Source organism: Trichomycterus rosablanca, chromosome 2 (genome assembly GCF_030014385.1).
Source record: "Trichomycterus rosablanca isolate fTriRos1 chromosome 2, fTriRos1.hap1, whole genome shotgun sequence".
NCBI classification, from domain to species: Eukaryota; Metazoa; Chordata; class Actinopteri; order Siluriformes; family Trichomycteridae; genus Trichomycterus; species Trichomycterus rosablanca.
The window spans coordinates 10,314,415-10,386,503 of record NC_085989.1 but is presented as its reverse complement, the minus strand read 5'-3'; the positions used below and the strand labels follow the sequence as shown (position 1 = coordinate 10,386,503).

Below are 72,089 nucleotides of genomic sequence, written 5' to 3'. Positions count from 1 at the left end.
CAGAGTGAGGGGGGTTGAAAATATTCTTATCTACATAAGGATGGCACTCAAGGTTTAGGACCACTGCAATAAAGCATCTTTGTTCCACTTCCAGTTTAACTGTTGGTATATTATTTGAACTCCTGGCCCAAGTTGATGTAATACCGCAATATAGAATGGCAACAAGAGTTTTTATTATAATAAATGTAATAAATTTATGAAATTATTTAAGCCCTTGACATTGTATCTCAATGTGTTGCTAATAGTAGAACTCTCATCTGTCAGAGATGTAGCTTTTCCATCCTCCCACTAGATCACTATTTAAAAAAAAAAAAAAAAAGTCCTGGCACGTGTTCGCTCCCTGTGTGGGTGAATTGAAGCTGTGAACAAGGTATGCCAACATTTTTATGGCTCACTGAGAAGTTAAAGTTAGGTTGGAGCAAAATGATTACAGCAAATGGTTTTCGCCCCTCCATATACAGTGGTACCTTGAAACTCGACGTCAGTTGGTTCTGTGACTGGCGTCAAGTGTAAAGGCGTTGAGTTTCAAGGTATTTTTTCTCATAAGGATGTATGGGAAACCTGTTAATGTGTTTCATGGTCCAGTGGAACTGCATATATTTTAGTACAGTATATGTAAAATAATGGGGTTGTTTTTGACACTTATACACTAATATAAAAACACGAGTTTAGGGGACGTCGAGTTACAAGGTACCACTGTATTAAGATACCATTTTGCAGTTCTCTCTTATAATGCTTAATGAGACTAGAGAACATGTGACGGATGACCTGAGACCGTTCCTTGCTACAGAATCTCACTAGATCCTTCAGATCCCAAGGTCCACACTTGTGGATTCTCTTCTTAAGCTCATCCCACAGGTTTTCTATTTGTTTTTTATATGGGGTCTGAGGGCGCCCAGATAGCACAGCGGGATATTCTGCTAGCACACCAACGAAACTCGGTGTTGCCACCGGTCGGCTGGGCGCCATCTGGCAGGCACAATTGGCAGTGCCTGCAGCAGATACTAACTGGCCATTGTATCTGAGGGTGGGGGTCAGACTATGTGTGGGGTGGGATAGTCATACGCTGTGTAAGGACTCTGATTGGCGGAAGAGACGCCTGTGCAGAATGCAGGGGCGAGAAGAGGAGGGCTGTGCACATGTCGGAAGAGGCTTGTATAGTGACGTACTCTCCTCGGATGCAATTGGGTATCCCTCAGCAGCAGAAGACAGATTGAGTGCGCTAAATTGAGACGAAAATGAGAAGAAAAATCCAGCTAAACACAGATACACGTGTGCTTTTAGAGTGGATTTGACCGTTATACCACACAAATGCAGATTCGTCTCATACACACACTTTGATGACATTTTACCGCACCGCTCAAGCCAAGTGCTGAACAAGTCTTCTTTTATAATGCTTAATGAGACTAGAGAACATGTGACAGATGACCTGAGACCAATTCCTTCTACAGAATCTTACCAGATCTTTCAGATCCCAGATGGACTGGCGACCTGTCAAGGGTGTTTCCTTCCTGAACAGGATAAAGTGGTGGTAAAACAGACAATGAATGAATGAATGGTGCTTAATGATGATGTCTGGGGTTTTTGGAATTGCATCATGCAGGGATGAGATACTTCTTGTTTGTGTCTGAACCAAAAATAGATTTGTTTTTTTTGGTGATGTAACCTGAGCATAGAACTCAGACCCACTCAGAGTACCAATAACTTCAGGCAAACTGTAGATGCCTGAGTTCCTAGGTCTTTGACAACAAAGGCTTTTTTTTCTGGCAACCCTCCCAGGCAACTTCCCACTGTATCTGATTGTAGTTGGGGAAATATTATTCTTGCTGTATACACTGATCAGCCATAACATTAAAGCCACCTCCTTGTTTCTACACTCACTGTCCAGCTCCACTTACCGTATAGAAGCACTTTGTAGCTCTACAATTACTGACTGTAATCCATCTGTTTCTCTGTATGCTGTCAGGACCCCCACAGGACCACTACAGAGTATTATTTAGGTGGTGGATCATTCTCAGCACTGCAGTGACACTGACATGGTGGTGGTGTGTTAGTGTGTGTTGTGCTGGTATGAGTGGATCAGACACAGCAGCACTGCTGGAGTTTTTAAATACCGTGTCCACTCACTGTTCACTCTATTAGACACTCCTACCTAGTTGGTCCACCTTGTAGATGTAAAGTCAGAGACAATCGCTAATCTATTGCTGCTGTTTGAGTTGGTCATCTTCTAGACCTTCATCAGTGGTCACAGGACACTGCCCATGGGGCGCTGTTGGCTGGATATTTTTGGTTGGTGGACTATTCTCAGTCTAGCAGTGACGGTGAGGTGCTTAAAAACTCTGTCTTATCCATTCATACCAGCACAACACACACTAACACACCACCACCATGTGAGTGTCACTGCAGTGCTGAGAATGATCCACCACCTAAATAATACCTGCTCTGTAGTGGTCCTGGGAGAGTCCTGGCTATTGAAGAACAGCATGAAAGGGGGCTAACAAAGCATGCAGAGAAACAGATGGACTACAGTCAGTAATTGTAGAACTACAAAATGCTTCTATATGGTAAGTGGAACTGTTTTCCTATTTCATATTGTACCATATTTACTGGTCTTCCTTATATGCTTGATGAATCAGAGGATTAGATCTATGTGTCACCTCATTTTATATTTATCTCCCAATAAAACAAAGTTGTGTCTTGTAAAAGTAAGTACATGGATCAGTGGTTTCTTGATCAACATCAACTTAAATGTACAATTAGTACGTATGTCACCATTTGCAAAATGATTGAGTTACGCAAGTTCATATTTAGAGATGCCAAGGCAAGTTTTAGTATGTTGACACAGGGCACCGCCCCCCCTTCGACCACTCTCACAAGTAACATAAATAAATTCGACCCATTTGACCATAATTTACTCTTTAATGTACGTTTACATTTACATTTTTGGCATTTAGCAGACGCTCTTATCCAGAGCGACTTACAGAAGTGCTTCCATAGTGAACATTATCTTACTCTAGTTTAAGTAGACAACAGTCCAAGGATACAAATCTGCTAAAACTTGGTTAGAACAAAGGTATTAATAGAAGATTGATTTATTTATTTATTTTTATTTATTTTTATTTATACTATAACAGATAAGAGCATGTCATGCCTAGTTCACAATGCACAATTCTTGCCCTGACAGAGACAAATCAGCATTCTCTCGGGGCTCGGAAATCTGCTCAGTCACTATGTGGGAACTGTGTAATGACTCAATCAGAACGGCTCTCAGACTCAAGAAAAATATCTAGCATGCTAAATATCTGGACCTGTCAGCGACTCAAAATCCTGTAGTGTAAAAAGTGTTGCAATCAGATTGTGACTGGCAGTGAGTGCTGTGTCGAACTACAGCCAACACGAACACAAGATAAGGGGTGAGGGGAAACCTGGGTGAAGAGCTTTAAATCTCAACAAGCATGGATACACCAAAATATATTGAATAGTTCAGATTACATCGGCGTACACACAAGCTTTACAGTATTTGTGACCTTATCATCTATGCCAAACTAAGAACAGACAATCCCTGCTGGCCACAATTCACCTAGGTTCATTTTGGGAGGGAAAAAACCAATTTCACATGGTATCATTAAACACTTGTCACTTCTTGTGTGTTTTCTTTTCGTGACAAAACCTACTTTGGGAGACCAGACAGACTCGTCTGAGATTCCTCCTGGTGATAGTCGTGTAGTGTGTAATCCCTTATTGCCAATCAATTGTCAATTGTGACATCCAAAAATGCACGTCAACAATAAGCGAGCAAGTTGTTTGTGCGCTGGTGTGTAGTGTGAAAGCAAGTAGGGAAAATAAATAAATCTGGGTTGAAGGAGTGGGTTTGGCTACGCAGCCAACAGGGATTGTCTGTTACAAATAAATCTTGTGTGGGCCGATGTATTCTGATATAAACTATACCGATCAGCCATAACATTAAAACCACCTCCTTGTTTCTACACTCACTGTCATTTTATCAGCTCCACTTACCATATAGAAGCACTTTGTAGTTCTACAATTACTGACTGTAGTCCATCTGTTTCTCTGCATGCTTTGTTTAGCCCCCTTTCATGCTGTTCTTCAAAGGTCAGGACCCCCACATGACCACTACAGAGCAGGTATTATTTAGGTGGTGGATCATTCTCAGCACTGCAGTGACGCTGACATGGTGGTGGTGTGTTAGTGTGTGTTGTGCTGGTATGAGTGGATCAGACACAGCAGTGCTGCTGGAGTTTTTAAACACCTCAAGAATAGTCCACCAACCAAAAAAATATCCAGCCAACAGCGCTCCATGGACAGCATCCTGTGACCACTAATGAAGGTCTAGAAGATGACCAACTCAAACAGCAGCAATAGATGAGCGATCATCTCTGACTTTACATCTACAAGGTGGACCAACTAGGTAGGAGTGTCTAATAGAGTGGACATTGAGTGGACACAGTATTTAAAAACTCCAGCAGCACTGCTGTGTCTGATCCACTCATACCAGCACAACACACACTAACACACCACCACCATGTCAAGTGTCACTGCAGTGCTGAGAATGATCCACCACCCAAATAATACCTACACTGTGGTGGTCCTGTGAGGGTCCTGATTATTGAAGAACAGGGTGAAAGAGGGTAGAGAAGTATGTAGAGAAATAGATGGACTACAGTCAGTAATTGTAGAACTACAAAGTGCTTCTATATGGTAAGTGGAGCTGTAATGTTATGGTTGATCTGTGTATATTATGCCCGTTTCACATATTTACATCTTCTTCCTCAGGGTTTCCCTTCTGTACGTTGCGTTCACAACAATTACAATCTGATCGCAACACCTTTCACGCTACATGATTCTGAGCCGCTGACAGGTCCAGATATTTAACTTGGTAGATATTTTTCTTGAGCTCGCCGAGCCGCTCGGATCTAGTCGTTGAACAGTTCACACATAGCGATCGAAAGATGATTTCCGAGCCCCGAGCCCCAAGCGAACGCCAAGTTGCCTCCGAGCTGCCACATCTAGCGAAAATCAGGGCAAAGATCGTGCAGCGTGAACTAAGCATTAAAAGACTCCCGATTACAAGGGTTCAAGTCATGTAGTGTGAACTTAGCATGAGTTAATTTGGTGCTTAGTAAAGAGGTGATGAAGGTCTTTAGTCGTCTCTTGAAGATGGTGAGAGACTCGGATGTACGAAAGAACCACTTGGGTGCCAGTACAGAGTAGAGCCCTGATGCCTGTCTGTCTCAAGTTCTGGGTGGAGGATCAAGACGATGAGACTTGTGGCTCTTAGGTTGGGTGGTATTGTACTGTAAGTGAATGTTTATGGCTAAATTTAGACCAGTGTTTCCAGTATTTATTTGTGTGTGTGTGTGCGTGTGCGTGTGTGTGTGTGTGTGTGTGTCTCAGCAGTGTTAATGCACTGATCTAACTCAGCAGAAGAATGCTGCTCTCTGTGTGGTCCTTATACTTATTTCTCATCTGTCCCACACAGACAGAGACACACAAAGAGACGGAAACATGATGTTTTATCCCCGGTAACCACTGGCATTTGTGCGGTTTTCTTCTCAGTTAAAAAAAAAATCACTATAAGATAAACATATTTACATAACACAAATTGTTTACAGGGTCTTGCCAAACTTGATTTGAGGTGTGGGTCATTGAGGTGATTCACCCTATAAAAAGGCAGACTCAGTCTGTTTATGTAAACCCTTGTATGATGAAAGCACAGAAGAATGGAAGATATACATGGACCTGATGGGGGATTCTGTAGTGTTGCTAATGGAGAAGGTCAAAGTAGCAATCTAGCATCACATGCTTATGCTGAAGGTTGAATAATACAACAGGACTGACCCAAAACACTCAAGTACTCTTGCCATTAAGAAGCACTTTGTAGTTCTACAATTGCTGACTGTAGTCCATCTGTTTATCTGCATGCTTTGTTAGCCCCCTTTCATGCTTTTCTTCAATGGTCAGGACTCTCCCAGGACCACTATAGAGCAGGTATTATTTGGGTGGTGGGTCATTCTCAGCACTGCAGTGACACTGACATGGTGTTGTGCTGGTATGACTGGATCAGACACAGCAGCGCTGATGGAGTTTTTAAACACCTCACTGTCACTGCTGGACTGAGAATAGTCCACCAACCAAATATATTCAGCCAACAACGCCCCATGAGCAGCGTCCTGTGACCACTGATGAAGGTCTAGAAGATGACCAACTCAAACAGCAGCAATAGGTGAGCGATCGTCTCTGACTTTACATCTACAAGGTGGACCAACTAGGTAGGAGTGTCTAATAGAGTGGACAGTGAGTGGACACAGTATTTAAAAACTCCAGCAGCACTGCTGTGTCTGATCCACTCATACCAGCACAACACACACTAACACACCACCACCATGTCAGTGTCACTGCAGTGCTGAGAATGATCCACCACCTAAATAATATCTACTCTGTAGTGGTCCTGACCATTGAAGAACAGGATGAAAGCAGGCTCAAAAAAAGTATGTAGACACAGATGGAATACAGTCAGTAATTGTAGAACTACAAAGCGTTTCTTTATGGTAAGTGGAGCTGATAAAATGGACAGTGAGTGTAGAAACAAGGCGGTGGTTTTAATGTTATGGCTGATCAGGGTATGCCAGTATTCATTCATTCATTTAGTGATTGGCTGTGTCCGAAATCGCATACTTAAGCATTACGTACTACAGTAGATTCAAGGGAGTGCGTACTGCTCGGCCGGTAAAGCAGTAAGCTCTTTCAGTACTCAAGTGTGCAGTATGCATGCAACCTCGTAGGTACTACGTATATATGTGTATATACACTGCCTGGCCAAAAAAAAGGTCACACACTCTAATATTTCGTTGGACCGCCTTTAGCTTTGATTACGGCACGCATTCGCTGTGGTATCGTTTCCACAAGCTTCTGCAATGTCACAACATTTATTTCTGTCCAGAGTTGCATTAATTTTTCCCCAAGATCTTGTATTGATGATGGGAGATTTGGACCACTGCGCAAAGTCTTCTCCAGCACATCCCAAAGATTCTCAATGGGGTTCAAGTCTGAACTCTGTGGTGGCCAATCCATGTGTGAAAATGATGTCTCATGCTCCCTGAACCACTCTTTCACAATTTGAGCCCGATAAATCCTGCCATTGTCATCTTGGAGTATGCCCGTGCCATCAGGGAAGAAAAAATCCATTGATGGAATAACCTGGTGGTTCAGTATATTCAGGTAGTCAGCTGACCTCATTCTTTGGGCGCATAACGTTGCTGAACCTAGACCTGACCGACTGCAGCAACCCCAGATCATAGCACTGCCCCCACAGGCTTGTACGGGAGGCACTAGGCATGATGGGTGCATCACTTCAGCCTCCTCTCTTCTTACCCTGATGCGCCCATCACTCTGGAACAGGGTAAATCTGGACTCATCAGACCACATGATTTTCTTCCATTGCTCCAGAGTCCAATGTTTATGCTCCCTAGTAAATTGAAGCCGTTTTTGCCGGTTAGCCTCACTGACGAGTGGTTTTCTTAAGGCTACACAGCTGTTTAGTCCCAATCCCTTGAGTTCCCTTCGCATTGTGCGTGTGGAAATGCTCTTACTTTCACTATTAAACATATCCCTGCGTTCTACTGGAGTTTTTCTACCATTTGATTTCACCAAACGTTTAAGTGATCGCCGATCACGATCATTCAAGATTTTTTTCCGACCACATTCCTTCCTCGAAGATGATGTTTCCCCACTGTCCTTCCACTTTTTAATAATGCATTGGACAGTTCTTAACCTGATGCCAATAATTTGACCTTTCTGAAACAGATTAACATCTTTTCCACGACCACAGGATGTGTCTTTCGACATGGTTGTTTAACAAATGAGAAGCTACTCACTGCATCAGTTAGGGTTAAATAACTTGTTGCCAGCTGAAACATAATCACCCATGCAGTAATTATCCAATTGGAGGCTTAGTTGAATCCAGGTGGTGACCTTTTTTTTGGCCGTAATGCTGATACTACATTTTTTTGGCAGTCATGAATCGAGTCCGAGTCATTTGAAACGAGTCCGAGACGAGTCTAAAGTGTGTGCAACTCGCTGTGTGCGCGACTTCTGTAAGGCAATAGTGCTACCCACCAAACGACCGTGCCACCCTGTTATGCCATTATGCAGTGTTGTATAATCAGATTTATATGCATTGTGGGCCTCTAAATGACTAAAAGCCTTCAGAAAAAAACCCTAATGGACCGGACACAAATGCTTTCTTTACACACACAACTAAGTAGGTGTGTTTCTGGGCAAGGGTCCAAACTAACTGGCAAAGCACATGGCATCCACCTGCAGAGGCAGTTTATATAACAGTGCATTAACATGCTGTTTGATGACAGCAGGAGCTATAATCATCATCAAGGATTATCATTAGCGCTGCTTTACACTCGCTACCTCTGAGTGCTGTGAGCAATGCAAAACATCTTGCTTTTCTTTACAGCCCCCGACGGTAACAAGTTGGAGCTTACACTACATGCATATTAAGCAAAACACTGCTCATCACAGGAGTGATGTTCCTTAAATTTTGGCACTGCAGCACTCATCAGAGTTAAATGTCTTTTAGAATCCTTATGTGAGATGATAGAACTTGATATTCCAGTCAATGTTCCACTAGAATCTTGCAAGCTGTAGGTAGATGGGTGAATAAAAGGCTTTTAAATAAAATACAATAAAATAAATGTGACTTTTATATAAAAGCACCTTCACACACACGCAAGTCACTCAGGCTATGTTTGCGGAAACACTTCCACGCCATGACCTTGCCTTTTACACCTTTCGCTAATATCAGTTCGGATGGTCTTTTTTCTGTCATTCGGTCCATTTGAGAGGAGTTTGGGCCCAGAGAACTTGCCAATATTGCTGCATAGCATTGATATATGGCTTTACCTTTATGGAATAGGTCACACACATTCAGCCGTCATTTCTGACCCCGCTCTCCATAGAGCGAGATCTCTCTGGATTCCATGAATATATTTATAATATTATGTATGGTAGATGGTGAAAGACAATTTTGCGTTTGAGAAGTGTTACCTGATAGATAATTCTCTCATGACGTTTGGCACAAAGTTGTGAGCCATGACCCATTTTAGCTTGTTTAGGAGTCTTTGGTGGATCTCCTACCTTTTACCATCTCACCTGCTTATTGTGGAATGTTTCAAAACATTATAAGTAATATTCAGTAAAGTTTAATAAACATTTTCCTCTCATTTTGACCCTGTTTAAACTTTTTTAGTGTGTTGTGGACATTGTACAACATTAGGATGTGTGTACAAAATAGTCATGTTAAAGGTCATTTCTTTATACCTTTGTCAGTTAAATATAAGTCCAAGAGTTTTTATTATTTAATTGTATTTTTTACTACTACTAATAATAATAATAATAACAATAATAATAATACTGTATAATTATATATTTTTACGAAGTGTTCAAAACATATATACACTATGGCCAAAAGTATGCAGGCACCTGAGCTTTAGCTTGCTCGGACATCCCATTCCAAAGCTGCTCTAGAGATGTGTCTAATGAAACTGAAAGTAAACTGGCAATATCATTCAATATCATTGAAAAAAAAAGTAAAATCATTGATAATTAATAATTAATGTTATAGGCAAAGTGTAGTCAAATACAATACACTGCAATTTATGCAGCAATATACACCGATCAGCCATAATATTAAAACCACCTTGTTTCTACACTCACTGTCCATTTTATCAGCTCCACTTACCATATAGAAGCACTTTGAAGTTCTACAATTACTGACTGTAGTCCATCTATTTCTCTACATACTTTTTTAGCCTGCTTTCACCCTGTTCTTCAATGGTCAGGACTCTCCCAGGACCACCACAGAGTAGATATTATTTAGGTGGTGGATGATTCTCAGCACTGCAGTGACACTGACATATGGTGGTGGTGTGTTAGTGTTGTGCTGGTATGAGCAGCACTGTGTCCACTCACTGTCCACTCTATTAGACACTCCTACCTAGTTGGTCCACCTTGTAGATGTAAAGTCAGAGATGATCGCTCATCTATTGCTGCTGTTTGAGTTTGTCATCTTCTAGACCTTCATCAGTGGTCACAGGACGCTGCCCACGGGGCGCTGTTGGCTGGACATTTTTGATTGGTGGACTATTCTCAGTCCAGCAGTGACAGTGAGGTGTTTAAAAACTCCATCAGCGCTGATGTGTCTGATCCACTCATACCAGCACAACACACACTAACACACCACCACCATGTCAGTGTCACTGCAGTGCTAAGAATGATCCACCACCTAAATAATACCTACTCTATAGTGGTCCTTTGGGGGTCCTGACCATTGAAGAACAGCATGAAAGAGGGCTTCTATATGGTAAGTGGAGCTGATAAAATGGACAGTGAGTGTAGAAACAAGGAGGTGGTTTTAATGTTATGGCTGATCAGTGTATGCAGTAGTGTTTCTCTGATCAATCCTTATTTTATTTTGAATAGCTGGGTTTTAGATACAGGATTATTCTGTGTTATTACACAAGCTTTCAAAGTGATGACAGTATTTTCTTATGTTGTGGTCAGGAAAGGAAAAGTCATCATCAACTGTTTATGAACTTGGTTTCTTGGAGAAATATAGTTTCTCTTCTTGAGAAGTGATTTTCTATTTTTTAAGATTTTGTTTGGACGGGTGCTTTTGTGAGGTTTTGACATGACCCTCAGCAGAATAGTTTGATTTCCTGTAATGGTTTGCAGTGGGTCGTTTCGGAAAAGCTGACTAATTCTTTCTATTATGTGTTCTCGTTTTCTAAACATGGTGGTTAACATATCATTCACTTTTGTGGCTTAAATACGATAGTAATACATTAGTATTAAAGTCAATTTGTAGTTGCCACTAAATCTTACCACATACCCTTCTAAAAATTACCAGTTGTAAAAACATTAGTGGGTTTTATTGAATTATTTAATTAATTTAGTGTTAACATTTATGGCATTTAGCAGATGCTTTTATCCAAAGTGACACAGTACTGTGACAGTATTTTGTCTAAGCAATTGAGAGTTAAGGGCCTTGCTCAAGGGCCCAACCGTGGCAACATGGTAGTGCTGGGGCGTGAACTAGCAACCTTTTGATTACTAGTCCAGTACCTAAACTACTAGGCTACAACTGCCCTGTAACGTTTACATTTACGTTTTCAGCATTTAGAAGATGCTTTTATCCAGACTGTACTTAGACTGTACTTAGACAGTACTGTGACAGTATACTGTCTAAGCAATTGAGTGTTAAGGGCCTTGCTCAATGGTTAAGGTTACTATACTTGAAAGCATTCAGAAAGTATTCTGGTACCTTGACTTTTTGCCCACTTTTTTGTGTTGTGGATTTGCCATTTTATCCATTTATCTACAACCCTGAATCAGACAAAGTTGGGACAGTATGGAAAATGCAAATAAAATAAAATAATGCAGTGTTCCTTACATTAACTTTGACTTTTATTTGATTGCAGACAGGATGAACCTGAGATATTTCATGTTTTATCTGCTCAACTTCATTTCATTCATTAATAAACATCCATTCCTGCATTTCAGGCCTGCAACACATTCCAAAAAAAGGCTAGTAATGAGGTGAAAAACCTAAATAATGATATGATTCCAAACAGGTGATGTCAACAGGTGATTGTAATAATGGTTTGGTACAAAAACAGCATCCAGGAAAGGCTGAGTCTCTGAGCAAAAATGATCAGAGGATCTCCAGTCTATCAACAAATGTGTGAGAAAATGATAAAAATGTTAAAAAACAATGTGTACCTCAAAGAAAGATTGGAAGGGATTTGCATATGTCTCCCTCTACAGTGCATAATATCATTAAATGATTGAAATTCAGGTGGAATTTCAGTGCGTAAAGGCCAAGGGCGCAAGCTTAAGCTGAACGCACGTGATCTTCGACCCCTCAGACGGCACTGCATCAAGAACCGCCACTCAACAATAGCTGATATAACCACATGGGTGAGGAATTACTTTGGCAAACCTTTATCAAGCACTACAATACAGAGTTACATGCACAAATGCCACTTTACTATGCAAAAAAGAATGCCTTATGTTAACCATGTCCAGAAGCAGCGTCGACTTCTCTGGGCTCGGAGGCATCTAGGATGGACCATCACACAGTGAAAACGTGTATTGTAGTCAGATGAATCAGCATTCCAGGTCTTCTTTTTTTTTTTTTTTTAAATGGGCGATGTGTGCTCCGGAACAAAGACGAAAAGGACCATCTAGACTGTTATCAGGAACAAGTCCAAAAGTCAGGGTGTGTCATGGTATGGGTTGTGTCAGTGCCCTTGACAAAGGTCATTTACACTTCTGTGATAGCAGCATTAATGCAGAAAAGTACATTGAGATCTTAGAGCAACATGTGCTGCCTTCATCTTTTCCAGGGACGTCCATGCATTTTTCAACAAGACAATACAAAACCACATGCTGCACACATTACAAAGGCATGGCTGCGGAAGAAGAGGGTACGGCTACTGGACTGCAGTCCTGACCTGTCCCCAATAGAGAGTGTGTGGAGAATTTTAAAACCAAAAATGCGAGAACGACGACCCCGTACTGTTGCACATCTTAAGACGTGTTTGCAGGAAGAATGAGACAAAATAAAAGCTGAAACACTAAATCACTTGGTCTCCTCAGTGCCAAAATGCTTTACTGCCAAATCATCGGTGGTAAATGCTTTACTGTCCCAACATTTTTTGGACTGTGTTGCAGACCTGAAATGCAGGAATGGACGTTTATTAATAAATGAAATGAAGTTGAGCAGATAAAACATAAATAAAAGTCTAAGTAAATGTGTGTTTTTTAATTATTTGCATTTACCATGCTGTCTCAACTTTTTCTGATTTGGGGTTTTACTTAATCACTCATAATATTTTTATTATTAATTTTATTTCATTTTATAGTTTAACAAGTTAAACATCTTTTACAGGGGTTTTCTAACCAACTGAAAGTCAATTACAGAGACAGTGGTAGTCTAGTGGGTAGAGCTTTGGGCTATCAATCGTAGACCATCGTAGTCCACTGTTGGGTCCTTGAGCAAGGCCCTTAACCCTGTCTGCTCCAGGGGTGCCGTACAACAACTGACCCTGCGCTCTGACCCCAGCTTCCAAACAAGGCCTTATTTGATATAGCAAGCTTTGCACTTTATCCCATTCTTTATTCCATATCCTCTTAAGCTCCACCAAACTGGATGGTGGGCATCTGTGAACTGCTATCCTAAGGTGTCTCCTCAGATGTTTAATAGGGTTTAATCTGAGCTTTTGCTGGGCTACTCAAGTGTTGTTGTGGCTGTATGCCTTGGGTCATTGTTGTGTTGAAGGTGAACTCTCACCCCAGTCTGAGTTTGCATGCACTGTGGAAAAGGTCATCTTCAAGGGAATAAACATTTATAGATGAGTAGTCTGGATTACAATCAATTTAAGCCAGGAGGCTAGTGTCCTTTCTATGTGGAGTTTGCATGTTCTCCCTGTGTCTGTATGGGTTGTATCCAGGTGCTCCAGATTCCTCCAACAAGTCCAAACACATGCAGTAAGGCCAGTTGGAGCTACTAATATTGCCCTTGATCACTATGGCGAAATAGACTGGTAACCTGTCCAAGGTGTTCCCTGCCTTTCACAATGTATCAGACCCACCGTGACCCTGTCCAGGATAAAGGATTAGTAAAACAGAATGAATGAATGAATTACACAGATTAGGAATAACATTATGACCACCTTCCTAATATTGTGTTGGTCCCCCTTTTGCTGCTAAAACAGCCCTGACCTGTCGAGGCATGGACAACACTAGACCCCTGAAGGTGTGCTGTGGTATCTGGTACCAAGATGTTAGCAGAAGATCCATTAATCCTGTAAGTTGTGAGGTGGGGCCTCCATGGATCGGACTTGTTTGTCCAGCACATCTCATGGATGCTCGATTGGATTGAGATCTGGGGGATTTGGAGGCCAAGTCAACACCTCAAACTCATTGTTGTGCTCCTCAAACCATTCCTGTTCTGATGCCTATGTGTTCATGTGCCTATTGTTGGCGCTTTCGTTGGTGGACAGGGGTCAGCATGGGCACCCTGAGTGGTCTGCGGCTATGCAGCCCCTTACACAACAAACTGTGATGCACTGTGTATTCTGACACCTTTCTATCAGAACCAGCATTAACTTCTTCAGCAATTTGAGCTACAGGAGCTCGTCTGTTGGACAGGGGCCAGGCTTCGCTCCCCATGTGCATCTATGAGCCTTGGCCGCCCATGACCCTGTCGCCAGTTTAAAACTCTTCCTTCCTTGGACCACTTTTGATAGATACTGACCACTGCAGACCGGGAACACCCCACAAGAGCTGCAGTTTTGGAGATGCTCTGACCCAGTCGTCTAGCCATCACAATTTGTACCCTATTTTGTATGGATTGCTCACTGTTTGCATGGTAATCTCTCATCTGCATATGTATAAGGGAATGAGTTGCCAAACAGTGCATTTATTCTCCCCCCATGATAAATGAGCCAGTACTGCACCTAATAATAGACAGAGTAGGCTTAATACATTTTTTGCTATATCAAGCTCTAGCATCAATATGCTAGTAATGAATTGGCACCCTGGCCTGGCCAGGGTTTGTTTCTGCATTTTGCCAAGAGGCTTGTAAAATGATACTGAGGGTAAATCAGTTACTCAAGATTAAAGCTTGAATAACTGATGAACTGCTTCATCCACTATTTCTTCCAGTGTTGCGAAATTGCAACAGATTAAAATGCCTTCGAGCCAAGTTCCTTAAAAGTCCACACAGACTCGTGGTGACTTAATCCTTCTGGATTCCAAGAGCTCATGTGATCATTTAAAAACTTCCTTCAAGATAATAAAGTTTGCAGAAACCTTTAAATAAAACCAGAAAACGTTGGGCCAGTATGCAAAATGCAGACTGTATGAACCTAAAATATTTTGTCTGATATACCTTCATTACTGCATTTCAGGCCTGTTACACATTCCAAAAAAAGTTGGAACAAGGGCAGTTTAGGGCTAGTAATGAGGTAAAAAACTAAATAATGATGTGATTCCAAACAGGTGATTGTAATCATGATTTGGAACAAAAGCTGTAGCCAAGAAAGGCTTTAATAAGCAAGGATGGGCAGAGGATTATTGAAATGTTTAAAAACAATGAACCTCAAAGAAAGATTGGAAGGGATTTACATATTTCTCCCTAGTCTAACACGTGTATTAGTCACTTGAGGCCTCTTATATAGTCTGACAAATGACTGAAGTGTTCTTCCAATTGACTTTGCACGAGTGAGGCTCATTGGTAATCTGGTTGTGTTGAATTTTGAAAGCGCAGTGTCTCCAGGTGACCAAAGTTTCCAAATTTATGGAGAGTTTGCAAATCTCTGATTTAGAATGATATTTTAGTAAGAAGAAATGGAATTAGCGTTAGAATTGGGGGCGAGTTTTTGAGTCATGTTGTTGATCCATGAACTTTAAGTTTCCAAATTGTGCTCATAGTTTAATTTTTCTGTGTATATAAAGAGTGGGTGTGGAATCATATACTGCGGCATCTTGAAACTCAACGTCAGTTGGTTCTAGGAGTGACGTTCAGTTTTTTTTTTAATGCATTTTCTCCCCTTTTTCTCCCTTTCAGCGCATCCAATTGCCCGATTGCATCGCGCTTCCTCTCCACCAATGCCGATCCCTGCTCTGATTGAGGAGAACGAAGCTAACCCACGCCCCCTCCGACACATGGGCAACATGCCGTATGCATCTCATCACCTACACTTTGACGAGTGCAGTGCAGCTCAGCGTTGTATACGGAGAGACACACCCTGAGAGCACTCTTTTCTCATCTCTGTGCAGGCGCCATCAATCAGCCAGTCATGGGAGAGAGACCCCATCCGGCTTAGTCCCGCCCATATCTGAACAACAGGCCGATTGTTGTTCATGTGGCCGGCAGGCAGAGCTGAGATTCGATACAATGTATTCGAGATCCCAGCTCTGGTTCCGGCGTGTGTTTTTTACCGCTGCGCCACCTCAGCGGCCCAACATCGAGTTTTAAAGGCACTGAGTTTCAGGGTATTTTTTCCCATAAGGATGTATGGGAAACCTGTTAATGTGTTCCATGGTCCTGTGAAACTGCATATATTTTAGTCTAATGTAAATGAATGGGGTTGTTTTTGACACTAATACACTGAAAATAACACAAATATAATATAAAAACACTGAAATACAATTGAAAACAGTTAAATACAATAAAACCTGCTCTTTATTGTTTCCTTATGCTTCTTAATCGTGGAGATGCTTCGTCTTGGAATACCGCATTCCTTTCAGTAAAGGTGCAAGTGGCAAAACTTATTTGACTAAAACAACGAGCAAGGAATTTCGTTAGTGGAGAAAAGTTATGAGCAGTAATAATTAAGAGAGGTTTAGTGTTCCTATGTCGTTCTTTTAATGCATTCAAGTCATGTTAAGCTTTTTTTTACGATAAGTGTTTTAAACTCTCTCAAAAAAACTGATTCTCACCCTTTCTTAGAACTCCAAGCTATAACATGAACTACACTATAATATACTATAACTAATAATAGTAAAACTAGAGGTAAATTCTGCTGAACACAGATACATGTGACACTTTCAGAGTGAATTTGATGGTTATTCCACACAAATGCAGATTGATCTCATATTCGCACTTTGATGACGTTTTACCGCACCACTCAATCCAAGTGATGAGCCCTTAAACAATGCCCTTAACCCTCTCAGCTCCAGGGATGATGTACAATTGCTCTGACCCCTGAAAACATAATTGAATTGAACTGTAAATGTATTTGGATGGTATATGGTATGTGTGGATGGATGGATGGATGGATGGATGGATGGATCTTGATTAACACCGAGGGAAATTGCACAACCATACAAAAAATTAAAAACACAACAAGGAGGGGATATAGAAATTATATATAATATAATAGTACAAGCATACATATCATGCATGCATATACTGTACATATATACTGTATATATGTACTGTATATACACCGATCAGCCATAACATTAAAACCACCTCCTTGTTTCTACACTCACTGTCTATTTTATCAGCTCCACTTACCATATAGAAGCACTTTGAAGTTCTACAATTACTGACTGTAGTACATCTGTTTCTCTGCATGCTTTGTTAGCCCTCTTTCATGCTGTTCTTCAATGGTCAGGACCCCCACAGGACCACTACAGAGCAGGTATTATTTGGTCATTCTCAGCACTGCAGTGACACTGACATGGTGGTGTGTTAGTGATAGTGTGTGTTGTGCTGGTATGAGTGGATCAGACACAGCAGCGCTGCTGGAGTTTTTAAACACCTCACTGTCACTGCTGGACTGAGAATAGTCCACCAACCTAAAATATCCAGCCAACAGCACCCCGTGGGCAGCGTCCTGTGACCACTGATGAAGGTCTAGAAGATGACCAACTCAAACAGCAGCAATAGATGAGCAATTGTCTCAGACTTTACATCTACAAGGTGGACCAAGCAGGAGTGTCTAATTGAGTGGACAGTGAGTGGACACGGTATTTAAAAACTCCAGCAGCGCTGCTGTGTCTGATCCACTCATACCAGCACAACACACACTAACACACCACCACCATGTCAGTGTCACTGCAGTGCTGAGAATGATCTACCACCTAAATAATACCTGCTCTGTGGTGGTTCTGTGGGGGTCCTGACCATTGAAGAACAGGGTGAAAGCAGGTTAAAAAAGCATGCAGAGAAACAGATGGACTACAGTCAGTAATTGTAGCACTACAAAGTGCTTTTATATGGTAAGTAGAGCTGATAAAATGGACAGTGAGTGTAGAAACAAGGAGGTGGTTTTAATGTTATGGCTGATCGGTGTATATTGTGTGTTTTTAATAGCTAAAAAGACCAGAAACAATAACAGTGCTGATGATTTAACAGCTTGATGGTGTGAGTTATTGAGAAACTGGTAATAATTAAGGGATACACATTTAGCTTCAGGGGCTCATCTAAGCTAATTAGTGTATTTAGAAAATCCCGGCTGGCTCAACTCACACCCAGAAAACACAACAGATCTATTGTTGTAGAAGGTGTGGTGTTTGGGGGGAGGGGTGTCAATGCTGTGTCTGTGTGGAAGTGTATTTGTAGGTGACAATAAAAGGTACTTTTTGAAGGTTCATTTGATCCTGGTTAGGATCATGATAGTCCATGAACACTGGGCACAAGACAGGAATACCCAGAAATACAGACTGCCAGTCCATTCCAGAGGGTCTGCCACCCGCTTTGCTCAGATGTAGCCGATCACGTATGTGTAGACGTCTGGCTGGCCCATAGTACCACTGAGATTTGAAACCTGATCTCATTAGTGGTGAGATAGTGTAAGTGATCCCTGAGCCACTCGAGTGCCCTAAAATAATTAAACCAGTGAAGGAAGAGACAGTAAACTGTTGGTAAATGTATATTATGATCAGTACAAGAAATCTTTAATGGTTTGCCCTTTTGATCTGCATTTATGACTTATGAGTTATTAAGATTGTTAAAGTGAAAGTCGTCATCTAATTGTAGCTAATGTGTAGATTTCCTTCCCGGGTAAAACATATCAGTATAATTTTTGTTAAACAGTAATAAACTATAATGACTTTTAAATCTTGTCAGCATGAAGTACGTATAATGTGAAGTATATACTTGTGCATCCTTACAAGTGGTGTTCCTTACATTTACTTTGACTTTTATTTGATTGCAGACAGGATGAACCTGAGATATTTCATATTTTGTCTGCTCAACTTCATTTCATTTATTAATAAACATTCATTCCTGCATTTCAGGCCTGCAACACATTCCAAAAAAAGTTGAGACGGGGGCGATTTAGGGCTAATAATGAGGTGAAAAAATTAAATAATGATGTGATTCCAAACAGATGATGTCAACAGGTGATTGTAATCATAGTTTGGTACAAAAGCAGCATTCAGAGTCTTTGATAAGAAAAGATGATCAGAGGATCTCCAGTTTGTCAACAAATGTGTAAGTACCTCAAAGAAAGATTGGAAGGGATTTGCATATTTCTCCCTCTTCAGTGCATAATATCATTAAACGATTCAAGGAATCTGGAGGAATTTCAGTTCGTAAAGGCCAAGGGTGCAAGCTTAAGCTGAACGTCTGTGATCTTCGACCCCTCAGACGGCACTGCATCAAGAACCTCCACTCAACAATAGCTGATATAACCACATGGGTGAGGGATTACTTTGGCAAAGCTTTATCAAGCACTACAATACAGAGTTACATGCACAAATACCACTTAAAACTTTACTGTGCAAAAAAGAAGACTTATGTTAACCATGTCCAGAAGCGGCGTCGACTTCTCTGGGCTCTGGGGCATCTAGGATGGACCATCACACAGTGGAAACATGTATTGTGGTCAGATGAATTAGCATTCCAGGTCTTTTTTGGGAAAAAAATTGACGCCGTGTGCTCTGGACCAAAAACGAAAAGAACCATCCAGACTGTTATCAGCAACAAGTCCAAAAGCCAGGGTTTGTCATGGTATGGGCTGTGTCAGTGCCCTTGGCAAAGGTCGTTTACACTTCTGTGATGGCAGCATTAATGCAGAAAAGTACATTGAGATCTTAGAGCAACATGTGCTGCCTTCAAGACGTCATCTTTTCCAGGGAAGTCCATGCATTTTTCAACAAGACAATGCAAAATCACATGCTGCACACATTACTGGCATGCCTGCAGTTCTGACCTGTTCCCAATAGAGAATATGTGGAGAATTTTGAAAGGAAAAATGCGACAACGACGACCCCGTACTGTTGCACATCTTAAGACGTGTTTGCAGGAAGAATGAGACAAAATAAAAGCTGAAACACTAAATCACTTGGTCTCCTCGGTGCCAAAACGTCTTAAGTGTGGTGAAAAGGAACGGCAACATTACAAAGTGGTAAATGCTTTACTGTCCCAACTTTTTTTGGAATGTGTTGCAGGCCTGGAATGCAGGAATGGATGTTTATTAATAAATGAAATAAAGTTGAGCAGATAAAACATGAAATATCTCAGGTTCATCCTGTCTGCAATCAAATAATTTGGGGTTGTATTTGTTAATATATACCATACAATACCATATTGTCTTAGCTTTGGTCATTAATTTAATGTAAAGATCTCCTTAGGTTCATTTCAACAACATAAATAATAGTAACAGTGTATGTCCACCAGTGAAACAGTTGGTTAATAGTAATAATTTAACAAAATTAGAAGCTTAATAAAGCATACATAACATTTACATAGTAACAATATGCATGCAGTTAGCTAGCTAGATTAAAACGTGTTGATGCTATTAGTAAGCCTTTTATTTTGAAGCGCAACTTTATTGTATATTTAAATCCATTTTAATTGATTTTGAGATATATAAAAGAAGTTAATGCTGCCCTTATCCGTGACTTTTAGCTTGTGTTCACTTTGTGATCGCCCAGTGTTTCCAGGATAGGCTTTGCACCCATTGTGACACTGATCAAAGTGAATAAATCAGTAAAGAAAGTAAAAAATGTGAGATTGAAAGAAAGGTTTTTATTTATTTATTTATTTTATGCATTTTCTCCCCATTTTCCTCCCATTTTAGCGCATTTATTTTGTCTTCCGCTGCTGAGGGATACCTGATTGCATCCCAGGAGAGCATGTTGCTGCCCACGCCTCTTTCCGACACGTGTGCAGCCCTCCTCTTCTTGCCTTTGCATTCTGCACAGATGCCTCTTCTGCCAATCAGGGTCCTTGCACAGCGTAGAAAGAGCCAACCCACCCACACATGGTCCGGTCGTCCTGCCCTTGCAAATACGGCGGCCAATTACTATCTGCTGCAGGCACTGCCAATTATGACCGCCAGATGGCGCCCAGCCGACCGGTGGCAATCTCGGCACTGGTGTGCTAGCGGAATATCCCACTCCGCCACAATGGCGCCTTGATTGAAACTAATGACAGGTAGAATAAGGATATCGTTTGTGTAAACATTTGTATCTGAAGAAACCAGGTTTAGACCGGGTTGTTTATGTTTTTCCAGCAGTCAAGTTATAGACATGCCCCCAAGTGCACAATTATTTACTCTATCTTTACTGCTCACAAATGCAAACATAGTGAACTCCTGGGCTTTACATTGTATTGTTGTCCAAGGAACATCTACGTACTAAAAAAAAATAATAATAAAATAAGCATGTATCTCCAAGTTGCGTTTCTGTTCTTGGAAAACAATTACAGTTGGAACGTCTTGTCATTATACTGTTCTTCAGAACAGTAGGGGTTTTCAGTTGTCTATAAAACAGTGTGCCAGGTAGTAAACACACAGCTGTAATTGGTGAAAGTGCACCTTTTGTGAGACATTTATTAATGTTTAACACTGTGTCTCACAGTCCCTCCTCGTACCAGAGGCTACAAAGTACATACTACTGTCCTTGTTTCTACACTCACTGTCCATTTTATCAGCTCCGCTTACCATATAGAAGCACTTTGTAGTTCTACAATTACTGACTGTAGTCCATCTGTTTCTCTGCATGCTTTTTTAGCCCCCTTTCATGATGTTCTTCAATTGTCAGGACTTCCACAGGACCACTACAGAGCAGGTATTATTTAGGTGGTGGATCATTCTCAGCACTGCAGTGACACTGACATGGTGGTGGTGTGTTTATGTGTGTTGTGCTGGTATGAGTGGATCAGCCACAGCAATGCTGCTGGAGTTTTTAAATACCGCGTCCACTCACTGTCCACGCTCATCTATTGCTGCTGTTTGAGTTGGTCATGTTCTAGACCTTCATCGGTGGTCACAGGACGCTGCCCACGGGGCGCTGTTGGCTGGATATTTTTGGTTGGTGGGCTGTTCTCAGTCCAGCAGTGACAGTGAGGTGTTTAAAAACTCCATCAGCTCTGCTGTGTCATATCCACTCATACCAGCACAACACACACTAACACACCACCACCATGTCAGTGTCACTGCAGTGCTGAGAATGATCCACCACCCACATAATACCTACTTTGAAGAACAGCATGAAAGGGGGCTAACAAAGCATGCAAAGAAACAGATGGACTACAGTCAGTAATTGTAGAACTACAAAGTGCTTCTATATGGTAAGTGAAGCCGATAAAATGGACAATGTGTAGAAACAAGGAGGTGGTTTTAATGTTATGGCTGATCAGTGTATATAAGGAGTTTAAAGCTCAATGTATACATTGTTTCCTTTAATCATGACAGTTGCAAATAGACTATATGCTCTTTAATGCATATAGCAGTCATTTTAGGGTACTTCCAAAGTAAAGTGCCCTTTGTAGAGATTGTTAGTTTTGGTTCTTGCATAGCCGCAGAATGAAAACCAACCCTGCTCCCCTAATTGTTGAGCTGCTGTATTTATTTACTTTCATTTATGTGATTAGTCGTTTGGAATTTTAAGTATGATTTGTAATGGTAATAAGTTACATGTTTATTCTGAGCCCTGATTATCAACACAAACACGCGCAGCGCCTAATCAATTAGCTGTATAAAACAGCAGGCTAGCTCTTTTAGCCAGGAGGTAATTAGATTTAGCGCAGGCTATTCACAGAGTGAAGCTAATGATGAAGAAAGCTCAGGTTGTTTACTGTATATCTGTTAGTGTTTGTGGAATCTGAGCCAGAGATGTTCACAAGTCACAAAATACGAGTCCGAGTCAAGTCACGAGTCTTTAGGCTAGAGTCTGAGTCAAGTCACAAGTCTTTAGGCTAGTCCAAGTCAAGTCACGAGTCAACAAATAATATGTAAGTTTAGATAAAAAACAACAGATTAGCAACTGTATTTTGCCGTTTTACTTAGTGCCTGAATGAATGTAATTTCCGTAACAAGAAGGTACCAGTTAAAAGCTTAAACTGATACGTTTTGTTTTCATTGCAAAACAAAAGCGCACGATAAATCACGGCACAGCGGCCAAAATCCAAAACACAGCAAAAAAAAATCATAACCACTGCTTACCTAAGCTTATGTTCTTCCAGATGCTATATTACATTTATAACCGTGTGTTGTCCTATTAGAAATATCCGTTAGTTTGTTAGTAAATTATCTTATAATTAAAAACCTCCAAACTTTTCCCGGTTGTGAAGTAAAACACGAACTCAAGCGTTTCACGGACACATCATCTGTGTGACGCTGCAAACTAAATAAATACAAATGACAGCATTTCTTACTAAAAATTAAAATCAGAAGGTCTGATTGGTTCAGAAAGCGGTCTTCCGACCATTAGTGCCAATTCTGTAGGAGCGTTCCATTCACCCCAGCTGTTCCAGTGAAGTGCACTATGTAGGGTATTCCACCATTTTAAGTGAGAATCTAATCCAAAAGAGGGAGGAGGGAGCGACGCTTCATCACTACGCCGGAAGCTGGCTGGAACATTTAGCCATTGCGTGCGTTGCGGGTTAAATGATCAGAGAGCAGAAAATGACACGATCAGAATGATGTCGGATCATATATATATATATATATATTTATTTATATATATATATATATATATACAGTATACATATTATTGTCACATGGAACTAATGTTAACACATGCTGCTGACTTTCGTTGTCATTTTTTGCGAGTCACGAGTCAGTCATTTGAAACGAGTCCCCATCTCTGATCTGAGCAGATGAAAGTGCACAGCTTGATGTCCGATGCTAAATGACCCATCAGCTCAAAACAATAGCGTGTGATTAGTTTCACTTGTTTGGGAGGGTTCAAATGAAAACTGAATTAGCACCACACCAGCAGTACTTTTTATAACTTTATTGACTACTTTGTTTCTGGAAATGTACCAAAGTTCTCTAAATTATAAACTAATTAGAAGCTAAAAAGCTAAGGCTAATTTTAGAAGCTAATAATTTGGAACGGTCATTATTTTACCTCAATGTCTATATTCAAGGAACCATAGAGGGCGACAGTGGGCTTCCACCCAATCCACATACTACAGTGTCTGTGTATTTTTACTCAGAGACTCTGGACCTCTTATGTAACAAGGATAGATTAAAAATAAATCTTATTTTGTAATAAATGTAAGAGTATTAACAAGAACAATGTCATGTAGTTTCTAGTAAGACTTTGTAAGAGTGAGAGCATCCAGCACAAGAACATTGGTAGCATTTCTTTTCTCTGTATATGCTGTTTAGGAGGCGCTCTCTTTGTCCCCCACATTCAAGGGACAAACAAAGTGTTTCGGTTTTTACTCAATCCCTCAAAACATTCAGGAGGTGAAGGAAGTGGTTACTCAAAATGTGGGTGTGTGTGGCCTCCGACGAACAGCTGACCTTTACAGGATGTTTTCCTCCCGTACGCTGAGTAGTTTTGGATGGCACCAGACCCACCATGACCTTAATCTGGATAATGGTTTAGCTGAGAGAGTCTGATTTAGAAGAATGTAATGCTCAGTTAAATTATTTATTAAGAAATAAAGTTATGCCATATGTGAAGGCATGCCTACATTAAGATGACATTTGATGTAGCATAATAATAATAATAATAATAATAATAATTATAATAAAAATAATAATAATAATAGCATTCTTCTGTTTTTCTTGTTCTTGTTTCTTGTTGTAATATTTTGGACAATTGTTAGATGTTTAATGTTATTATTATTATTATTATTTATTTTATTTTATTTTTTATTACCATGAATCCAGACCTTAATCTGAATAAAGCGTTCAGCTAAGAGGGTCTGATTTAGAAAAATGTAATGCTCAGTCAAATTATTTATTAAGAATTAAAGTTATACCATAATAATAATAATAACCTTTTTTTTCTTGTTGTTGTAATATTCTGAGTAACTGTTTAATGTTTTCATAACTCTTCTTTTTCTTATTGTTGTTGTTTTTGTTGTAATATTCTGGACGACTTGTTGTTGTTGTTATTATTATTATTATTATTATTATTATTATTATTATCATGACTTTATTCTGGATAAGGCGTTTAGCTGGGAGAGTGTCTGATTTAAGTTCTAATAATAATAATATTTATAATAAAAACGTTCTTTTTTTTCTGTTTAATAACTGTTTAATATTTTTATAACTCCTTCTTATTGTTAATGTTATTATTATTATTATTATTACCATGATGATATTCTGGATGAAGCGTTTAGCTGAGAGAGTGTCTGATTTAGAAGAATTTGATGCTCAGTTAAAGTTATGCCATATGTGAAGGCATGCCAACCTTAAGATGACATTTGATGTAGCATAATAATAACAACAATATTAATAATAATACAATTCTTTTTTTCTTGTTGTTTTTGTTGTAATATTCTGGATAACTATTTAATGTTTTCATAACTCTTCTTAACTCTTCTGGACAATTGTTAGATGTTTAATGTTATTATTATTATTATTATTATTATTATTATTATTATTATTACTACCATTATTTTATTCTGGAAAAGGCGTTTAGTTAATAGAGAGTGTCTGATTTAGTAGAAGAATTTAATGCTTAGTAAAATTATTTGTTTAGAAATAGTTATGCCCTATGTGAAGGCATGCCAACATTAAGATGACTTTTGATGTAGCCTAAGAATAATAATAATAATAATAATAATAATAATAATATTTTTTCTTTATCATGTTCAATACTCAGGATAAGTGTTTAATGGTTTTATAACTCTTATTATTTGTTTTTGTTGTAATATTCTGGACAACTGTTAGATGTTTTATTATTATTATTATTATTATTATTATTATTATTATTATTATTATTATTATTATTACCATGATCCTAATCTGGATAAAGTGTTTAGCTCAGAGAGTGTCTGATTTAGAAGAATTTAATGCTCAGTTAAATTATTTATTAAGAATTAAAGTTATGAAATATGTAAAAGCATGCCAACATTAAGGTGACATTTGATGTAGCCTAATAATAATAATAACAATAATAATGATATTCTTTTTTTCTTGTTGTTTTTTGTTTTCTTGTTGGTTTATTGTTATTATTTCTATTATTAATTTTTATAAATAACAGTAGTAGTAGTTTTGTTGTAATACAATTACAACATTATTTTTGTTGAATTATTAGGACAATTGTTAGATGTTTACTATTATTATTATTATTATTATTAATAATAAACTCCGCTCTAGTACGCTAGTATGCGGCTTATCAGCGCTTCTCGCTGATTGGCTGATTGTGCCGTATGGGCGTGGCCTATCCTTACCGCTACGCATCGGTGAAGGTGCAGTAAGATTTCATTCAGTAGTGCGTGGATGTGTTGAGAGACGGAGTGGGAGCTGAGCGTTGATGCAGTGTTTCTACCAAGCGGCTGATTTGCGGATTTTATTTTCATTTACACTGTATGAAATATAGCTGAAGGGTTTTAACACCACAGAGCGAAGAGAATTTTTCACCTTTTTGCTTAACTTTTTTAACCTACTTCGTGGTATCCAGAACTCCGCAATGGATTTGCTGTTGTTTCTGTGCTGCGTCGTAGCAAGTGTTTGTGTTCGCCTCAGCACGGCTGACAGACACAGCGTTTTCTGGAACAGCACCAACCCAAAGTAAGTCGTTTAGTCAAGTTTTATTTTAATTATTTTACATTCATTCAGCTCTTAAGTGAAAGGGCTTAAATTCGGATATTTAACCTGTTTCACACACTTAAACACACCGAACATGTCTGATAAAATCTGCACTTCATAATTAGCCCAGCTAGTGCAAATCAGACGGTCATTATTGTACATTGTGTTTCCAAAATTTCTACATTATTGTGTTTTCTAACAAACAAGACTTTATAAATAAGAATAAAAAAGTCAAGTTTAACAAAGCAAAAAGCACTGCGTTTTGTAATGTACATTGATTTATTAAAACTGCACCCCTTTTTATATTCCTGTATGACAATATCCAACGTTATTTAGTCCCAAAAAGCATAAGGTCAATATTGACACAATTTTTTTTTAGTTTACTATTTTTGTTTTTACAATAACAATAAATACACACATGAATATTATATTGGCTTAATGTAAACAAACATCAAAATACATTAAAGCGGCAGCTAATAACTTTTTTTAGATTGAGGTATTTGGCGGCATCTCTGGCAGAAATATGGAACTGCAAGCAATTGGTAGAAGACAAGCTCCCCTCAATTGCACCTAATAATATAATGATTCTTATTCAGTAGATGTAGTCCTAAATAAACGTTACTCATGACTTCTGTTCATTTTAACCTGATTTTTTTTAGGGTGTGACCACCCAACCTTACATACAGCATTGTAAAGTATTTTAAATAATGTAGGTTGATTGTATGTGTGAAACATTTAATTGTATATATAGACTTTACCACACAAGCAAAAAGCCCTACATTTTGGTTCTTGTGCAATCATTGTCATGTACATTGATTTATTAAAACTGCACCCCTTTTTATATTCCTGTATGACAATACCCAATGTTGTTTAGTCCCAAAAAGCATAAGGTCAATATTGACACACTTTTTTTTTTTGTTTCCTATTTTTGTTTTTACAATAACAATGAATACACAAGTGAATGTTATATTGGCTTAATGTAAACAAACATCGAAATACATTAAAGCTGCAGCTAATACCTTTTTAGATGGGATATTTGGCGACATCTCTGGCAGAAATGTGGAACTGCAAGCATTCTGTAAAACACAAGCTCCCCTTAATTGCGCCTAATAATATAATGATTCTTATTCAGTAGATATAGTCCTGGATATGTACATTATAATGATTTTTTTTTACAATATATGCAGCATTGTGAAGTCTTTATAAATAATGTACGGTACAGTAGTTTTGCATGATTGTATGTGTGGAACATTTAGTTGTGCAATTTTGCTATCTGATCTATACATATACAGACTTTTACCACATAGTCTTGTAATGCGAGATCGACCTGTCAGTTTTTGGGCTCTGTTCCAAATCACATGCTACCTTACTAAACACCATGTCAAAGAGTTACACCGCCACAGGTGTTGACATTGTGACACCCCATTCACTGGCAGTGATTGTTGTTTTTCCTCCTCTACCACATTTGTTTCAACTTGCACATGTAGAAAGACTGAAGTGTGACACCCATGTATTAATCCAGTCCATCAGGATCACCAGACTGCTTCAGTGAGTGCTTCAGAGTCCCAACTAAGACCACCAAGTGTGGATGCAAATTTTGCCAATTTATTTTAACTGGTAACTGAAAGTCATTAATCCTATCAGAATATAAAACACATCATTTTATATTAACAAGCCGTCATGCTTTATTGATTTAAAAAAAAAAAAAGTCTCAGTCTACATGGCAGTAATGTAGAGCATAAACACCGTGACCAGTTCAAGAGTCAGAATGCAGATTTCATTCGGTACATCATAAACGCCAACTAAGCATGCTGATCATGTATAAAATACAGTCTAAATATTAAAGCTTTTTAATCTTGACCGCGTTAATGTTGCTTTAAGATACTGGAAGATGATTCAAAAATATCCACGTTGTTTTATCCTGCATGCAGTCAGATTCTATACTGACACAATCGGCTTCTGATTGTGATGTTCATTATGCATATTATATTATATAAATGCGTTCTAATTAAAAACTCTCAACGTGGCTGTACACAGAGCTTACACATGCATATTAAAGGTGGGCTGGGGTGTGTTTTAAATCAGCGCTTCTTCCCTATACATACTGTAGCCTTGCTTTCAATTTGAATCAAGCGTCAACCGCCAACCGTAATCAAACATTGACTTCTATGTAGGCTATCGGTCGAGCAGTTAATCATTGACGTCCTTACAACCAAGTCAACTCGGAGGCTAATTATCATGGAGGGAGGAGTAACGCTGAGATGTCCAGGGAAGGCGTACAGCAGGAGCAGGATTGAAAATGCTGCTCTTTTTTGGTAACGTCAGAGATCAGCGATAGCAAATGTTCAGTGATTGGTTGGTCAACAGTCCAGTGGTTGATTAATTAGTGGAATTAATGCACTGCCAACAAAGTGCATTAGAATATGTTGCATTAACACGTTACCTATTGTCAGTGGTTAATGGTTAGGTAACATTTAAACCACCTCCTTGTTTCTACACTCACTGTCCATTTTATCAGCTGCACTTATATAGAAGCACTTTGTAGTTCTACATTTACTGACTGTAGTCCATCTGTTTCTCTACATACCTTTTTAGCCTGCTTTCACCCTGTTCTTCAATGGTCAGGACCCCTACAGAGCAGGTATTATTTGGGTGGTGGATCATTCTTAGCACTGCAGTGACACTGACATGATGGTGTGTTAGTGTGTGTTGTGCTGGTATGAGTGGATCAGACAGAGCAGCACTGCTGGAGTTTTTAAATACCAAATACCGTGTCCACTCACTGTCCACTCTATTAGGCACTCCTACCTAGTTGGTCCACCTTGTAGATGTAAAGGCAGAGACGATCGCTCATCTATTGCTGCTGTTTGAGTCGGTCGTCTTCTAGACCTTCATCAGTGGTCACAGGATGCTGCCCACAGGGTGCTGGTGGCTGGATATATTTGGTTGGTGGACTATTCTCAGTCCAGCAGTGACAGTGAGGTGTTTAAAAACTTATCCACTCATACCAGCACAACACACACTAACACACCACCACCATGTCAGTGTGACTGCAGTGCTGAGAATGATCCACCACCTAAATAATACCTGCTCTGTAGTGGTCCTGGGAGAGTCCTGACCATTGAAGAACAGCATGAAAGGGGGCTAACAAAGCATGCAGAGAAGCAGAAGGACTACAGTCAGTAATTGTAGAACTGCAAAGTGCTTCTATATGGTAAGTGGAGCTGATAAAATGGACAGTGAGTGTAGAAACAAGGTGGTGGTAAAGTGGACTATTGTCTGAATAAAATTATCCGCTTTGCTGTCTTTTAATCGCAGCCTTTGAGTCTCTCTAAATGTCAGCAAGCATGGCCTATTTAATAGATACTTGCAGTATTTAGAGTCAGAACAGACTGCATTTAAAAAAAACAAGCATGCGTACTAAAGTGTATGTTTTAAAATGTACCTTTTGACAACTTGCTGATGCTTATTACTAGCCAATCGCAGCGTTTCTCAGAACTACATCTGTTTGCAGCACAATCGCTGTGGCTCTCAAGCATTTCTATGAATCTGGCCTGACGTTTCGTTGATTTATTACAGCGGTGAGTCAGCTCTCCAGCCCATGACCAAACTTGTGAGATTTGGTACCTTCTGAAGAGAGAAAACAGTAATCTGTGCAGACCCCCAGGCCCTCGGGGCCCTCAGTTTGACACATGTGATTTAGGGTAACTTGACTCCATTGGCTGCAGGGCCACACAGAACCAGAAAGAAAACGGGCTTGTCAGATTGAACGACTCTGAGCTGAAGGGGGATGGCGATCGGGAAGCCGAACAAATGAGAGAGGGCATTTACGGGCATCATTTGGGATTAAGTTGATGGGAAAAGGGGTAAACGAAACCAAACAGTGTTTATATCTGTGAAGGAATAAAAGGCTTAAGTAGAGTGGCTTGGTGGGTAGCACTGTCGCCTCACAGCAAGAAGGTCCTGGGTCTGATTCCCAGGTGGAGCGGTCCGGACCCTTCCTGTGTGGAGTTTGCATGTTCTCCCCGTGTCTGTGTGGGTCTCCTCTGGGAGCTCTGTGGCTCACGTATTAGTGCCTTCCCCTTGCACAATCCGGTTGCACCCTGGCTCGTTGGGTAGCACTGTCTCCTCACAGCAAGAAGGTCCTGGGTCTGATTTCCGGCTAGAGTGGTCAGGTTCTGTGTGGAGGTTGCATGTTCTCCACATGTTCCAAAGACGTGCAAGTGAGGTGAATTGGAGATACTGAATTGTCCATGACTGTGTTTGACATTAAAGACTTGGACTGATGAATGTTGTGTAACCACAGTGTGTAAAACATCCTAATAAAATAAAATCCTAATAAAGTAAGTCAAATCTAAGTGAACCCACAATCATTATCCGTCAATTAAATTTGTGTTGGTTTCAGTTTCATGCCTGGCCCAGGGTTTGTAACGCCCAGCTTTAGAACTGTTCATCTACTTTAGCAGCAGATAGATTCATCTATACAAAATTGCCCCCGGATGTGAACCGCCAGTTAGTACGTGAGCGCACGTGATGCCCTGTGATAGATTTACACCCTGTATTCCAGGCTATATTCCTCCCTGCACCCGACCCTGATGTGGATCCTACATGATCGAACAGAACCCGCTGTGAGGACGTGCAAGTGTCTCCCTGTACGCGAGCATATACAGTGTATCACAAAAGTGAGTACACCCCTCACATTTCTGCAGATATTTAAGTATATCTTTTCATGGGACAACACTGACAAAATGACACTTTGACACAATGAAAAGTAGTCTGTGTGCAGCTTATATAACAGTGTAAATTTATTCTTCCCTCAAAATAACTCAATATACAGCCATTAATGTCTAAACCACCTGCAACAAAAGTGAGTACACCCCTAAGAGACTGCACCCCTAAATGTCCAAATTGAGCACTGCTTGTCATTTTCCCTCCAAAATGTCATGTGATTTGTTAGTGTTACTAGGTCTCAGGTGTGCATAGGGAGCAGGTGTGTTCAATTTAGTAGTACAGCTCTCACACTCTCTCATACTGGTCACTGAAAGTTCCAACATGGCACCTCATGGCAAAGAACTCTCTGAGGATCTTAAAAGACGAATTGTTGCGCTACATGAAGATGGCCAAGGCTACAAGAAGATTGCCAACACCCTGAAACTGAGCTGCAGCACAGTGGCCAAGATCATCCAGCGTTTTAAAAGAGCAGGGTCCACTCAGAACAGACCTCGCGTTGGTCATCCAAAGAAGCTGAGTGCACGTGCTCAGCGTCACATCCAACTGCTGTCTTTGAAAGATAGGCGCAGGAGTGCTGTCAGCATTGCTGCAGAGATTGAAAAGGTGGGGGGTCAGCCTGTCAGTGCTCAGACCATACGCCGCACACTACATCAAATTGGTCTGCATGGCTGTCACCCCAGAAGGAAGCCTCTTCTGAAGTCTCTACACAAGAAAGCCCGCAAACAGTTTGCTGAAGACATGTCAAAAAAGGACATGGATTACTGGAACCATGTCCTATGGTCTGATGAGACCAAGATTAATTTGTTTGGTTCAGATGGTCTCAAGCATGTGTGGCGGCAATCAGGTGAGGAGTACAAAGATAAGTGTGTCATGCCTACAGTCAAGCATGGTGGTGGGAATGCCATGGTCTGGGGCTGCATGAGTGCAGCAGGTGTTGGGGAGTTACATTTCATTGAGGGACACATGAACTCCAATATGTACTGTGAAATACTGAAGCAGAGCATGATCCCCTCCCTCCGGAAACTGGGTCGCAGGGCAGTGTTCCAGCATGATAATGACCCCAAACACACCTCTAAGACGACCACTGCTTTATTGAAGAGGCTGAGGGTAAAGGTGATGGACTGGCCAAGCATGTCTCCAGACCTAAACCCAATAGAACATCTTTGGGGCATCCTCAAGCGGAAGGTGGAGGAGCACAAAGTCTCGAATATCCGCCAGCTCCGTGATGTCGTCATGGAGGAGTGGAAAAGCATTCCAGTGGCAACCTGTGAAGCTCTGGTAAACTCCATGCCCAGCAGAGTTAAGGCAGTTTTGGGAAATAATGGTGGCCACACAAAATATTGACACTTCAGGAACTTTCACTAAGGGGTGTACTCACTTTTGTTGCCGGTGGTTTAGACATTAATGGCTGTACATTGAGTTATTTTGAGGGAAGAATAAATTTACACTGTTATATAAGCTGCACACAGACTACTTTTCATTGTGTCAAAGTGTCATTTTGTCAGTGTTGTCCCATGAAAAGATATACTTAAATATCTGCAGAAATGTGAGGGGTGTACTCACTTTTGTGATACACTGTATATGTGTGTGTGTGTGTACTAGGGATGTCCCGATCACGTTTTTTTGTTCCCGATACCGATCCCGATTATTAATTTTGATCCTGATCCGATACCGAGTCTCAAACCGATACTTGTATTTTCTAGATATTGTTTAGATAATAACTGGATAATACTGTTCACACAGTGCACACTTCAAGTACATTACAGTTATTCAAATTAATCCAGTGTACATGTTTAACAACTAAATAGCTCTGCAGTGCTGAAGGGAAAAATGCTGCATCCAAGCTATTGGCTTAATGTTTTGTATTTTTACAAAATCAATCAAAATGAGTGAGATAATAAAGCAATAAGCCACGAGAGGCCGTACGTTACTGTGATTTTAGCACGGGGATGACGTTTTGGCACGATGCGAAGCGGAGTGCCTAAAACTTCTTTCCCCGTGCTAAAATCGTAACAGTAACGTACGGTCTCGAGTGGCTTATTGCTTTTATAAAACGGCGGTCAACATAAAATATAATAAATACAACAATGTTTAATTCATAAATGTATTTATTGTGTATAAACTTACAATAAAGCATTCTTCCGCGACGCAAAATAGTTCGATTAACAGTGTTGCTAGGCAACATAAGGGCGAAAATAACATTAACTTTTTCGATTCAGTGGCGTATTAATATGGAATGATGTGAGGTGGTCATAGGTGTGAGTTTATCGGGGATTTTACAACGGCTTCGAACGCGGCTCAGCCAATCAGATTTTAGGACCGGAACTATCCGTTTTATAATTACAGTTTTACTTTAAAGTTTACATTCGAAGAAAAAAAATCTGTTTAATGCAGTGATACACTAAAAATGAACAGAAATCTGTGTAGCAGCTTAACTTGAATATAAGAAAAAAAGTTACTTAAAAGCATTACAGTAAAACCTGAATACCAAAATAAAATGGAAAGGCTCTTTTGTTATGAAGGAAAGCTAGTTTTTAAAGTGCTTGTATTTTGACAGTGGTTTGATGGACGTTTCTATGCGAAGTGAGTGTGTTTTGACCCTTTGGGGCTTCCATAGTGCATGAAATAGCGTGCTTGGCTCTAGCTGTCCGCTATTCAGTACCGTAAAGGAAGAAGTTAATAAAGTGTTCTGCTCCCGACAATTTGTGAATATAGCGTGTATTTATTTCTTTATTAAACGAGTGCATCACTGCGTTGTTTTGTAAACCGGAGTGATCCTCGACTCACACACCATATAAATAGTAAAATTCTACAGTAATGAGCGCAGCTCTGCTCCTACCGCCTCGTGAAACGCTCGCATTGCAGACATTACACCGCTGTTGGACTCGTTTCACTTTCCAATTCGAAGTATTTCCACACGGCGGACATGCTGATGTAAAACAAAAGATCGGGATTACGATCGGGTTTAGTAAAGCCGATTCCGATCGGTTAAAAAATGCCTTGATCGGGACATCCCTAGTGCGTACCCGAGCGAGCGAGCGTGAATGGGTGTGGGCCTCGGGGCAGCTTGACTCCAAGGTCAGCAATGCCTGCAAGCAGGGTCCAGATTAGTTTTAACACAAGTGGCAATTGTCTTTGACAGTTACTTTGTGTATGCGTGAATATATTCGTGACTCTGTGTGTGTGTGTGTGTGTGTGTGTGTGTGTGTGTGTGTGTGTGTGTGTGTCCAGTTCTGAGAAACAAACTGCACTGATGAGTTTGTGCATGCTCGTATTGTACTTGTTCCAGCTTGTGGGTGTGTTCGTATTGTACACATAAGCTCGAGTATTACTGTCTCTGTCTTTCGTGCTCTAAAGTTGATCAACTTAAAATTGGCATGTGTGTGGGCGAGTGAGTGATTGGGGAGTGCCGGCATAATTCTGCCCTCATCCACCAACTCTGACACACATTAACTCGACTTCCTTTTAACGCTGACACACTGCACGATCATTCCTCACTGGTCCTGTACTGGTTTTTACCAGTCTGGGTTTTACTGGAATTATATAAAATACAACAAGAACATACACTGTCACACAGTACAACTGAAATACACACAACAATAGAGTTGTATTGGTTATAATGGTGTATATCAGCTCCACTTACCATATAGAAGCACTTTGTAGTTCTACAATTACTGACTGTAGTCCATCTGTTTCTCTGCATGCTTTGTTAGCCCCCTTTCATGCTTTTCTTCAATGGTCACAACTCTCCCAGGACCACTACAGAGCAGGTATTATTAAGGTGGTGGATGATCTCAGTACTGCAGAGACACTGACATGGTGGTGGTGTGTTAGTGTGTTGTGCTGGTACGAGTGGATCAGACACAGCAGCGCTGCTGGAGTTTTTAAATACTGTGCGCAGTGATAGCTCCGTTGTTAAGGTACTGGACTGGCAATCAGAAGGTTTCCGGGTTCAAGCCCCACCACCGCCAAACTGCCACTGTTGGGCCCCTGAGCAAGGCCCTTAACCCTCATAACCGTAAGTCGCTTTGGATAAAAGCGTCTGCTAAATGCCGAAAATGTCAAATGTGTCCACTCACTGGCCACTCTATTAGACACTCCTACCTAGTTGGTCCACCTTATAGATGTAAAGTCAGAGACGATCGCTCATCTATTGCTGCTGTTTGAGTCGGTCATCTTCTAGACCTTCATCAGCGGTCACAGGACGCTGCCCACGGGGCGCTGTTGGCTGGATATATTTTAGGTTGGTGGACTATTCTCAGGTCACTTTAAGTAGGATCGGCATCAGCATCCACTCAATTCTATTAACAATGGAAAACGCCAAATAAGGTCATGTTAATTCTATTCACTATGCACTGTACGATGACCGATACGGTAGAAGTATCTAGAGAACGTGATGTAACATTGGTAAAAACAGTGTGATTCGAGTAAGGGCGTCACATGACAAGCCAACCCTGACCGTTTATATCACTGCTTATTGCCCACACTGTGATTGTAGCTCACAAATGAAAACATGCTGGACTCCCCTGCTAAATTACCAGCACTTGGCTGGAAGAACCTGATCTACTGCTGTAGTTCTTCTCATAACCATTAGAGCCAAGTTCACCACGTAGAGCCAACTTTTTCTTCCACTTAAGAGTTTCCACTTAGAGACGCTCAGAGTTGTAGTCGTTCCAGTCACATTACACCTTGCTGTTGAAGGTTTCTCTCTGTTTGCTTTCCTTATTGTTTTTTTTTTTATTTTATTTTCCCTCATTTTCCTTCTCCTTCTCGCTCTACCTGTCTCCATTTTTCTTCCACGCCTCTGTCTTGCCCCTGGCTGCATGCCCATGGTACGTCTTGGCTTGGCTCACTGGCACAAAGTTCACTCTTTCTTTCCTTCTTTTCATTAACTCTTTCCCTTCACTACTCTCTCTCTCTCTCCGTGTGTGTGTGTGTTGCCTGTCACCCCGATTTGTTACCATTTGCCCCCTTTTGAAAGGGACTCTTTATACGGATTAATTAGCCCCCGATGGTGCTCGGTGCGATATTTTAAACCAGTCGACCTATATGATGCTCGGCACTCTATAGGCACCGGTTGCCAAGTTAGGCTAAATTCTTTTTTTGTTATGCGTCCCTCCCAAATTAGCTAAGCTCCCATTGCGGCTCTGACGGCGAACAAAGCCAGGCGGGAGCGTGACCAATCACGGCAGGGTTCAGCGGCAGAGATAGAGCACCGCTCACCGCGTCCGTCCGTCACCGCGTGTGTAGAACGGGGGGGTTAGAAACCGGACCACTGTTGGTACAGGTGCTATTTTGCTTTTGTCTGCTCGTCACAGTTGTGTTTAATTCTCAGCCCCCCCCCCCTGTATATACAGGAGCGGGTAATGAGGTTCCATTTACTGTGCAGTGCTGTGTATAGTGTGTCGCTCTTTCTGCAGCTTTTGAAATCTCTGAATGGGGGTTTAGCCCACCCTACCCTCCTACATGCACCTCTTTTAAAGCAGCAGAATGTTCCCATCTTTCTTTTCCCTCTGATTTATTTATTATGATTATATTTTTTCACTTTTGGCATCATGCAGTGCGCACTCTTTTTCGTCACCACCCGACTGGACTGGTCCCTTGCTCATTTTACTTTCCCAGCTATTTGTGCCAGTTCTCCTTTCTTGCCCCCCCCAACCTCTTTTCATTGCACTACTCACCCACTATTATTTTCTAGTATTTTTTCCTTTACAGTGCATAATCAGGTTGCTTCTGGTTAATTTAATCTGGTTTTAGAAACAAATGGCTCAATGTGTAGTTCTATCATTACGGAAAGTTCTGTTTTCAGGTCTTCTATGGAATCTTAAGCTGAATGTTTGGCTCACCTGGGAATGCAAAGCACCGAGGGTCATACTTCATGGGAAAATGTGCCTAATTTCACGAACCTTGTCTTTCCAAAGTTACCGATTTAAATAACACTCATATATTGAATGATGGAATACACCGATCAGCCACTTACCATATAGAAGCACTTTGTAGTTCTACAGTTACTGACTGTAGTCCATCTGTTTCTCTGTTCTTCAATGGTTGGGACTCTCCCAGGACCACTACAGAGTAGGTATTATTTGGGTGGTGGATGATTCTCAGCGCTGCAGCGACACTGGCATGGTGGTGGTGTGTTTCTGTGTGTTGTGCTGGTATGAGTGGAGTTTTTAAATACCGTGTCCACTCTATTAGACACTCCTACCTAGTTAGTCCATGATCGCTCATCTATTGCTGCTGTTTGAGTCGGTCATCTTCTAGACCTTCGTCAGTGGTCACATGACGCTGCCCACGGGGTGCTGGTGGCTGGATATTTTTGGTTGGTGGACTATTCTCAGTCCAGCAGTGACAGTGAGGTGTCACACACCACACACCACCACCATGTCAGTGTCACTGCAGTGCTGAGAATGATCCACCACCCAAATAATACCTGCTCTGTAGTGGTCCTGTGGGGGTCCTGACCATTGAAGAACAGCATGAAAGGGGGCTAACAAAGCATGCAGAGAAACAGATGGACTACAGTCAGTAATTGAAGAACTACAAAGTGCATCCATATGGTAAGTGGAGCTAATAAAATGGACAGTGAGTGTAGAAACAAGGAGGTGGCTGATCAATGTAAAGAGATTAAATATTAATTAAAGTCGTACTCGTTCTTCACCCAGTAAGAAATGGGCCAAATTATGTAGTCCTTTGATGTGCCGCAATGAATACTTTGATGTGAAATGAGTTGATCTACATGAATTTTGACTTCATGTGTACCTTATTCGTGTGTATAAACAAGGAGGTGGTTTTAATGTTATGGCTGATCGGTGTGTATGGAAGCTGCAATACGCAGCTCAAGCAAGGTTTGCATATGTTCTTGCTCAAGCGCACCTAATTCAATTACCATTCTGTAAACAATTAACCAACAATGCTGCGTATTCTGAATTGATAGTAAAATGTCGCTTGACGCAATTGTCATTGTTCTCGTGAGAGTGATGGCAGTGAAGAGTGAGATTTCGTGCATCCCTAAAACAACTAACAAAGAAAAACAACTTGTGTCGCGTGCACGACCTGTTCTACCGCCTTAAAATAAAAGCATAGCGTGTGTATGAGGACTACATTATTTTTGGAAATCTGTATATAAAAATAGCCCGGTGAAAACGTTTCATGTTTATGGCCTAGAACATCACCCATCGATCATCAGGTTGAAAAACAAAAGGCCATGCAAAGGAATGACATTTAAATTTGAAACCTTGAAGTTTTCTCGTCGTTTGCGAAAGCCGGAGTTACTTGATATGTTGAAGGATTGAAAAGGTCAGAATCAGTCTGACGGATGAAATGATTTAATGCTCTGAGGACTTTACAGAAATAAAGTTCACAAACCTTTATGTTGTTATTTAAACATATTTTTATTTGGCTGCTCTTGTATTTTTAGGGCTCGCCATAGCATACCTGATCTAGCCACACCTAACTCACTCATACCTACTTGCTGAAGGGGAAACAGACCCCCCTATCTGTGGATCATGAACCTCTGTCAAACACATGCCAAATGATGAACACCAGTCCTAAATACTTACAGGAATGGCAATCCCAAGACTATGAGAAAAATCTCTATATATAAAATATATACTGTATATACACCGATCAGCCATAACATTAAAACCACCACTGTCCATTTTATCAGCTCCACTTACCATATAGAAGCACTTTGTAGTTCTACAATTACTAACTGTAGTCCATCTGTTTCTCTACATACTTTTTTAACCTCCTTTTACTCTGTTCTTCAATGGTCAGGACCACTACAGAGCAGGTATTATTTGGGTGGTGGATGAGTCTCAGCACTGCAGTGACACTGACATGGTGGTGGTGTGTTAGTGTGTGATGTGCTGGTATGAGTGGATCAGACACAGCATGCTAATGGAGTTTTTAAACACCTCATTGTCACTGCTGGACTGAGAATAGTCCACCAACCAAATATATCCAGCCAACAGCGCCCCGTGGGCTGCGTCCTGTGATCACTGATGAGGTCTAGAAGATGACCAACTCAAACAGCAGCAATGGATGAGCGATCGTCTCTGACTTCACATCTACAAGGTGGACCAACTAGGTAGGAGTATCTAATAGAGTGGACAGTGAGTGGACACGGTATTTAAAAACTCCAGCAGCGCTGTTGTGTTTGATCCACTCATACCAGCACAACACACACTAACACACCACCACCATGTCAGTGTCACTGCAGTGCTGACAATGATCCACCACCTAAATAATACCTGCTCTGTAGTGGTCCTGAGAGAGTCCTGACCATTAAAGAACAGGGTGAAAGCAGGTTTAAAGTATGCAGAGAAATAGATGGAATACAGTCAGTTATTGTAGAACTACAAATATGGTAAGTGGAGCTGATTAAATGGACAGTGAGTGTAGAAACAAGGAGGTGGCTGATCAATGTAAAGAGATTAAATATTAATTAAAGTCGTACTCGTTCCTCACCCAGTAAGAAATGGGCCAAATTATGTAGTCCTTTGATGTGCCGCAATGAATACTTTGATGTGAAATGACTTGATCTACATGAATTTTTACTTCATGTGTACGTTTCTCAAACAATACATTTCATTTATGAACCGCGTTCTCATCATCAGGGTCACTGCGGGTCCGTTTTCACCAGGAAACCCTAAGTGCTAGACAGGAATCCCCCCCCCCCCCCCCCCCAGACAGAGAGCCACTTAGGGTGGAATTCCCAGTAGTGTTATCTACAGCCAGACAGTTATTAACATACAGTGTATCACAAAAGTGAGTACACCCCTCACATTTCTGCAGATATTTAAGTATATCTTTTCATGGGACAACACTGACAAAATGATACTTTGACACAATGAAAAGTAGTCTGTGTGCAGCTTATATAACAGTGTAAATTTATTCTTCCCTCAAAATAACTCAATATACAGCCATTAATGTCTAAACCACTGGCAACAAAAGTGAGTACACCCCTTAGGGAAAGTTCCTGAAGTGTCAATATTTTGTGTGGCCACCATTATTTCCCAGAACTGCCTTAACTCTCCTGGGCATGGAGTTTACCAGAGCTTCACAGGTTGCCACTGGAATGCTTTTCCACTCCTCCATGACGACATCACGGAGCTGGCGGATATTCGAGACTTTGCGCTCCTCCACCTTCCGCTTGAGGATGCCCCAAAGATGTTCTATTGGGTTTAGGTCTGGAGACATGCTTGGCCAGTCCATCACCTTTACCCTCAGCCTCTTCAATAAAGCAGTGGTCATCTTAGAGGTGTGTTTGGGGTCATTATCATGCTGGAACACTGCCCTGCGACCCAGTTTCCGGAGGGAGGGGATCATGCTCTGCTCAGTATTTCACAGTACATATTGGAGTTCATGTGTCCTTCAATGAAATGTAACTCCCCAACACCTGCTGCACTCATGCAGCCCCAGACCATGGCATTCCCACCACCATGCTTGACTGTAGGCATGACACACTTATCTTTGTACTCCTCACCTGATTGCCGCCACACATGCTTGAGACCATCTGAACCAAACAAATTAATCTTGGTCTCATCAGACCATAGGACATGGTTCCAGTAATCCATGTCCTTTGTTGACATGTCTTCAGCAAACTGTTTGCGGGCTTTCTTGTGTAGAGACTTCAGAAGAGGCTTCCTTCTGGGGTGACAGCCATGCAGACCAATTTAATGTAGTGTGCGGCGTATGGTCTGAGCACTGACAGGCTGACCCCCCACCTTTTCAATCTCTGCAGCAATGCTGACAGCACTCCTGCGCCTATCTTTCAAAGACAGCAGTTGGATGTGATGCTGAGCACGTGCACTCAGCTTCTTTGGACGACCAACGCGAGGTCTGTTCTGAGTGGACCCTGCTCTTTTAAAACGCTGGATGATCTTGGCCACTGTGCTGCAGCTCAGTTTCAGGGTGTTGGCAATCTTCTTGTAGCCTTGGCTATCTTCATGTAGCGCAACAATTCGTCTTTTAAGATCCTCAGAGAGTTCTTTGCCATGAGGTGCCATGTTGGAACTTTCAGTGACCAGTATGAGAGAGTGTGAGCGCTGTACTACTAAATTGAACACACCTGCTCCCTATGCACACCTGAGACCTAGTAACACTAACAAATCACATGACATTTTGGAGGGAAAATGACAAGCAGTGCTCAATTTGGACATTTAGGGGTGTAGTCTCTTAGGGGTGTACTCACTTTTGTTGCCGGTGGTTTAGACATTAATGGCTGTATATTGAGTTATTTTGAGGGAAGAATAAATTTACACTGTTATATAAGCTGCACACAGACTACTTTTCATTGTGTCAAAGTGTCATTTTGTCAGTGTTGTCCCATGAAAAGATATACTTAAATATCTGCAGAAATGTGAGGGGTGTACTCACTTTTGTGATACACTGTACATACGGCGGCACGGTGGCTCAGTGGGTAGCACTGTCGCCTCACAGCAAGAAGGTCCTGGGTTTGATCCCCAGGTGGTGCGGGCTGGATCCTTTCTTGGGTTTCCTCCAAGCGCTCCAGTTTCCTCCAACAGTCCAAAGACATGCAAGTGAGGTGAATTGGAGATACAAAGTTGTCCATGACCGTGTGAGTCCTGTGTATGTAGCCAGTAACGTACCTGTCCTGTCATGAATGTAACAAAATTACATACATACATAATTGGCTATGTCTGAGGGGGGTGAGGATAGCCGAGGCCCTGTGATGGATCGGTGTCCTGTCTGGGGCGTGTTACCGCATTGCGCCTAGTGATTCTGAACAAACTGGACCCAGTGCAACCCTGGCCAGTATAAAGGTGTGGTAAAACTGGAAAACCAAAGAAGGGCTCCAGGGCTCTGAAGTTCCTTTACAGCAAATTCATGGCTTCACCGATCCCCCTCAGACACAGCCCACCCAACCAATAGCGTAATAGACCGCTGTGCCACCCGACCGCCTATACCGTGCACATCAACCTGCTGTCGAAAATAAGGGTGAAGGGTTGTGTAGAACTGGTGTTTGTGTAAGTGTGGGAGACTTCCCCTGCTCAGTGTGTGTTTCCTGGCCGGCTATTTTCCCGGGAAAACGGCACATCCTGTCCGCGCTGTAAACAATACCTTTCTCACACACTCGAGCACACAAGAAGTCTACTACTCGCACACATCCGTCTCGCTCACGCCGCTGTTATTCACCCACGTTGAAAGACTGGGAATGTGATTGCGCTTCCCATGATGCACTTGTCACTTACTTAGTTACTCGCTCACATACTCACTGTGGAACATGCACTCACGCACAACTGCGGTTGGATTTTAGCCTCGCTTACCGTTACGTTCATTGTTTTTAATCCGCTTTCGGGCTTACCCTTACTACTCTCTCTCTCTCTCTCTCTCTCTCTCTCTCTCTCTCTCTCTCTCTCTCTCTCTCTCTCTCTTCACTCACACACTCACACTCACACACACACACACCTATTGTTCGAGATTCAGGCGATTCCAGGGTGTTTGATTAGAGTGTGTGATTAAGGTGGTTTATGTCAGGGGGTGCTCAGTTTGCTACCCGTAACACATGGGGTGGAGCCAAACCGGCTGTGTTACAAATCCACTATTCCTAAATATGACTAAGTTTGATTTATTATTGTCCTTAAAGCCATTTTTGGCATTGTTGTCGGTTGCAGACCTCTCGTAGAGAGGAATGTGGACAGGAATGTGGAGTCGAGTCGGTCAGTATTGTTGAAGCCGTAAATTGGCCTCAACAACTCCAAAACAGCCCAGCAACTCTGATGCACTGTGTATTCTGACACCTATCAGAACCAGCATTAACTTCTTCAGCAATTTGAGCTACAGTAGCTCGTCATCAATGAGCCTTGGCCGCCCATGACCCTGTCACCGGTTTACCACTGTTCCTTCCTTGGACCACTTTTGATAGATACTGACTACTGCAGACCGGAAACACCCCACAAGAGCTGCAGTTTTGAAGACACGTGGGACAGCATGCCGCATGCATCTTATCACCTACACTTTGACGAGTGCAGTGCAGCTCAGCATTGCGTACGGAGAGACACACCCTGAGAGCACCATCTCTGTGCAGGTGCCATCAATTAGCCAGCATAGCCAGCAGGTCATAATTGCATGTCATGAGAGAGAGACCCCATCCGGCTTAGTTCTGCCCATATCTGAACAACAGGCCAATCGTAGTCGGCAGGCAGAGCTGAGATTTGCTACAATGTATTCGAGATCCCAGCTCTGGTTCCAGCGTGTGTTTTTACCGCTGCGCCACCTGAGTGGATTAAGGGTCTTGCTCAGGCAGGGTCCCAACAGTGACAGCTGGCAGTGGTAGGGCTTGAACCAGCAACCTCCTGATTACTAGTCCAGTGCCTTAATCACTGAGCTACCACTGCATGAACATATAAAAGAGCTCCAGAAAAGAAGGAAAGAATCCATTCACCAATTGGGAACGTACTCAAGTTTATGATCTTTTAATGGACGATGAAGCTTGTGGTCTAATTGTACATATAAAAAAATAAAACTTATAAGGAAGTGAAGCAGATGCTTCAATTTCAACAAAAATCCCCGTGACCAGGTTCCAAAAGTTCTCACCCGTGGACGTCAGTAAGTGTTTCAACACTTCAATATGCAAAGAATGCCAACACCTTTATCACTTCATTTAATCAACTGAGGAAACAGTTCGGCCATTCCTTCAAAAGGCCACACAAAGGGTGAAACCGTCCGAGTGGAAAAGAGAATCTGGCGGCCCTGAGGAACGAGCCGGGGACACAAAAGACGCCCTGACGGACGAGTAAAAACAGAAAGATTGATGAGTGTGCTGTGGTGGCGGTGGGTTGATCGAAGGAATTAAGAAAAACCGGCTCGCAATCTTATCTTTAAAGAAGACCCGGGTCTCCATGGCAGAAGGACGGGCAGCGCCAACGCTAACAGGCATGCCTGGCATTCCACATTCCACCGATCGGATTCTGATTGGTGTACGAGGGGCTCGTCCTGGGGGAGGGGTAGCCTAAACAGGGGGATCAAGCAGGCTTATTGAGCGCCGACAGACACACGGGGGAGGAGAGGAGAAGAGACAGAGACGGATGAATGGACGGGTGAGATGAAAGCGCGGGCCCTGCCCGAGCCGGGGCTCAGACGAGCGCAAGACCGAGCCCGTTCCGGCGTATCAAAGTCCCCCTCTTGGTTTTCTTTCTCCCTTCTTACTTTCTCCTCCTTTTCATCGCTCTTCCTCACTCTCATCCACATGTTCACTTACAAACTTCAAAGCAAAACAGTGTTGGATCAAGTGCTTTCGTTTTTCGCTTGGCACGAAGCTTTGGTATTTTTTTTTTCCCTCTTTCTTTAGTCATTCCAATAAAGCATCTGCCTCTTATACTTTTCCTCATTTCTCCTGAGCACTTACTGAAACGGTCTGTGCCCCGCTTTTGGAACCACTCCACTGTAACGCCCCAGCAGTGGAACAATAGAAGATCTGTCCCCGGGCCCCCCAAGCTTTTCTCTCTCTCTCTCTCTCTCTCTCTCTCTCTCTCGCTCTCTCTCTGCATTAGGTAGGGTCTGGTGCGGATGAATAAAACCGCATGACCACCTCCGAAGCCCGGGCTCCGTAATCCAGCCGTTTCGAGTACCTGATTATCCGGCCTCGCAGCATTCCGAACCAGTCATCCGGAATGCTAAAGCTCACCGTTCGCACCAGTTCAGAGGCATCTGAGAACACACTATATTGCCAAAAGTATTCGCTCGTCTGCCTTCACACGCATATGAACCTGAGTGACGTCCCACCAACTCTTCTGGGAAGGCTTTCCACAAGGTTTAGGAGTGTGTTTATGGGAATTTCTGACCATTCTTCCAGAAGCGCATTCGTGAGGTCAGACACTGATGTTGGACGAGAAGGCCTGGCTCACAGTCTCCGCTCGAATTCATCCCGAAGGTGTTCTATCGGGTTGAGGTGCAGGCCAGTCAAGTTCCACACTTGCGCACCAAACTCGCTCATCCACGTCTTTATGGAGCTTGCTTTGTGCACTGGTGCGCAGTCATGTCGGAACAGGAAGGGGCCATCCCCAAACTGTTCCCACAAAGTTGCATTAAGGGGTCGAGCCCAACTCCTGAAAAACAACCCCACACCATAATCCCCCCTCCACCAAACTTCACACTTGGCACAATGCAGTCAGACAAGTACCGTTCTCCTGGCGACCGCCAAACCCAGACTCGTCCATCGGATTGGCAGACGGAGAAGCGTGATTCGTCACTCTAGAGAACACGTCTGCACTGCTCTAGAGTCCAGTAGCGGCGTGCTTTACACCACAGCATCCGACGCTTTGCATTGCGCTTTGTGATGTAAGGCTCGGATGCAGCTGCTCGGCCATGGAGACCCATTCCATGAAGCTCTCTACACACTGTTCTTGAGCTGATCTGAAGGCCACATGAAGTTTGGAAATCTGTAGCGATCGACTCTGCAGAAAGTCGGCGACCTCTGCGCACTATGCGCCTCAGCATCCGCTGACCCCGCTCTGTCATTTTACGTGGCTACCACTTTGTGAGTTGCTGTCGTTCCCAATCGCTTCCACTTTGTTATAATACTACAGAATAATGATGTATTAGATTGTTGTGTGGACGTATATAGATATTTTGCCATAGAATTCAGCTAAGATCTGTGTCCAATACAGTTGGCTGTGTTACATGTAGTAGCGATGGCACAGTGGTTGAGGTACTGGACTAGTAATCAGAATGTGACTGGTTAAAACCCCGCCACTGACACTTGTACCCCACCATGTATTTCATATAGTTTGATAGATTAGGGTTATAGGGTTAGGGTGATGATTACAATGACATGTTATGTGAATATATGTACTGGTGGACAAAAACAGCCCTAATGGTACAACAGGTGAATTGAAAATAAGTGCTGGTACATAACTTATCTTAAGCTGTGTGTGTGTGTGTGTGTGTGTGTGTGTGTGTGCGCGCTGCTGCTGACTCGGAGCATTTCCTTTACCTTTCACCACTCGGTAGAGTAGGTCCCCCCCAGAGATTCCACATTCCAGCCGGAGTTAAAAGAGCGAGAGCTAGGTGGACAGAGCGGTGGGGGGTAGAAGCGAAGAAAGACCCAAAACCCAAAGATTAAATGCAGATTAGCAGCACACCAGCTTGAGGTTCCAGGCAAAATTCAGACCTAATGAAATCGCTAATCAGGAGACTCATCGTGCACCGCTCGCTCATTTCCTGTCCGATCGCTTGCGTAATCCTAAGCGGGTTCTGACTCTTTTTACGGAGGGCATTTATTTTGTGTGATTTATTCAGATCTTATCAGGGGAAAGGAAAGAAATATGGACCGGGGATGAAAAGTGTGAGGTGTGAGGAATTTAAACTTGAAGGCTTGTGGGGATGGGGTTCATATCACCGTGCTTACGGTTGTGGAAGGGGGCGCATTTTGGTCCGTTCTGTGTATTTCAGCCTCACTCAAAAGTCGGATCATTCAGCACACGCTCATTAACACGCCAATTTCTTCCCCGATTTGATTCATAGTCCTCGCCAGATTCAGTTTGTTAAGGTTCTTATTGTGCTCGAATACAGACTTGAGATGGTAAAAGGGCTTCAATGAATAAAATGCTCTTTTTTTCTGCTTCTTTACGATGAAAAGGCTTCGACACTTAATGAGCACTGACGGAAGTTTCTTGTGTGTGAAAGGAGCAAAGACGTTAAAAGCTGAGAGTGAAAGGCTTCGCCTGTATGAATAAACCCATTGATGAAGTAACTGTAAGCCTCCAAAAGACACTCGCTAGGCCGAAAAAAAGAGCTCCTGACCCCGTGCAGACCCCCCTTCCCACTCCTCTCCCTCTCCCCTCTCTGACTCCTAGTCCCCGGGGGTCGGGGTGGAGCGACATAATTGCCCCCCTCTAGGGCCTCTTTAATACCGCGCTTTGTGTTTTAATTGCCCTCCCTCCGACCCTCTTTTGATGAACACGTTGGGGTCGTGCCGCAAACAGCTTTTAATCAGGACCTTTAACGGTGGCTCCCCTTGTGTTTGTAACAGCTGTTGTCAAAGTATCAGACGACAGCAAGGCACAAGATTTAGGGTCTTAACAGCCCGGTGGTATGAAAACAGAACTACGTTTGTCTACTATGCTTTCCAAGTACTCAACCCTGATTGGCGAGCACTTTAATGATCTTAGTTGGATGTAAGTGGTAAAACCTCCACCTTTTTTAAACATGGGGGAGGTATATGGGCTGATCTAGATCTTCTTGAGGAGTAAGCCCTGCAATTGACTTGTGCCCTGTCTTAAAGTATTTCCCAAGACTACCTTGTTCCCAATGCCAGATAGATAGATAGACAGATAGACAGATAGATAGATAGATAGATAGATAGATAGATAGATAGATAGATAGATAGATAGATAGATAGATAGATAGATGGGCAAAAAAAAAATACCAGTATAGTAAATAAAAAGGTAGTGTAAGTAACGGGGTGGGTGATATGAGAAGAATATAAAACTAAAACTAAAGGCTAAAAAGTAATAATACATATACAGTATACACTGATCAGCCATAACATTAAAACCACCTCCTTGTTTCTACACTCACTGTCCATTTTATCAGCTCCACTTACCATATAGAAGCACTTTGTAGTTCTACAATTACTGACTGTAGTCCATCCGTTTCTCTACAGACTTTTTTAGCTTGCTTTCGCCCTGTTCTTCAATGGTCAGGACCCCCACAGGACCATCACAGAGCAGGTATTATTTAGGTGGTGGATCATTCTCAGCACTGCAGTGACACTGGCATGGTGGTGGTGTGTTGTGGATCAGACACAGCAGCGCTGCTGGAGTTTTTAAATACTGTGTCCACTTATTGTCCACTCTCCTAGTTGGTCCACCTTGTAGATGTAAAGTCAGAGACGATCGCTCATCGATTGCTGCTGTTTGAGTTGGTCATCTTCTAGACCGTCATCAGTGGTCACAGGACGCTGCCCACAGGACGCTGTTGACTGGTTATTTTTGGTTGGTGGACTATTCTCAGTCCAGCAGTGACACTGAGGTGTTTAAAAACTCTTATCAGCACTGTTGTTTCTGATCCACTCATACCAGCACAACACACACTAACACACCACCACCATGTCAGTGTCACTGCAGTGCTGAAAATGATCCACCACCCAAATAATACCTGCTCTGTAGTGGTCCTGGGAGAGTCCTGACCATTAAAGAACAGGGTGAAAGCAGGCTAACAAAGCATGCAGAGAAACAGATGGACTACAGTCAGTAATTGTAGAACTACAAAGTGCTTCTATATGGTAAGTGGAGCTGATAAAATAGACAGTGAGTGTAGAAACAATGAGGTGGTTTTAATGTTATGGCTGATCGGTGTATCTATACATGACAAATAAAGGCATTCTATTCTATTATAGAGTATAAAACACAGCACTGAATTTCATATTGATTATAAATGACGTAACAGGCAACGTAGCACTGATGTACAACAGTAAGATGACAGGCATGTGATTCAATGAATCGATATGTAGTCGGAATATTTAAGCTCTTCGTGATCACATTAGTGTTGTTATTATATGAATATAAGCCGTAAGACCATAAGAGTTTTATCTTTACCTTTATACTGGGACATGATGCAAAATATCCACATCACTTTGTAAAAAACAATCCACAAAATTTAGGTACGAGATCTGTCGCTCCACTCTCAGTTTGAAGTGGCTTTAAAAGTCACTTTAAAAAGCAGTGATTCACATTCAGCCGGCATCTAGACACCCTATTCTAGCAGCAATAAAAAAAAAATACAATACAGTAAAGTAAAGTCACCAATTAGCATACCATGAAGGCTTTCTTCTAACTGGCAGATACGCACATTCTTTCATTGCTAACTATAATAACACGTTTGCGTAAAGCTCCTGAAGCTCTTTCTTTAACAGTCACCAGCAAACACGACTAGTCTGATTTTAACATGGTCAGACTCCATACTGACATCCACTGTATTGCCTTCACACGCATATGAACTTGAGTGACGTCCCATTCTTAATCCATAGGGTTTAATATCATGTCGGCCCACCCTTTGCAGCTATAACAGCTTCAACTCTTCTGGGAAGGCTCTCCACAAGGTTTAGGAGTATGTTTATGGGAATTTTTCACCATTCTTCCAGAAGCGCGTTTGTGAGGTCAGACACTGATGTTGGACGAGAAGGCCTGGCTCACAGTCTCCGCTCTAATTCATCCCGAAGGTGTTCTATCGGGTTGAGGTCAGGACTCTGTGAAGCCCAGTCAAGTTCTTCCACACCAAACTCGCTCATCCACGTCTATGGATCTTGCTTTGTGCACTGGTGCGCAGTCATGTTGGAACAGGAAGGGGCCATCCCCAAACTGTTCACACAAAGTTGGGAGCATGAAATTGTCCAAAATCTCTTGGTATGCTGAAGCATTAAGGGGCCGAGCCCAACTCCTGAAAAACAACCCCACACCATAATCCCCCCCCCAACAAACTTCACACTTGGCACAATGCAGTCAGACAAGTAGCGTTCTCCTGGCAACCGCCAAACCCAGACTCGTCCATCGGATTGCCAGACGGAGAAGCGTGATTCATCACTCCAGAGAACATGTCTGCACTGCTCTAGAGTCCAGTGGCGGCGTGCTTTACACCACTGCATCCGAAGCTTTGCATTGCGCTCGGTGATGTAAGGCTCGGATGCAGCTGCTCGGCCATGGAAACCCGTTCCATGAAGCTCTCTACACACTGTTCTTGAGCTGATCTGAAGGCCACATGAAGTTTGGAGGTCTGTAGCGATCGACTCTGCAGAAAGTCGGCGACCTCTGCGCACTATGCGCCTCAGCATCCGCTGACCCCGCTCTGTCATTTTACATGGCAAATTTCACGACTGGACTTGTTGCACAGGTGGCATCCTATCACGGTACCACGCTGGAATTCACTGAGCTCCTGAGAGCGACCCATTCTTTCACTAATGTTTGTAGAAGCAGTCTGCATGCCTAGGTGCTTGGTTTTATACACCTGTGGCCATGGTAGTGATTGGAACACCTGAATTTAATGATATGAATGGGTGAGTGAATACTTTTGGCAGTATAGTGTAAAACAGCTTCTGTTTATAATTTATAGCAATTTGTAGTCAGTTTAAATCAAACGATTGAACAATGACCTTTGTTGGTTATAAGTAATTAATTAACATCCCTAATGGTGTTCAATATAATTGTGTCATGGAACAGAATAGAACGTTTAGGTTTTTGGACACCTACAGTGAGCGAAAATACTCTGACTAGCATTATCTGCATTCACAGTCCACTAATTTTCAACCAGATGTGGTAATCTACCATGACAGGGGGCGGAATAGCCATAGGCGATGCACAGTAGGCAGGATCGGATGACCAGATAAATCTGAGCCCGGTTTGCCATGTGGCCAAAACTGTAAGAAACCACTATTTCAGATCCGCAAGTCTAAACTTGGAGCCCTCCCTGAGCCCAGCGTGCATTGTGGGATTCCTACAATGTTTAGCGCCTGTCGCCCGTGTTTGTGTTGGCTGCAATGAGGCAAAGCAGAAGGCCAATTTAAGGGCCAGTTTATATGTGTGTGTGTGTTTATTGGGGGGTCGGAGTTACCGCGGCCCGGAGGCGGACCGGCTGTCCGGGCAGTCCGTAGTCAAACGGCAACACGGAGCAGACTCCGACTCTAATCACCGGTCATGTGGAGCACGTCACATGAGCGCACAGCGGGAAAATAAAGCCTAATTGGTCCTGCCTGAATTTATCAGCTACATCAAATACCCACGGGGGCAGGCGAAAGACTTTGCACCTCCAGCCGTGCCTCGGCGATTCGAATACATTCAGTTCATGTTTCATCCACTTGTAAAACGTGGCCTCGATAGACCAATAAGCTCTCGGCATCTGATCCGGAATCAGTTATGCGATGCATTATTAGTGCTGCTACTAATGCAATCCAGGGCTGACGCTACTCAGTCAGAGAAATAAGATTCTAACTAGAGGGGGTGAGCTAAGCCTGATGATTGATGATGGGATGAAAGGACGGGTGGATAAATGGATGAATGCTGCAGAGAGATTCCACTAGATGAAAGGGAAAGTTCCTGGGGGTCGCGGTTTTTGAGGGAAGCTAGGAATTTCTGAAACCTTGTCGTGACGCTCCTTAGATCCTTAGACAGTCTAGGTCCCTAGTTTCATTTTCTGCTAATATAAGATTCTTCTCAGGATATTCCACTAGCACACCAGTGCTGAATCTCAGCTCTGATACCAGTAAACTGGGCGCCCCCTAATGGGCACAAGTGGCAGTGCCTGCAGCGGACAAAATTGCAGGGATAATCGGCTAGCACACCAGCACCGAGATTCAGAGCTCCCGGGTTTGAATCTCTTATCTGCTTCTAAACAGGATCCTTAAACAGCATCAAAGACCCTGCTCCCTTTTTAGTCCCGTCTTTCCCACCCAGATTTTAAAATGCCCCACTCCCTTTTTTCTCCCAATTTAGCATTGTGGCTTCTTGTACGGAGAGCCACGCCCCGATCTCTGCACTTCTACACTTTCTGTACAGGTGCCCTGGGCAACCAAGGTCCTTACACAGTGTTGATAATCCTCTGCTGCAGATAAAATTGGCCTACATTCTGCTGGGTGGGAAAGACCGGACTAAGAGGTGGGGTTATCAACGTTGTGAAAGGACCTTGGTTGCCCAGGGCGCCTGAACAGAAAGTGGAGGGCGTGGCTCTCTGTACGCAAAGCCAAAGTATGAGTGAATTGAAAAGGATTGGTGGACTGTGCACGTATCGGAGGGAGTGTGTGTCAGGCGAATATACACTCTCCTTGGTCGCCATTGGGGTCCCCAGCAGCGGATTGGCTACGCTAAATTGGGCCACTAAAATCTGGGTGAGAAAAGACCGGACTAAAAAGTGGGCGGAGTCTTCGACGCTGTGTTAGGACCCTGGTTAATAGCATGAGGCGCACCTGTTCAGAAGTGGAGGAATGTAAAGGTCAGTGCGTGACACTCCATGCGTGAGACTGGCCTCATTTGCGAATCCACCAAACTATAAAGGAATATGAAGGGGTCAGAGGGAGCACGTTTCTGCCAAATATGCCCCCCTCGGACGCGATCGGGGTCTCCAGCAGCGGAAGACAAATTGGCTACTACGCTAAATTGGGAGAGAAATGGCCGCTCAGGTGGCGTAGCGGTAAAAACGCACGCTGGAACACCAGAGCTGGGATCTCGAATACATCGTATCGAGTCTCATCTCTGCCGGCTGGGCTGGGCGGCCACATGAACAACGATTGGCCTGTTGTTAGGGTTGATAGGGGTGGGATTAAGCCGGATAGGGACTCTCTCATAACTGATGAAATTGTGTGTTAGTGTGTGTTGTGCTGGTATGAGTGGATCAAACACGGCAGCGCTGCTGGAGTTTTTACATACCGTGTCCACTCACTGTCCACTCTATTACACACTCCTACCTAGTTGGTCCATTTTGTAGATGTAAAGTCAGAGACGATCGCTCATCTATTGCTGCTGTTTGAGTTGGTCATCTTCTAGACCTTCATCAGTGGTCACAGGACGCTGCCCACGGGGAGCTGTTGGCTGCCACATGAACAACGATTGGCCTGTTGTTAGGGTTGATAGGGGTGGGATATTAAGCCGGATAGGGACTCTGTCATAACTAATGCAATTACGACCTCTGGTCAGAGTGTGTCTCTCCGTACACAGTGCTGATCCGCATTGCACTCGTTAAAGTGTAGGAGACAAAATGCATACGGCTGCTGCCCATGTGTCGGAGGGGGCGTGGGTTAGCTTCGTTCTCCTCAATCAGAGCGGGGATCGGCATTGGCGGAGAGGAAGCATGACTCATTCGGGCAATTGGACGCGAGAAAATGCATAAACAAAATATGAATTGGGAGAGAAAGGGAATAAAATAGCCAAATCCTGACCCGTGGCCAAATTCGGCCAAATCCTGACCTGCGGAAAGCTCAGACAGTGACCAGAGGCGAAGTTTTAACCCAAGTCACCAGGATCTTGGTGTCTTTCGGCACCCACATTACATTCGATGTGGTTAAAAGTCGTAGAAGCATTGACTCCCGTTCAGCCGACATCTAGACACCCTATTCTAGCAGCGATTCAAAAATACAATACAGAATTACAAAGAAAAGCGTTTACAAAGAGTGAGTAGAAGTAAATAGTCAACAATTAGCATACCGCGAAGGATTTATTCTAATTGGCAGATACATACGCTCTTTCATTGCTAACCATAATAACACGTTCGCGTAAAGCTCCTGAAGCTCTTCCTTCAACAGTCACCACTGGTTAAAGTTTCACAGCAATCAAACACTACAGTGAAAAACAAGGGAACAAACGGATCACCAGCTCCGCCGGACGGGAAATGACAAAGCAACAGGGTCAGCCCGGGCTGTTAATGATCACCTGCAGGTTTAGTATTATGTACATGTTGTTTGAGGCGCTGTGATTTATCCCACAGTACGATCTTGTACGATTTCCAGGCAGCGCTTCAGGGCCTGTGTGGACGTCACGCGACTACACATTCTTCCTCTTGTTTGGAATGTAGGTCGGAGTGAATAGGGCAGGGAGGGGGGGGGGGAGCTAGCGAAGCAGCGCAGCGCAGCGAGGGAGGAGAGATGAGTCCAGACGGTCCGATCGCCTCAGATTCCTCCCTCTGTCAAACAGGGTGTGTGTTGGCGCCTGACGAGAAGTGATATAACACAGATTTATTCCTTCTTTCACGCACGTCTGTTGAGGGATGGGTGTTTTTTTTTCGGTCCACGTGGATGAACGTGCATTCAACAGGTCTTAATTCTCTTGTAGGAAGTCTTGTACAACTATTCTTGGGACTGAAGCAAGTGGTAGACTAGTGGGTAGAGCTTTGGGCTCAAATCCAGACTCTTCTGGGCCCTTGGGACCCCAGTACACTGATCAGCCGTAACATTAAAACCACCTCCTTGTTTCTATACTCACTGTCCATTTTATCAGCTCCACTTACCCTATAGGAGCACTTTATAGTTCTACAATTACTGACTGTAGTCCATCTGTGTCTCGGCATGCTTTGGTAGCCCACACAGGACCACCACAGAGCAGGTATCATTTGGGTGGTGGATCGCTCTCAGCACTGCACTGACACTGACATGGTGGTGGTGTGTTAGTGTGTGTTGTGCTGGTACGAGTGGATCAGACACAGCAGCGCTGCTGGAGTTTTTAAATACCTTGTCCACTCTATTAGACACTCCTACCTAGTTGGTCCACCTTGTAGATCTAAAGCCAAGAGTCGATCGCTCATCTATTGCTGCTGTTTGAGTTGGTCATCTTGTAGACCTTCATCAGTGGTCACAGGACGCTGCCCACAGGGTGCCGTTGCCTGGATGTTTTTGGTTGGTGGACTATTCTCAGTCCAGCAGTGACTGAGGTTTTTAAAAACTCCAGCAGCGTCAATGTCACCGCAGTGCTGAGAATGACCCACCACCCTAATAATACCTGCTCTGTCTGTAGTGGTCCTGTGGGGGTCCTGACCATTGAAGAACAGCATGACAGGGGGCTAACAAAGCATGCAGAGAAACAGATGGACTACAGTCAGTAATTGTAGAACTACAAAGTGCTTCTATATGGTAAGTGGAGCTGATAAAATGGACAGTGAGTGTAGAAACAGGGAAGTCTTATTCCGAGACTTTTTCCACCTCCACGTGGACATCGTTTCCCTTTCCAACTCGTGCAGATTTCCCAGCGCTCCCCGAGCACACGTTCAAGATGGATGGAGAGGTGATTGAAAATGTGATCTCGCTACACCAATCATTCTCGCTAGGTGACCCACAGCATTCCTTGGTTCCTCTAGAAGCCAAGGGGATTCTCACAGCTGCGTGTTCTTCCAAGCACTCAGGAACAGTTTTAGTTTCTTTAGTCACTACACCCTGGACTTACTATTTATTAATCATTTGCACAAACTGTCTATCTCATACATATTTGCACAGGTTTTATTACCATTAAGACTAGTTTTTATTACCTCTATTATTATTATTATTGAAAGTAGTAGCAGTATATGATACATACCTAGCTATTCTCATTCTTTATTGCACATGCTTCTAATTATATAGACCTAGTACCTAGGGCTGGGTATCACCACTAATTTCCTGGATCGATTCGATTCCGATTCACAAGGTCCCGATTCGATTCGATTTTCGATTCGATTTTCGATTCGATTTCGATTCAACACATTTAGGCATATTTGAGTTACGTTAACAGGTTTTGTTTAAATATGTACAGATGTTCAGAGAACGAATGTGATAATTGTACAAAGAACACTCATTATTAAAAATATTTGTGTATTTTGTTTACATAAATAATTCATCCAAAACAGAAAACAGTAACATAAATTTTTTATTATTATTTTATATGTCTGACACGCTACAGCATTGTAAATGTAATGTAAACATACACCTGGCTGTTGAACAGCTTATGCCAAGTTTACACTACACGACACTCTGATTAACACCTGGTCGCTGTAATGTTCACACTACACGACTGATCGGCGATGGGGGGTTTTACACTACACCATCTATCACCAGGGGGAATCACAGGCGAGCTTCTCTGGTCTCCAAAACTACGTTTTGTCCCGAAAACACACGTGAGAAGTGATGAAAGGTTTAACGATACCACGTCCAAACATGCACATCAACAAGTAGCGAGAGATCAAAGTTTGTGCGCTGATGAAATAAATGAATCTGAGTGGATTTGGCAACACGAGCAGCATGGCTTGTTCTATAGTGAGTTGGAGGTTAATAAATATTTTGTTTTGTAGAGAACGATCAGGTCAGAAATACTGTAAAACTCGCGTGTGCTGATGTATTCTGATAGAAACTATATTACGCTCCACCTGTTTCCAACCTCCCCCCTGTGTTTCCCCTCGCTGTTTCTCACATTGATTGAGAGCCGAGTTTTTATCGCAGAGCGAACACCGAGTTCCTCCCGAATCCAGCACCGACCCGTCGCCGAGCGAAAATCAGTGCAAAAAGTCGTGTAGTGGTCATAACTTGAGCTTCTGCCATGCTAAACTGATGTGCAGGTCCGATCTCGTTGCATGAAAAAACACTGGCTGGTCACGCGAAATTAAAGGGGGTAACAGATTTCCGTGTGCACCGTAAAACGGGGCGTATTTAAAAGATCGATCTCGCGTTTATATGAATCGATATCGGATCGTTCAAATAAAGATCGATTCGAATCGAAAAATCGATTTTATAAACCCACCCCTACTAGTACCATATATGTATATAGTTCTAATTATTATATTAATCATAGATATATAAGTTGACTGATATTGCTTGTTTTTTTGCGCAATGCTACTATTTGCATTTCTGGTAGATACTAACTGCACCTATCTGTCGGTCTATTTGTCTGTCTTTCAATCTGTCTGTCTGTTGTTCTATGTCTGTCTGTCTTATTTTATCTGTCCATCTATCTTTCAGTCTATTTGTCTGTCTTTCTTTCTATCTATCTGTCTGTCCATCTGTTATTCTGTCTGTCTGTTTATCCATCTGTTTGTTTGTGTTTGTCTTTTATTATATGTCTATCTATATGTCTGTCTGTCTATCTTGTCTATCTGTTATTCTATATATCTGTCAGTCTGTCAATCTACCTGTCGGTCTATTTGTCTGTCTTTCTATTTATCTGTCTGTCTGTCCATCTGTTGTTCTGTCTGTCTGTTTATCCATCTGTCTGTCTGTTTATGTTTGTCTGTTATTATATGTCTATCTATCTGTCTTGTTCTATCTGTCTGTTTGTCTATCTGTTATTCTATATATCTGTCAGTCTGTCAATCTACCTGTCGGTCTATTTGTCTGTCTTTCTGTCTGTCTGTTATTCTATCTGTCTGTCTTATTTTATCTGTCCATCTATCGGTCGGTCTGTTTGTCTGTCTTTCTATCTATCTGTCTGTCCATCTCTTATTCTGTCTGTCTGTTTATCCATCTGTCTGTCTGTTTATGTTTGTCTGTTATTATATGTCTGTCTGTCTGTCTTGTTCTATCTGTCTGTCTGTTTATCTAGCTGTCTGTTTGTCTATCTGTTATTCTATATATCTGTCAGTCTATATGTCTGTCTGTTTATCTATCTGTTCGTCTATCTACCTGTCTATTTGTCTGTCCGTCTGTTATTGTGTCTGTCTGTTTATCCATCTATCTGTCTGTTTGTTTGTATGTTATTATATCTGTCTGTCTATCTGTCTGTTTGTCTATCTGTTATTCTATATATCTGTCTGTCTTTCTATCTATTTGTCTGTATGTCTGTTTTCTATCTGTCTGTCTGTTATTCTATTTACCTGTCTTGTCTATCTGTCGGTCTGTCTTATTCTATCTGTCTGTCTGTTTATTTATGTGTGTCTGTCTATCTATCTGTTTGTCTGTCTGTTATTCCCTCTTTCTATCTTTCTATCTATCTGTTTGTCTGTCTGTTATTCTGTATTTCTATCTGTCTGTCTATCTGTCTGTCTGTTATTCTCTGTTTGTCTGTTAATCTGTCTGTCTGTATCTGTCTGTCTGTTTATCTATCTGTCTGTCTGTCTGTCTGTTTATCTGTCTGTCATTCTATCTGTTTGTCTATATCTGTCTTTATATCTATCTATTTGTCTATTTGTCTGTCTTTCTATTTGTCTGTTATTCCATCTATCTGTCTGTCTCTGTCTGTCTGTTATTTTATCTATCTGTCTGTCTGTTATTCTCTGTTTGTCTGTTAATCTGTCTGTCTGTTTATCTATCTGTCTGTCTATCTGTCTGTCTGTTTATCTGTCTGTATTTCTATCTGTTTGTCTATATCTATCTGTTTGTCTATTTGTCTGTCTTTCTATCTGTCTGTTATTCCATCTATCTATCTGTCTGTCTCTGTCTGTCTGTTTTTTTATCTGTCTGTCTGTTATTCTCTGTTTGTCTGTTAATCTGTCTTATTTTATCTATCTATTTGTCTGTCTATCTGTCTGTTTATCTGTCTGTCTTTCTATCTGTTTGTCTATTTGTCTGTCTTTCTATCTGTCTGTTATTCCATCTATCTATCTGTCTGTCTCTGTCTGTTATTTTATCTATCTGTCTGTCATTCTATCTGTTTGTCTATATCTGTCTTTATATCTATCTGTTTGTCTATTTGTCTGTCTTTCTATCTATCTGTCTGTTATTCCATCTGTCTGTCTGTCTCTGTCTGTCTTTCTATCTATTTATTCATCTATTTGTCTGTCAATCTGTTAATCTATCTTTCTGTCTGTCTGTTATTCTATGTCTGTCTATCTGTCTGTCTCTCTGTTCTATCAATCTATTTAGTCTATCTAGTTAGCTCTCTACGGCCAGACACACAGCAGAATTTTGTGTAAAACTCCCTTAAAAGTAGTTCTCTAATTGTTATTGACGTTGATTAAAACAGTAAAAACTTCACACTTATGCACAAAGGGAAACTCCGATGTTTTGCTTGCTGTTAAGCAGGACTGTGTTACACACTTCAATGCAATGATGACACTTTTAAAAGCCCTAGACCATTTTTTCCCCATTGTAATATCATACAGTCTCTATCTGTGTACCCTTACCATTATTTATGTATTTTTTACCTCTCCTTGGCAGCTTTCAGCTGGACGAGTACATAGTGGAAGTTCGTCTGAACGACTACCTGGACATCGTGTGCCCACACTACCCGTTGGGCACAGTGCCATCTCAGGAGGCAGAGAGCTACGTGCTGTACATGGTGGAGCGCGAGGACTACGAGACGTGTCGGCCGCAGTCCTACGATCAGATGCGCTGGGAGTGCGGACAGCCGTTTGCCCAGCACGCGCCCGAGAAGTTCTCAGAGAAGTTTCAGCGCTATACACCCTTTACCCTGGGCAAGGAGTTCCGCCCAGGCCAGAGCTACTACTACATCTGTGAGTAATGGTTCTAAGCTCAGGGCTTCAGAAATGTTCATAAACACTGATGAGCCAAAATATTAGGAACCCAGATTTAATATGTTAGCAAAGCAGCACTTACTATCTAGACATGGGGTCTGTCTGAGAACCTAGTGAGCTCTCCACGTCATTCTAAGCGCTCCCTAGAAGAAGGCTGTCTAAATTCTTAGATACCTTAAAATGCTGCCTACTGAGGTGCCTTATTTCAAAGTGATAATCTGACTGAATATGTCGTCTCAGCCCATTGGTTTAAATGGCCTAAAGCTAATCGCCTTAATCGCTGTCTATGTAGTGCATTTAAATAATCTGCCTTATAAGTCAATGTCTTATTAGAGTCCTCTCTAATTGGGCAGCTGCCTAAGTAGGCAGTAGAGCAGCTCACTAGATTTTCAGACAGACCCATGGACTCCAAAGGACATTTAAAGAAGTCCTGGGTTAACTGGTATCTGGACATTATATACATAGCTGGGCATAGCTTTTGTATGTTGCCAGGCGAGTTGGCCTATAGTGCATCCTGGTATCCTTTCTGAAGGTAGACAAGGCTTATACACCTTGCCATACACAGCAGCTGTTGAACCAGTTGACCTTCCATTACCCTAATGTCTAGTTCTGATGCCTGCATTGCCCGTTGTAGTTGCTTTTGACTGACCTGCGACTACACAGCACCATACACATGATGCGGTGTGTTGCAGAGATGTTCACAAGTCACAAAATACGAGTCAAGTCACGAGTCAATATAATATACACAGAACATATATTGAATGTGGCCTAGCAATAAACAATAATACGTAAGTTCAGATAAAAAACAACAAATTAGCGACTTTATTTCGCCGTTTTACTTCGTGCCTTTACTTTCCTAGTCATTGTGCAAAAGAATGTAATTTCCGTAACAAGAAGGCACCAGTTAAAAGCTTAAACTGATACGTTTAGTTTTAATTGCAAAGTCACAGCACAGCGGCCAAAATCCAAAACACAGCAAAAAAATCATAACCACTGCTTACCTTAGCTTATGTTCTTCCAGATGCTATTACATTTATAATCGTGTGTCCCATTAGGAATATAATCAGTTATTTTGTAAATGTGCTTATAATTAAAAACCTCTAAACTTTTCCCGGTTGTGAAGTACAACATGAACTCATTAGAAAGGCAATCGAGCGTTTCATTGACATCATCTGTGTGACGCAAACTGAATACATGCAAATAACAGCATTTCTTACTAAAAATTAAAATCAGAAGGTCTTTCAACCATTAGCGCCAATTCTTTAGGAGCGTTCCATTCACCCCAGTTGTTCTTGTGAAGTGCACTACGTAGGGTATTCTACCAGGGAGCGACACTTCATCACTACGTCGGAAGCTGGCTGTAACATTTACCAATTGTGTGCGTTGCGGGTTAAGACGGCCGGAGCTTTATTAGAGAGCAGAATATTTATAATAATAATTATATATATAATTGTCACATGTAACTAATGTTAACACATTTTGACGCTAGCGACTCTTGTTGTTCACGAGTCATTTTTTTGCGAGTCATGAGTCGAGTCCGAGTCATTTGAGTCGAGTCCGAAGTCGCTGTGTGTTTCCCCATCGATGGTGTGTTGTGACACATTCACCTCATCACCAGTATTATAATTATAACGATCTGCAGTTTGAGCCACAGTAGCTCTTCTGTTGGTCCAAATTAGACGCCATAGCCTTTCATGCAAGCTGGCCTCAATGAGTGGGGCAGTTGTAGCCTAGCGGTTAAGGTACTGGATTAGTAATGGGAAGGTCGATGGTTCAAGCCCCACCATTACCCACTTGAGCAAGGCTTAACTGCTTAGACTGTGTACTGTCACAGTACTGTGAGTCGCTTTGGATGATAGCGTCTGCTAAATGCCGAAAATCTAAATGTGATTGAAAATGAGTCTTGGCCGCCCAACAACCTGGAGTATGTGGCGTGTCAGTTTTTTGACACCTTGCTGTTTTGGAAATACTAGAACCCAGTTGTATGGTTATAAAGATTTGGCCTACTAGCAAAATCACTCAAGTCTTTAAGGCTTTATCATATCTGCAATACAATTACCAACGTTAGCCCAACATTTAATACATCCCTGACCGTCACAAATGCACAACTGTTACAAAATGGGCATCTTTGCACATTTTTTGGTAGTGGATCGTAATATTTTGGCTCATTCCTGTGTATTCCATGAACAACAGCAGTAGCAAGCCAGCAAGACAGACATGAGCTGCTAGTGCATGAGTCAATCTGAGTGTCATTGTAGCCCATCAGTAATGAATAGTTCCTCTACGTTTTTATGTCAGTACTCACTCTAGGTCTAAATGTAGCGATGAAGTCACTACGTGTCTTTTTGGCTGCCCTGTGTGCCACACATACTCGGGTAGGGCAGTTGTAAAAACAAGTGGGATCTGTGCAGAAGTAGTGCACATAAATCAGGCAAATCTTACCCGTACACTTCCTGTTTATGGGTCATCTTGGTCTTGGTATGAATTAGGTCTTGTGCACCAGATGACTGAAGATTGGATTTAAAGTAAAGTATCCCTAATGCCCAGATGGGCTTAAAAATACAGCAGGGTGTAAGGAGTCAAAGAGAGATGGGGGGATTAGACCAGACAGGGTTGTATTTCAAAGGATGAGTATTTATCAGTCCAGATGGTCAAGCTCTGGGTCTCAGACTAGCTTTAAAAAAGCAGATTATCCCATTAGTTTCACCACCTATTTTATTCTAAATCCAATTTCTTTCTTATTTGTGCCTCTCACACAGCCAAACCGTTGCACCACCATGGGCAAGAGTGTCTGAAAATAAAAGTGGATGTGATCGCTAATGATGGTGAGTGTAAAGGGTACAAGCTAATTACTACAATAAAAGGGTGAGTTTGTGAGAATGAGATTTGTAATCTTTGTGTATTCCTTCTGTTCAGGATCACAAGAGGCTAGAGTTGGAACTGGCAAAGGAAGCAAGGTTGGAAGTGAAGGCGGCGCTCACAACCCATCTAACAGATTACCAGCAGGTATTTATCCATTCATTCACACAATTATTCATTCAGCTATAATGGTACGCTATAAAGGCATTATAGTATAATGGACATTCTATTCTATTCCATAACCATGAGCACAGATGTGGAGTGTCTATGGAAATCTGCGCCCATTCAAAAGAGCATTTGTTAGGTCAGACGCTGACGTCAAACACCAATGTATGTTAGCCAGACAGCTCGCTCTGTAGACGCAAGCACCAGGGAATGGGAATCTGGTAGGAGCAAAAATAAACCACAGTGGAAATGCAAACAGGCAACAGCTCTGCTTGACCCCAGCTACTTGCTATTGAAGTGCTTTGTAGTGCTCAGTAACTGTAATATTGTTGATGCGAAGTAATACTATTACTATTTGAGGTGGCACGTTGGTTTGGTGATTAGCACCGTCGCCTCACAGCAAGAGGGTCCTGGGTTTGAGTCCAGGGAGAAGCAGTCCTGGTCCATTCTGTGTGTAGCGTGATGAATTACTACTTGACCTGCGATTAATTTTAGCCCCGTCCAGGGTTTTACTGCCTTGCGTCTAGTGTTTCCCAGTGGAACCGGCCCTGTCGCAACCTGAAATGAAAAAAAAAAAAGACTATTTGGTGTACACTGATCAGCCATAACATTAAAACCACCTCCTTGTTTCTACACTCACTGTCCATTTTATCAGCTCCACTTACCATATAGAAGCACTTTACTGACTGTAGTCCATCTGTTTCTCTACATATATTTGTATACTGCTTTCATGCTGTTCTTCAATGGTCAGGACTCTCCCAGGACCACTACAGAGCAGGTATTATTTGGGTGGTGGGTCATTCTTAGCACTGCAGTGACACTGACATGGTGGTGGTGTGTTAGTGTGTTGTGCTGGTATGAATGGATCAGACACAGCAGCGCTGCTGGAGTTTGTAAATACTCACTGTCCACTCTATTAGACACTCCTACCTAGTCGGTCCACCTTGTAGATGTAAAGTCGGAGACGATCGCTCTATCGATCTATTGCTTGTAGATCATCAGTGGTCACAGGACACTGCCCACGGGGCGCTGGTGGCTGGATATTTTTTGGTCGGTGGACTATTCTCAGTCCAGCAGTGACAGTGAGGTGTTTAAAAACTTCACTCATACCAGCACAACACACACTAACACACCACCACCATGTCAGTGTCACTGCAGGGCTGAGAATGATCCACTACCCAAATAATACCTGCTCTGTAGTGGTCCTGACCATTGAAGAACAGCATGAAAGGGGGCTAACAAAGCATGCAGAGAAACAGATCACTACAGTCAGTCATTGTAGAACTACAAAGTGCTCATATATGGTAAGTGCAATTGTGTTCTGTGTTTCACCCTGAACCTCGAGGAATGTTGTTTCATTTCAATATGTAGAGGTATGTAGAGAAACAGATGGACTACAGTCAGTAATTGTAGTACTTCAAAGTGCTTCTATATGGTAAGTGGAGCGTAGAAACAAGGAGGTGGTTTTAATGTTATGGCAATTAAGGGGACGTAAGGAAAGGTAGTTTTAGCCAGTACATGGTACTGAGTAAATGATAAGGTAAATGAATCTTTATTTATTCGCCAAGTACCAGGTGTACAAGGACTTTCTCTTGGTGCAGGTGTCAACATATTTTAGTGGGTTATATAGTAGCAGAGATATTAAAGAATAACTGCAATTTTGTGTGTTTTTGTTCACTTGTATGAACAGAATCCTCTTTTAAGAATATAATTATAGTGTGTTTTTGGGTGAATATACCCTTTAAAGGCTAATGTTCAGTTAGCTCTGGCGCTGTAAGTTGTAAACCTCACCTCCCAGTTTAAAATAGAATAAGACAAGCCCAGCTTATGTAAGCCGTGGTAACTGTGGGCAGGCCGATTGAATCACAGAGCGTGATGTTTTAAACCAGCAGGAGCTAAATATTCTGTTCTCCTCTTTTCACAGACGATCCGGTCGTATCCCAGCCAGACGTTCAGAAAAGCGTCCGGACGAGCTCGTCCGTCACCACGGCGTCCAGCACCGTCCTCACGATACTGCCCTCTTTATTATTACTGCTGCAGTTCACACAGTAAGGACATTTCATAGCACTACAATGCTGCAGGACTACACCAAAGGTGGCCTGTGTCGACCATAACACACAGGAGTTCTCAGAAGCCCAGTGCTGGTCACCGGGGGAAAAAGAAGGCCCAGAGCTCTCCAATGAATGCTAATTGGTTCAAACTGAAGCAGTTGACCAAATCTGAGCAAGCTGATCCTTTCTGTCGCTTTTCTACCATCTGGAAAGTTGGAAAAAAAAAAAGTTGGTTTTTGGAAAGGGAAATTTTTTTTTCTCCCAGAAATCACCCTTCTTTTGTTTAAACTGTAATCTTTTAACAAACCTAAAGCTACGGAGGAGTGCTCTGCTCCGTCCTTCGAGGAGCAGTGAAGTGAAAATGCTTAGAAGGAAATCAGACCAGGTCAGAAGTGCAGAACAAACAAAGACAAGCTCTGTAATCATTAACGGGACACTCGATAATCTAATGAGCCAAAGATAAAGTCAAAGTCTACAAGGGTTTTTTACCTTGTTTTGATTTCTTTTCTTCATGTAGCAACAGAGAAGCACAATCCTTTTTTTGTACCATATTATAGTTTACCATCTGACTCATAGGTTCATTTTTCCATGTGCAGACACACGCACATTATAAAAACAGTCATTTTACCACGCCAAGTGGACACAAACAACGGGTTATAGCACAAAGCATCTAACCAGCTCAAACACCACAGTAGCGTACTTACTAACCTGGCAACAATCTATCAACCTCCTCGGTCTTGGGTTGTCCGATGACTTAACAAGACAACAAAAATCCATGCTTAGTTACGATACAAAACAAAGTGTAGCAGTAGCCTGTGAGATTAACTTCTTTTAGTTCAGTTAATAAGCTTTTCATTAACTTCCATTACCTAGTTAGAAATTAGTCACATTATTTTTTCTGGTAAAGTCAAAAGCAGTATGTATTAAAACGTATGTGAAATCCTTACTAAAGTAATTAATTTAAATAAGGATGTATTTCATTTAAGATTTTCAGAGCATTTGGACAAATTTACAAAAAGACAGCAGCAAAGAAGCGCAATCTTTTTGTTTGTACCAAATTATAGTTTACCATCTGACTCAGGTTCATTTTTCCATGTGCAGACACACGCACATCATAAAAACAGTGATTTTACCACGCCAAGTGGACACAACCAACGGGTTATAGCACAAAGCATCTAACCAGCTCAAATACCACAGTAGCGTACTTACTAACCTGGCAACAACCTATCAACCTCCTCGGTCTTGGGTTGTCCGATGACTTAACCAGACATAACAAAAATCAATGCTAAGTTACGATACAAAACAAAGTGTAGCAGTAGCCTGTGAGATTAACGTCTTTTAGTTCAGTTAATAAGCTTTTCATTAACTTCCATTACCTAGTTAGAAATTAGTCACAGTATATTTTCTGGTAAAATCAGAAGTCGTATGTATTAAAACGTTTGTAAAATCCTTACTAAAGTAATTAATCATTTTTTTTTACCTATTTATGGTTTACCATCTGACTCATAGGTTCATTTTTCCATGTACAGACACACGCACACTATAAAAACAGTGATTTTACCACGCCAAGTGGACACAAACAACGGGTTATAGCACAAAGCATCTAACCAGCTCAAACACCACAGTAGCGTACTTACTAACCTGGCAACAACCTATCAACCTCCTCGGTCTTGGGTTTTCCGATGACTTAACAAGACATAACAAAAATCAATGCTTAGTTACGATACGAAACAAAGTGTAGCAGTAGCCTGTGAGATTAACTTTTAGTTAAAATGAACAGCATGAAAGAAAGCTAACAAAGCATGCAGAGAAACAGATGGACTACAGTCAGTAATTGTAGAACTACAAAGTGCTTCTATATGGTAAGTGGAGCTGATAAAATGGACAGTGAGTGTAGAAACAAGGAGGTGGTTTTAATGTTATGGCTGATCGGTGTATATCTGTATTGTTTTAAACGTCATAATGGATGTTTATGTTCATTCGATTTAAAACACACTTTTGTTCCTTATTATAAATCATTATAAATTATAAGTGTGCTGGTGAAATCAGTGTGGATTTATGAGGCACGTTCCTACAAACATAAAATTAATCCATTATCAGCCCTATAATTGCTATTCTTAACCAAATAGCCAGAGCATGCATAGGGCACAATTATATGCATCATTACACAACACTAATGATCACACGTGTTTACTTGGGAACAGAGTCGTATTTATACATTCCCAAACGTTTCGCCAGGTTAAGTCGAGCTAGCTTTGTGCTATACCCCTTGTTTTCTCTTGTATATGTTTTGTATAGAGTTCATAAGTTATGAAGACGGCTGCAGAACTAATATCTGTATATAACGAACAACAGACAGACGGAAGAAGCACAGAGAAGAGAATGAATGAGTGGGTGCATGAGTGAGTGAAGAAACAATTGTGAGAATTTGTATTATATTTGGAGAACGTGAGCATTTATAAGTGGAAGAGAAGAAATGAGCTGACTGCCAAACAAAACAAATCCTATTGTTTTTATTAATATAAAAAAATGGCTTAATTGTAGCCGGATCTGCAGCTTTTTGGTAAGGATGTTGAAACGTTTTGATATGCACAGCAATGGATTATTGATATACACCGACCAGGCATAACATTATGACCACTGAAAGGTGAAGTGAATAACACTGATTATCTCTTCATCACGGCACCTGTTAGTGGGTGGGATATATTAGGCAGCAAGTGAACATTTTATCCTCAAACTTAATGTGTTAGAAGGAGGAAAAATGTGATAGCCAAATTGTGATGGCTAGACGACTGGGTCAGAGCATCTCCAAAACTGCAGCTCTGCAGTGGTCAGTATCTATCAAAAGTGGTCCAAGAGGGCCACTCAGGTGGCGCAGCGGTAAAAACACACGCTGGAATTAGAGCTGGGATCTCGAATACATCAGATCGAATCTCAGCTCTGCCTGCCAGCTAAGGCTGAGCGGCCACGTGAACAACGATCGGCCTGTTGTTCAGATATGGGCGGGACTAAGCCGGATGGGGTGCAATTACGACCTCTGCTGGCTGATTGATGGTGCCTGCACAGAGATGAGAAAAGAGTGCTCTTAGGGTGTGTCTCTCCGTACACAACTTGAGCTGCACTGCACTCGTCAAAGTGCAAATGATAAGATGCATACGGCATGCTGCCCACGTGTCGGCTTCGTTCTCCTCAATCAGAGCAGGGATCGGCATTGGTGGAGAGGAAGCATGATGCAATCGGGCAATTGGACGCACTGAAAAGGGGAGAAAATTCATAAACAAAATACAAAAAAAAAAAAAAAAAGGTGGTCCAAGGAAGGAACAGTGGTAAACCGGCGACAGTCATGGGCTGCCAAGACGCATTGATGCTCGTCGGGAGCAAAGGCTGACCCGTGTGGTCCGATCCAACAGACGAGCTACTGTAGCTCAAATTGCTGAAGAAGATAATGCTGGTTCTGATAGAAAGGTGTCAGAATACACAGTGCATCACAGTTTGTTGCGTATAGGGCAGCAAAATGAGGACCAACACACTATTAGGAGGTGGTCATAATGTTATGCCTGATCAATGTATGATTTATACAAATGAAAACACTACACATTCAAAGTGACAACACAGCATCCTGCGTACCTGTTGTAGCTAAGTTCCAAATCTGTACATGATTAACAATAGTTTGATTGATTTCTTTACAACTGTATTTTGTATGAAATGTAAAATGTATATTATGTATATATAGAGGCTTTATAAAAGAAACGTTTGGTAAATACAGTCAATGTGAAATTCCTATGTGAAATAAATCTTATTTTTGTGAAATTTCTATTTGTGTTATCTTCTGTGATTTGACACTTGAATTATACAAGCAATTTAATATTTTGGTTGGAAAGGTGAGGGTGGGAGGAGTAGTAATTGGTCGTGTCTGAGAGAGCGGATGTCCACTTTTTTTTTAACCACTCGAAGAAGCTTTAATAGGGCCGCTCAGGTGGCGCAGCAGTAAAAACGCACGCTGGAACACCAGAGCTGGGATCTCGAATCAGCTCTGCCTGCCGGCTGGGCTGAGCAGCCACATGAACAACGATTGGCCTGTTGTTCAGATAGGGGTGGGATATTAAGCCGGATAAGGACTTCTCATAACTGATTCAACTACGACCTCTGCTGGCTGATTGATGGCGCCTGCACAGAGACGGGAAAAGAGTGCTGTCAGGGTGTGTCTCTCCGTACACAGTGCTGATCCGCATTGCACTCGTCAAAGTGTAGGTGACAAAATGCATACGGCTGCTGCCCACGTGTCGGAGGGAGCGCGAGTTAGCTTTGTTCTCCTCAATCGGAGCGGGATCACAATTGGACGCGCTAAAAGTCGGTAGAAAATAATTGTTAATACGAGGGTTCTTTAAAAAGTTTCCGCAATTTTTTTTTAACTCTATTTATTAAGAAATTCAAAAACAAATCTTCCGATGCATTTTTCCCAGCATCGTACCAACTTTATATATATATATATATATATATATATATATACAGGGTGGGCCATTTATATGGATACACCTAAATAAAATGGGAATGGTTGGTGATATTAACTTCCTGTTTGTGGCACATTAGTATATGGGAGGGGGAAAACTTTTCAAGATGGGTGGTGACCATGGCGGCCATTTTGAAGTCGGCCATTTTGGATCCAACTTTAGTTTTTTCAATGGGAAGAGGGTCATGTGACACATCAAACTTATTGAGAATTTCACAAGAAAAACAATGGCGTGCTTGGTTTTAACGTAACTTTATTCTTTCATAAGTGATTTACAAGCTTCTCTTTGAAGCTTTTAGAAATTGTGTTGATGTCTGGTGAACGCAGTACCCGGGTCATTGCAGCAGATTTAAATGCAAGACACCCTACGAGACCACCCATCTCCCATGCTACAGTTAGCAAACTGCTTGCCAAGTTTCGTGAAACTGGTTCAGTGTTGGATTTGCCAAAATGTGGACGCATGAAAACTGTCACTAATGAAGAAACATCAGTGGCTGTCCTAGCTTCATTCAGCAAGAGCCCACAGCGTAGCACTCTCCGCATGTCACTGGAGAGTGGCATCAGTCGAACATCCCTTCGGCGGATATTAGCTACTCACAAATGGCACCCTTACAAACTCCAGCTGCTGCAGCATCTCAACGAGGATGACCCAGATCTGCGCACTGAATTTGCAGAATGGGCAAAACAAAAATTGGAACAGGACCCTCAGTTTACACAGAACATTTTTTTCAGTGATGAGGCAAACTTTTTTGTGAATGGTGAAGTTAACAAACAACACCACCGCTATTGGTCTGACACTAACCCACATTGGATAGATCCCTCCAAGACTGTTGGAACACAAAAATTAATGGTATGGTGTGGTATATGGGGTACAAAGATAGTGGGGCCATTCTTCATCAATGGAAACCTCAAGGCAACTGGATATTTGAAATTGCTACATGATGATGTGTTTCCCTCTTTATGCACTGAAGCTGGCACGTTCCCTGAGTTTTTCCAGCAAGATGGTGCACCACCACATTATGGGTGTCAGGTCCGAGCGTTCCTAGATGAACAGTTTACTGGAAAGTGGATTGGTCGTCGTGGGCCAGTTGAATGGCCCCCAAGGTCTCCCGATCTGACCCCCTTAGACTTTTATCTTTGGGGTCATCTGAAGGCAATTGTCTATGCTGTGAAGATACGAGATGTGCAGCACCTGAAACTACGGATACTGGAAGCCTGTGCTAGCATTTCTTCTGCGGTGTTGCTATCAGTGTGTGAAGACAATCCAACACAATGGGCAGCACTTTGAACACATTTTATAAGTGGTCAGAAACTTGTAAATAACTCATGAAAGAATAAAGTTACGTTAAAACCAAGCACACCATTGTTTTTCTTGTGAAATTCTCAATAAGTTTGATGTGTCACATGACCCTCTTCCCATTGAAAAAACTAAAGTTGGATCCAAAATGGCCGACTTCAAAATGGCCACCATGGTCACCACCCATCTTGAAAAGTTTTCCCCCTCCCATATACTAATGTGCCACAAACAGGAAGTTAATATCACCAACCATTCCCATTTTATTTAGGTGTATCCATATAAATGGCCCACCTGTATATTGTTTATGCATTTTCTTCCTTTTTCTCCCTTTTTAGCACGTCCAATTGCCCGATTGCGTCATGCTTCCTCTCCACCAATGCCGATCCCCGCTCTGATTGGAGAGAACAAAGCTAACCCACGCCCCCTCCGACACGTGGGCAGCAGCCGTATGCATTTTGTCACCTATACTTTGACGAGTGCAGTGCGGATCAGCACTGTGTATGGAGAGACACACCCTGACAGCACTCTTTTCCCGTCTCTGTGCAGGCGTCATCAATCAGCCAGCGAGAGAGAGACTTTATCCGGCTTTATTATCCCACACCCATATGAACAACAGGCCAATCGTTGTTCATGTGGCTGCTCAGCCTGGCCGGCCGGCAGAGCTGGGACTCGGTACGGTGTATTCAAGATCCCAGCTCTGGTTCCAGCGTGTGTTTTTGCCGCTGAGCGGCCGTTGTATCAACTTTTTAATGCCATCCGCAAAAAATGTTTTTGGTTGAGCGTGTAGGCACTGATGCAGCGCGGCTTTCACATCATCACATGACTATCTTCTTCCCCTTAAAGCTTCTTTGAGCATCCAAAAAGGTGGAAATCAGATGGTGCTAAATCCGGACTATAAGCTCTCTCTCAGTCTCTTAGACACCCTCACCGTTTCCTACAAAAATATAAAAGTGCGGAAACTTTTTGAAGATTCCTCGTACTTTGAGCACAGCCTGTTTGTTCATGTTTTCAGTGGTGCAAATATTTCTGAAGCGGACTGCATTGATCTATTGTCCTTGTATAATAGGCGTAAACCATTCTCATAATTTTTTTCACAGTTTAATTTCAAGCTACCTAATTACTAAGGTATTTAATAACATTTTTAATCCATGTTTACCACGGATGCCATTCATTTCAGTGCTGACCGTAACCCCACTCACACACTTGGCATTTGGCGTTCACACATTTTGATTCTATCAGTTCTTCCTCATAACAATAGAGAATGTGCCGTTCTCACGCTCGGGCTGAGTTCAGCCACAGGTTCACCTCTGTTCCCGTCGATGAAGTAAAGTCGAGGTATTCATCAGCTTTTCTGCTCTCCTTCTTGGATTGCTTTAGTAGGAAGCAGTAACAATAGTGCAGGATCAGAAGCATCAGTTTGGCACATGCGTGTGGTATTAGAAAGATAGATCCCAGATGTTGCCTTTAAAAGTACCCCTGATATTAAAATAGAAGAAATGTAGTAGCTCAGTCAGGATGAATGTTTCTCATCATATGTAATAATGTTGGTGCCACGCAGCCACGTTGCCCCTGGTATAATCTTTATCTCCATAATATAGAGAACCCCTTTGTCAGTGTGTCTGTGGGAAATTGTGCCCATCACTGATGTTGGATAAAAATGCCCGGCTCTCCCAATTGATCCCAAATGTGCCCCTTTCCACGAATATACACCGATCGGGCTTTACATTATGACCACCTTCTTGTTTCTACACTCACTACACACATTTTATCAGCTCCACTTACCATATAGAAGCACTTTGTAGCTCTACAATTACTGACTGTAGTCCATCTGTTTCACTACATACTTTTTTAGCCTGCTTTCACCCTGTTCTTCAATGGTCAGGACCCCCACAGGACCACCACAGAGCAGGTATTATTTAGGTGGTGGATCATTCTCAGCACTGCAGTGACACTGACATGGTGGTGGTGTGTTAGTGTGTGTTGTGCTGGTATGAGTGGATCAGACACAGCAGTGCTGCTGGAGTTTTTAAATACCGTGTCCACTCACT

At 42.1% G+C, this 72,089-nt stretch overlaps 1 protein-coding gene across 1 annotated transcript; it reads left to right on the top strand.

Moving 5' to 3' along the window:
• Positions 1-26,433: 26,433 nt before the first annotated feature.
• Positions 26,434-64,352, top strand: efna1a (ephrin-A1a). Its single transcript, XM_062990079.1, has 5 exons — positions 26,434-26,534; positions 58,843-59,138; positions 61,919-61,984; positions 62,076-62,165; positions 64,108-64,352. Exons 1-5 carry the CDS (start codon positions 26,434-26,436, stop codon positions 64,233-64,235), a joined length of 681 nt encoding a protein of 226 aa, XP_062846149.1. The 3' UTR covers positions 64,236-64,352.
• Positions 64,353-72,089: the final 7,737 nt, after the last annotated feature.

Bases quoted from the DNA above. Each gene is read 5' to 3' on its own strand.
- efna1a (XM_062990079.1), top strand. From the start codon at position 26,434: ATGGATTTGCTGTTGTTTCTGTGCTGCGTCGTAGCAAGTGTTTGTGTT. The intron at 26,535-58,842 runs GTAAGTCGTTTA...TCTCCTTGGCAG, and splicing joins TGGAACAGCACCAACCCAAA to CTTTCAGCTGGACGAGTACA. The intron at 59,139-61,918 runs GTGAGTAATGGT...CCTCTCACACAG, and splicing joins CCAGAGCTACTACTACATCT to CCAAACCGTTGCACCACCAT.